Below are 72,089 nucleotides of genomic sequence, written 5' to 3'. Positions count from 1 at the left end.
AAGGTTACGGGACAATCCTCTTGGGACTTTCTGCACAGAGGATAGTATGTATGTATTAAGGAGAATCTCATGTTTTCTTTCTTGATTGTATAACTAGATTAGATGCAACTAGAGACTGTATTGCAAAGCCTTTTAAAGGTGCTAACCACGGGGCTTGAGAGAGTTTACATCTATAGAGTCCAATCCACCAACTGACTTTCAAACAAATTAGTTTTCTATGGAGCAAAAGCAGACACCGTACTAGATGGGAGAGCCTATTGGTGGAGGACTCACTCTACCTAGATCTTGTTTTCTAGCCAAGCTATTAAAGGCAGGACAAGTCTTCCATGCTATTTGTTATTAGGAGCCCTGGTGTTGCCGTGGTTAGAACGCAGTATTGCAGGCAAACTCTGCCCACAGCCAGGAGCTTGATCCTGATGGGCTCCAGGTTGACTCAGCCCTTCCATCTTTCCGAGGTCAGTGAAATTAGGACCCAGATTGTTGCAGGCAATATGTTTACATTATAAAACGCCCAGAGAGTGCTGCAAAGAACTGTGAGGTGGTATATAAGTCTAAGTGCTATTGCTGTTTTCCCGTTCTACCTCCCATCGTTGTAGTAGTGAATTCCTGGATTGAGGAGGGGGTTGGACTAGATAACCTTGTGATCTGACCCTTATATTCTGTGACTCTGTTCTTCTTCTTTCATTTCCTGTCAAAGATGTCCCTGCATCCACTCACCCAACACATTTTTGGAATGTAAGAACCTTACAGCTGAGACCTTGTCTTTTGGCCAATATACCAGATATTTCACTATCTGGTATATTGGCAGCCCTATATAAACGACTGTTATTAATAACTATGCAAGTGAATGAGCTTAGTTGCACCAAGAGACTTTTCTTACTGAATGCTTTGATCTCTTTACAAAATCAATGGATCCCTTTCACAGCAAAAAAAGAAAAGGCTCCAGGAAACATATCTTTAAAAAAAAGAAGAAGCTCTCATTTACTCAGCCTTCTTCCTTTTCACTCATCTCTTCATCTCATTCTGCAAAGAAAAAAGAAAAAAAAAGGAAATTCAGAAGACAGTAGAGTTAAATCTGGAAGGCAAACACCAAACCATCTTTTGGATGAATGATGGCCCTCTTCACCCACTTTGCATATTTATTGGCATTTGTCATGGTCTCCAGCCTTTTAAAATATCAGAATGTTCCACTTTAAAAATCTTATTTGCACTTTTTAGTCATGGAAGGATATTGTGAAATGCCTTATTCACTTCCATTGATTTTGTGCTTTTAAGGGTATCATATAAAACTCCTTAATAGGTAAAACCAACCTACCTGAAAATGGATTCTATATACTCTGTAACAGATTAAGACTAGTACAGTGGTGTCATATTAAGTGGGGAAAAAAGCAGATTGTAAGCAGGGTTGCTTGTTTGCCATGCACCTGTGCACTGGGCATTTTGCAGGATGCAAGTTATTACTTGCTAGAGCTTTTGTTTCCCTTTTTTTTAAGAGCATGATTCTAGTCCTCAGTTTTGAGACACAGAGAACCTGCAAAAGATTAGATTCTCACTGCAGCACTGAAAGGCAACAGAGTTAATAGGCTCCCTATGACAACAATTTGCTTTTCTATTATTGCAGTACTTTAGTTATTTATTTATTTTATTTATTAAATGGGTATGTTGCCAAAGGTCCGTGCTATGTTCTCTTTTTAAAAATTCCCTTCCTTCTCCTCTTATGCTTTAACAAAGAAAGCACAATTTGTGCACAGATTGATAAACATTCAAGATAAATGATGGGTGTGAGTCAGTGGTGGGATTCAAATATATGAACAACTGGTTTTCTGTGTGGATGCCGTTTCTGGAAGTCCATTCTGGGCCTAGGCAACAAAAAATTAGTTACCGGTTCTGCCGAAGTGGTGCGAACTGGCTGAATCCAGTTTAAACGAAGGGGGAAAATATAGCTTTACTTAGCCTTAAACTAGAGCCAGGTTATTGAGGGATCTTGTTCTATTGGTTCATTTCAAGAAATTTTCTCCCTTCCTCTTTTTCTCAGACACATATCATGCCATAATTCCTTCTGCTAGATATGAAATTGGAATGTATATTTGCAAAACTGGCATGTATTAGCATTTTTAAATGCAGTGGGATTATCTTTGGACAAAATCCCTGAGAGATCTCTATAGTTAGTGCTACAAATTAAATAAATAAGCATGTGGTATATTATGCTTATGAAGTCATTCCAGACTGTACTGTACTAATCATGCTGTGAGATACTTAATACGTTGTTAATACTGTTTAGCGTTTATCTGCTCTTTTCCTAAGAAAGCCAGGATGAAAATGTGTGTCAATGTTAACTCTTAAAATCAACATATCTCTCTTAAACTCAGTTTTTCTCTATAAAATACAATGTCCAGTGAGTGCATGCAAGAACTGACATTCCTACTTTTTTTTGCTTCATAAACTCTGAAAAAAAATGCTTTTCTAAAACTTCAGTATACAATTTGTGCCCATAGGGTTCAAATTCACAGATTCTAAGAATTTTAGTGGGGTTAACCCATTTTCCTTCACCAACTCCCTTTGACATCCTTCCTGCTCTATAGCTCTTCCTCATGCTACTATTCTGGACTATTTCCCCCATCCTCAACATCTGGTTACACAACTCCATCAGCAGCAAGGACCCTAGTGCTATGGCCTCTCCCTACTAGCTTATCAGGTCCTTTTTCCACCCCAGGCATCAAATTCCTACACAAGAGATTTAAAATTTTATTCATCTAACTGTGGCCTTGATCCCACGTTTTTATCTTTTTGAGGTAATCCTGTCCCTTTAAAGTGTGGCCCTGACATGCCAATTGAAGGTTGGTACAACGTTTGGCCCAAACATATAGAATGATCAATATGATGGAGTGGTTAAAATCTTGAATTAGGCCTGAGGATCCATGTTCAAGTCTACCTTCAGCTGTAGGAGATGATCAGGCTTAGTCCGAGGGAAGGGTCAAACACATCATCAGTCTCAAGTCCTTTCATGCTCACAAGAGATCTAAGTCCAGTCCATCTTGAATTACATTGACTCTTATCTGCTGCCAATTTATTTTGACTGTTAGTAGATCAGATTCTTGTAAAGAGCATCATCATGCAATAAATCTGTATTCATCTGAATTGCGTGGACTTCTGATTTCCTGCTCTTGACATCAGCCATGGAAACTCACCATGTGACTTCAAGTCAATTGTTCTGTCTTAACCAACCTACCTTGAAAGGCAATTGTGAGAATAAAATAAAAGGAGATCCCCATGGAAGACATTTGAGTTCTTGGAGTAAAGGTGGGATATACAGATCAAGTAAGAAATATACATTGCACATATATAGATCTCTGGTATCTTATAAGGACTGATGCTGAAAGTACATCTACTCTTTATATGTACTTGAAAATATGAATTCTTGGCTACAATTAATGTTATAAGCCAGAAGTTACATATCTATTAAGACTTGGCTGCCATATGTATATAAGTAATTTGGTGTTCTTTATGTGAGTAGACACATCAGACCTTCGCATAATTTATTTATTTATTTGGAGTAGAAATCGTTTTCAACCTACAACAGATTGTAAGTGACTTATAACCCATCCTCACAGTTATGACCATTACATCATCCTCATGGTCACATCATTGCAGTTTGGATGCTGGCAACTGGCTTGCATTTATGATGGTTGCAGCATCTCAGGATCATGTGATTATGATCTGTGACTTTTCCAGCAAATTTCCGACAAGCAGAGAATTGAAGAAACTGGATTTGCTTATTGCAAATGATTGTAAAATCAGGTCCAGTCCTGTAATGACTCACTTAACAACCACATAACTTAGTGATCAAAATTTCAGTCCCAGTTGTACCTGTAAAATGAAGTTAAAGAATGGCAAAGAGTCAAGACTAAAAATGTATTATAACCCATTGGTCGGGAACTCTGCTTGTCCTGAGCAAAGCACCCAGAGAAAGAGATTTCCTAAATCCAAAATTGATCAGTCATAACTCAAGCTACCTTAAAAAAGCGTTTGGAAGCTTCACCTGGTGCAGAATGTGATGGCACGGGCAGTCTTTGGGCCCCGCTGATCCGCAAGCTGCATTGGCTGCTGGTTTGCTTCCGGGTGCAATTCAAGGTGTTGGTTATTACTTATAAAGCCCTTCATGGTACGGCTCCAGGTTACTTGAAGAATCATCTCATTCCAATAGGACTGGCCCGGCCCAGTCTTGCTGGCAGAGGAGGCATGCTATGGATCCCATCAGTCAAGGAATTCTGTCTGGCAGCGTGGCTCCTGCCTTTTGGAACCTCATGTCCCTTGAGGTGAATATGGCTCCCTCCCTCCTAACCTTTCATAAGAGCCTGAAAACATGGCTCTGCCAGTTGGTTTGGGACCCCAATAGGAAAGTAGCAATCTGGAGGTGGTTGATCAACTAATAGCAGTTCCCACATCTCCCTGTATAGTCTACGTTTAGTTTTAGTTATAATTTGTTTTTTTTATTATGGTTTTATTGTGATTTTATACCGTTGTACAAGCTGTCCAGAGTTGCCCTGCAGTGAGATGGGTGACAAACAAATTTAATAAATAATCAACTCTTGATCTTTCCTCAAACCATCCCAAGACCTTATCCTCTGCAAGTGCAGATGCACAATGCACCTTAGATAAAGATGAAAGATGCTTTCTTCCGTGGAAGATAGAAGGATACATTGTTTTCTGGCTTACCTTTTCCTAAACACCGTTTTTCCCTCCTCTTGGGATGGTGCTGGAAGATCATGAGACCAAAGATGGAAGGCAGCTCGACTAACTTACAAGCATTCATAACTAACCTGTATGAATGCATTTAGGGCATGGCTAATGACCAGTTTAATGAAATGTTATGCCAGAATGATCTGTTCATTTGCAAACGGGACTATTGAAAGAAGTTATGCCAGAATGCACAGGAAGGCATTCAATTCCAGACCTGCACTATTGCATCAAAGATGGGCATAAAACGGATGGGAGGTCATGAGGAATGAGACCAGATGACCAATTGTTAAACTGCTCATTCTTATAGATACAGGTAGCTGAAGACAAGTAGCTGGTCTTCACATCAGATAAAAACAATGTATTCCTATGCCTCTCCCTCTCCCTCTCCCCCCCCCTCTCTCTCATTTAAAAAAGAGCTAATAATTCTGATATTATCCAATTTGAACTAATTGTCAATTGCTGGTTGTCAGGTTACCCTACCATATTGTTCTGCTTAGTAGTAGATGATAAGGGAGGAAAAAGAGGAAAAGTAGTAGAAAGAACTCAGCTCTTTATTCAGTTTTCTCTCCAACAATATATCCTACCTCCTGCAATCTTCCAATGACTTTCATTTCTACAGAGAAGCAAATGAAAATTGGCCAGCCTGTTCTTCTGCACATTTGCACTAAGAGGTAAATAACCTTATGTTCTCTGCTATTTTAATCATTCTTGGACTAATTAGACAAGAAATTCAGGATTTTACCTCGGATTTTTTTTTAATGTGTTCATAACCTGTAGCTGAACAAACTGTAAGTAAACAAAAAGGAACTATGATACATGGTGCCTTGTTGGTGTAAGGGATGTATGTCATATATGACTAAGAGCTGGAGCAAGGAGAATAGACTCCAATCCATAGAAAAATGAATGGGCTAGCAATATAATGAGGATTTATGCCAGAGGACCTATCATGGTTCAGTTCTGCTTAGGGAGCAGGGGCAGTCTGCCCATTTTGGCTCTACAATGTAATGATCTCAGAACAGGAGTGGTCTAATGGCCCATCCCTCCAGAAACAAATTACATTCACCTAAGCACCATGGAGTTGGAGACTAAGCAGAGGTAGGATGTGAATGAAGACTGTTGAGTGCAATTAAATCATTGCTCCATTTGACTTACCTGCCCTTGTGCTTACTTATTCTCACTTGAGTATGCCGCTTCCATAGAATAAGAAAATAGAACATATCCCTACTAGCCCTAATTGGGATGCAATTCCCTCCCTTCTAACCACATTGGGAAAAGTGTATATCTCTGGGGGTCAAAAAGCACAACTGAACTGGACCAGAACTTTAAACCAATTAACCTGTGCAGTCATTGTTGAATGGAATAATGATTAAAAGACAAATAATAGCAAAGGAAATGCACTCTTAGTATGTAGACAGTAGGAAGATGACTTGACAGGAAACATGCAAGAATGGTTAACTAGGTCCTAGGCAAAGAGAGCTGAAACATTAAATAGGTCCTGGGATGCAAGACAGTGTTTGGGAGCAACTCAGGCAAAGAGGCGGGCACTGAGGTATAACATGGGAGGTATACCAGGGGAGGTACAGCTCAAGCAGACTTACAAGATTCTGTTCATATAGTCCATCTCAAGAAAATGTCATTTTTTTGTTTGAGTTGTTCTTTTGGTCTGGTCTACCTAGTGGGACTGACATAATGCCACTTAGGTTGGTAATTACAAAGGATTTTTTTTCCCCTGGACAGTTCCTCCAAAAAGACCTAACAGGGATTAGTGATCCCCCATTCTCCCATGCCATTGAGAAAGCTCTAGAGAGCTTTTACATATACAATATATTTTTCCTTATTTTCCTCTGGCATCGCATTTTATGCTTATGCATTTTTACTCACAGTTACCTTCATATTTCCCAGGCTAGAGATTTGTTATTGCTGTTGTTTGTTATTGCTGTTTGACTGACACATACCTTGGAGATTATTAAAATATATTCTATCATGGAAACCTGCTTTAGAAGGGTTTATTCTTAAAAACAGTTAAAACCCATACATTAAAACAAGATTGTTTTTAATCACACTATTTTACATGGTTACATGATGAGTTCAGAGCATGAAAGAAGAAAGAGACTTATGCGAGGGAAAGGTTGCCAGACTTTTTAGAAAGATTTTAAAACTCAATAAAGAATAAAGTTTTGGCTACCTCACAACCCTGAGGAAGTCAGTGCAGCTCCCATCAGTTTCCACTGTGGAATTCTGCTGGAGAAAGGTGAACTCTAACTGGATTTTTTTGCCGCAATGAAAATTTCAAATTCATTCTGTGGGGGTTTGAAACATACAAAGACACACACCCCTTTAGTCAAGAGAATAGACACATAAAAGAGGCTTTTAAACAAACATTCAGAACAATAAAAGTTCATTTGATTAAAAACCCTCACAGTGTTAGGTATATATTGTTTTCACCGATTCTATTCTCAAAAAACAAAATAAAAACCCTTTGGGAGGAATCACTTCCTCGCTTGGTATGAAATGATGCCCTATGGCAATTTTAAAAAAGTGGAGGCTCTGCCTGTACAATAGAGTAGTGGCTTTATGAAACATTTTGCATGTTCCAATGTTGTCAAATAATACACAGTCACCTGATGGATGTTACAGCCTGCCTAGAGCCAACATTCAATCATTCTGAGAAATGAAATTGTTGAAGATACTCAAAGATACCCAAATCAGACTACAGCATATAATGCTAATAAAATCTGTTTTATGTACAGGAGGATTTAGAGAATAAAATTGAAAGCATGTGGCTGTAGGAAATTGCCTGTGCATATCTTAACTTGAATATAAATTTTAAAAGAAATGGGGTCTTCCCTTACATTGGATATGGAGCTGACGTTTTATTGTGATGAGAAGCTATCATAACAGCGCTCTCATCAATAATGTTATTTCAACCTTAAAATTAACATCTGTTCTCTAACATTTTATCATTTCCTAGACTCCATTATCCATAGTAATAGTTATCAAAGTATAGGCTGGAAAAATCTAGCAATTCTTTAAAAAAAGAATTCCCTAGTGCCAGTGTATTTCTTAGATGGTAAAAGGAGAAAACATGATCACCTGCTGGGAGATATCATGATTCAATTTATAACCTTTTATTGAGTTTGAATAAAGTAGCCATAACTTTAGTAGCTTACCTATTTCCTTCCCTTCAGTTATAGTATGCTTAATTTACAGGTATCAAAACTGAAGCTTTTGAGTCGAGTTTTGTTACAAGCCTAACATAATTTGTGACTAAGCTACGCAAATGGATTCCTTTTGCTCTTGTTGCAAAACTGGGGGGGGTCAATTTTGCCATGTTGGATGATAGGGCATGCTTAAAAAACCATGTTTCACATTGTAGGGGATGGAAAATAGTAAGACCACACTGCATATTACATTTTTGGATATATGATCCAGGTGTACATTTTAAAACACCTTGAAAACAAAGGCTTAGGGAATGGGAATGAGAAAAAAAAGCTTATGAAAAACAAAGTTATTGTTTTGAGAACAAGAGGCAGTAAAGTTGAAAGAAGATGATTAGAGATACCCCTGATTAATAGGGGCAAAAGAAATAGGTGTGAAATGGACACATTTGAGATGGTCCTTGATGTTTACAGCATTAGTTTGACAAATTTAGCTGTAGGTGCATCCCTTACCATCAAGTTATTTGAAGAAATGGCATAACCAATTAATACAGTGTTTTGTTCTGTGGTTGTCGCAGTATCACATGATTGAAAAGTGTATGGGAAAAACAAATGGGACAACTCACCAATTATGCATTTGTTCAATTCCTTATTTTTCCAAAACCAAAAATGTATAAATTTGGGGGGGGGGAAATAAATCCAAATGAAAATTGATCTCATTGGTTGACATATGTTGTTTTAGATATAATTGTGTAGATGGTTTCTCTTATGTGATCACTGTTCTGTATGTGTTTCACCCTTACAGTAGCACATTTTTAGCAGTTTTCCTAGCACATTTCTTTGTTAATTTTTCCTAAATGTATGCATTTTTGCAGTATTATTATTATTTTTTAAATGAAAACTGTTTAGCGACATTCTAAAGAGGCAGATCTCCTTGGGGGGAAGTCTCCGTGTAATTGGTTTCATCCATTGTGCTGGGACATGCATGTTACATTTGAAAGCTAGGATGAATGCCTAATGAATAGCACTATTGTTGCTACAGTGGAAACAGATAAGTGCAAAGGAGCACTTAGGAAGAAAAGGCAAGGAAAAGTAACTGCTGAACTCTCCCACACCTACACAAGCATGGCTCCACCAACTGAAATATCCATCAGTTTACATGTTAGCTTGGACACAGTGTTTCTCAACCTTGATAATTTTAAGGCATGTGGACTTCAACTCCCAGAATTCCACAGCCAGCATTGCTGGCTGTGGAATTCTGGGGGTTGAAGTCCACATGCCTTAAAATTGTCAAGGTTGAGCAACACTGGCCCTTGGAGAGAAGCCTATCAGGTTCTAATCTCAGTTCTTATTTCAGGGGCAAAAACCATGTGGAACTGAGCCAAGAGCCTTGCTGAAGTCAATAGGTTAAATCCCCTGCATTTTCATTACCCATCAAACCAATTATACTATCAGACAAATAGATCAGAATGGATAGATGCAACGTGGATCAAGCCTATCTAGTCCGGTTGCTAGCACCTTTGACTTTTCTTCCTCTAGAACAGTGTTTCTCAACCTTGACAATTTTAAGGCATGTGGACTTCAACTCCCAGAATTCCACAGCCAGGATTGCTGGCTGTGGAATTCTGGGAGTTGAAGTCCACATACCTTAAAATTGTCAAGGTTGAGAAACACTGCTCTAGAAAAATAGACACCTATCTATATTTTGATCATTCCTCCCCAATAAAATCCCAGAAACATGAAACGGATGTACTTATAATTTCCCAAATCCATCTACTTGGAACCTTTGTCTGCTTGTCATCTCAACCTTCTGTGTTCCTGTAAGTAAGGCTCTCTCCCCTGCTAAATAGATGGTTGGCAGTGTCAGATATGACAGTGTAAGTCAGCTGTTGGGTGAGGGGGAGAAAAGCCTAGAATCGATTTGCCATCCCTCCCCCGCCAAATTTATGCATAATTTAAAAATGCACATTTATAAATTTCCACACACAAAAAAAAGGACAATGGGTGCACACAACAAAAGAACTTTCGTTGTCGTCGCAGAAATATATTATATGGTGCCTTGTATTGTTTTCTTTTTAATTAGCAGGAAAGGCTCCAATTCTGCTTAGCAGTTTGGGGGCTATGCCATTGGGATCTAGCAAAGCAAACTGTGAGTGCACAACTGGATGTCTATTGTAGGATGTCGGATTGTATTGGCCACTTCTCACATTATGCAGTCTGTTACAATGAAGAATTATAATGTACAAACAAATCAACCCACATGGCCTTGGCTTTAGTTCATGACAACTTTGCTGGGGGGGATGCTGAGTATCGAAGCCAGCTGCAAACAACTAATAGTAAATTGAAATGCCATCTTCTGCCAATGGGTTTTAAATATTCTTTTAGAGCTGGAATTCCAGAGAACAATAACCAAAGCATCCCAGTTTAACAAGAGAATTCATAAAGAAATCTAAAGAAACTCCCAATGAAAATGATTCTGGAAATATTGTAATATAATCCATTCCAAATAGAAGCATTTGCTCAGTTTTAATTGGTTATAATGTGCATATATTTATAATCCTCTTAAACAAACCCAGTAAGCTTGTTGAACTAGCTATATCTATCTATCTATCTCAGAGCAAATAGGTATTTTTTCAGTAACAAAAAAAAGTACAGAATCATAAATACAGATACCAAATATTTGGTGAATACTGGAAATAGCTTAGATCAATAAATGTGTCTGACGATGCACAATCTGATTTTGAGATTTGACAGTTGGAAAGTAATAGTGCTTAATATGTGATAGCATTTGACCTGCAATGGTATTTTGCATTTGATAGCTGACAGCTTTGAAGGATGCACTTGAGATACATGCCAGAAGTCCAGAGTCATCAAAACTAGCAGTGAAATCCTATGTTGGGCTTCTCAGAGAAGGAAGGCTTGTTCAAATAAAGCACATTAAAGTAAAATTATATAGAAGTAAAAGTATGGGGAGATCTGCCACCTTAAGCAAAACAAATTTTGAAAGCTCGATTAAAATACACAGCTGGAATGGAAAAGGGGGGGTTATGTAAACACCTAATGTCACATTAAAAATATTAAAGCATTATATGATTATGAGCTGAAGTTTGACAGGTGATGGGGCTGCCATCAGAAAGTGTTTATTTGGAAACAAATTCTATGAAAAAAACTTTCTGTGCCCTAAGCGAAGGAACTAAATGCATTAAAAGAAAGGTGCAATCACTCACTTACTAAAAGAGTAGAGAGTCAAAGGGTCAATTGCTAACCTGCCCCATCTGCTATTACCCTTCATGCTTCAGAAAGAAGATCCAGTGTAAAAATATACTCCTGAATCATTCAAAACCAAAAGAAGCTTCTTCCTAGTGAATTCTACTCTATATTCTACTCTATAAGCTATTAAATCCACTGATAGTGTGACCTGGACTTTAACATGGAATCAAATGTGAAACTTTAGAGCCAAGTCAAACCAGGCAACAAAAGATTATCCATACTGTTGCGTCCTTCGCGAAATGGCAATGACATGAGAAGCAGTTGTAGTTCTCAGGAACTTCTTTTATTCAGTTCTGCTTACAGGTTACAAGATGCCAACAACGCCCAAAACTTCCGGCCTCTTATATAGGCCATTCCCGGGTCAATCTGCAACTTTTGGCGCGCCAGCACCCGCGCATGCGCACAAGTACTGGCGACAGCCTGTCTGGTCCCGGGCAGCTTGCACCTGCCCGGGACCGCTTGCAATGCCCCGAGCCTGCTTCCACAGGCTCAGGACATAACACATACAATAAAGGTTGAGGGGGGGGGGGAAGCTTTAGATGCTTTAAACTTTTTTTATTGGGCTTACATTATCATTCATACTTTTTTTTATTAAGATTTAAACAGGGCTGTACATTCCTCAGGGTCTTGCACTGATTACAGAAACTACTTCTGATGTCTCTGGGAAAGAAATGCAAGGCAAGTGCTATTATCAATTTGATGAAGTTGAAAAACTGTCTTACCATTCCAATTGATTGGCTGATTGATTATCTGAGCAAACATCAGGTTGGTGTTGACACTTAGCAACTGCATAGGTAGCTTTTCTCTGACCATTGTCCTGAACCTGGTCTTTTAGGTGTTCCTACTATGCATTTGTCAATACTGTAACTAAGCTCATCCACCTGATTGCTGGTCATCTGCTCTTTCCTTCCACCTTTTTCAGCCTTAGAGCCTTAGCAGAGCTAGGTCTTTCCATAATGTGATTAATGTTGAGTATTTTGAACCTGGTCATTTGTGCCTCCAACAAGAACTCTGAGTTGATTTGTTCGATGATTTCTTGGTTTGGTTGTGGGGGTTGCTGTTTTTTTGGGGTTATCCATGATATCCTCAGGAATCTTCCCCAACAAGTTTAAGAGTATCCTATTTTTCCAGTGTTCCACTTTTACTTCCATAGAGTATCACACGGAATATCATTGCCTTTACTACACCAATCTATATAGGTACAAGATAGACATATTGCAGCGATAATGGCAAATATCTGTAGCTCAGGTGTAAGATGAGGGTGGAGGCTTGGTCTTCAAGCTTGTGGGTTGGTTTCCAAACATTTCATTACCAGGCTAGGTAACATCTTCAGTGGAGTTTAGGGAATGTCAGCGTCAATGGTGTTCTGCTTATGAGGGCTTCATGTGGTCAGTAGGTCTTGTGATGGGAGGCTTACATCAGGTGAGGGTCTTGTAATGGGTCTAGTGAGGGGTCTTGTGATGGGGCAGGTGTGAGTCATGTCAGGTGAGGGTCACATCAGGTGAGGCTGACCCCTCACAAAACCCATTACAAGACCCTCACCTGACCCATCACTAGATTCATCACAAGACTGATGCTGGAGATGTTACCTAGCCTAGTAACGAAATGTTCAGAAACCAACCTCCACCCTCACATACTGCAGCATTTGAATATCTTTTCCAAGGACTTTGTGGCTCTCTTCTCGTTCCCTTGCAATGTGGAGAGTAGAGAAAGCTTAAGAACATTAATAACCCCTGAGATGATTTCATTTTTAAAAGTATTTGGGCGGCTTCTTCTATTGCAGTGGTTCTCAACCTTTTTAATGCCGCGACCCCCAACCGGTCATAAGTCGAGGACTACTCAACCGGTCGTAAGTCAAGGACTACCCAACTGGTCGTAAGTCGAGGACTACCCAACCGGTTGTAAGTCGAGGACTTTCCCTGCCCGGGAGCGCCGCACATGCATGGTGTAGCTGGCAAGCAGGGCGACCACCAGCTGGGCCACCAGCTGGCCCAGCCCAAGGGAGGTATGGCACCCGCCGGGCCCCACGTGCACCAGCAACCCTCCCTGCTCCCGCCGGCCTCCCACTTCCCAACCCTGGCCCTCTTTTACTTACATTTTTAGTAGTTGCTCAGCAGGGAGGGGTGGAAACTTCCAGACAGCTCACCTTCACTGCAGACAACTTGCAGCACCGTTTGCAGAATGGGACTTTTGGCGGGCTCAGCAGGGCAGAGAAAGCCTGGACAATTCCTATTGGTTTTTGAAAGCCAATAGAATTAGACTCTATTCAAGAGAGTCTATTCTATTGGCTTTCAAAAGCCAACAGAATAAAAGGGAGTAGCACAGCTAAGGAAAAGGGGAAAAAATGGCGGACTGCATTGTTTGGCGACCCCCGTGAAATGGTCGTTCGACCCCAAATGGGGTCCCGACCCACAGATTGAGAACCGCTGTTCTATTGGCTAAAAGGCATTAGAACAAAACTTGTGTATTATAACAAATGACAAAAAATTTCAAGGAAAACTACAATCTCTTGCCTCCTCACATAGCCAGCCTCCGGTTAATGATTTTTCTTACTGAAACTCCTACCTGCCACAACTGTTTTTGCTCCCCTTTTGCCTCCACACATTTTCCAACAACAAATGGAATGGAACCCCACTATTTTTTCTTTACAGTCCAGGGAGGGGAGAGGAGCAGAGATGAGCAAGCAAACAATGAGCCCCTTTGCGACTGACCCAGCTCCATAGTTTTGTATGTGGAAGGCGAGGGATTCAGCTGCCATTCTGCTCAGCCTATTTGGTAGATCTTGTGCTAATTCTCCATGATGAAAAGCTGCCCGCCTCCTGGGAACTACCTACAGCCTTCAACGCCAGCCAGATCTGGCAATTTTATCATGCACACCAACCAAAGACATAATCAATTCCCCACTTGGCACTTTACACTGAATACCCACTTTTTCAGCTTGATAGCAGGACTAAATTAGTTATTTAGCAACTAGACCCCTAATTTAAAGTGAGCAAGTGCCTTGACAAGCCTCATTGTTCAAGGTACTTCGCTCTCCCCCACCACCACCTCTTTGCTTTCCAAGGAGAGGCCCTACACATCCAGGGGAAGTGATAAATAGACAATTAGAAAATAGATATATTTTGTTAGATCTGCAAAGCTCCCCAGTGCTGTCAGATGTACAATAAAAGGGGGTCTGCTAAATTGGTGGGCAATGAACACCATCTGTACCATCATCACTCCTACAGACACAAAGCCATATGCGGCCATTTATGGGACCTCCCCCAGAATAGATAGGACCAATAAGACCAGAGGGAACGGAAAATACTTGACAAAGTTGGCTGCTCTTCATTGCACAAGAATAAAATATCTAATGGAGTGTAATGGAGGGCATCAATCACTGCTGGGTAAATCCCTGGTTTTAATACTTTGCTCTGAGCTAGTTGGGCACAAGGTTTTGCCTGTAATAAGTCAATAATTAATATAGACATTGAATGGCAAGATGATGTTCTTTAAGTACTAGCAAACGATGTGTGACATCCGGTAGCGAGGCCAAAAATAAATTCTGGTTCCTGAGAACAGGAAAACGAAACAAACAGGCAAAGCCCAGCATTGTATGTCGAAATATGCTTTCTTTAAAAGTTGCTGGATGTTGGCGGGGGGAGGTAAAGCAGTGTTTTTAAGCGTTATTACTTTGAAGGGCAAAAAGAGCAGGCGTTTCCAGAGTAAGGGGCCATTGGTTTTAATGGGAACATTTTTAACTGCGAATGCACTTCTTGTGAAATTGCTAAGTCCACAAGGAGAGGAATGCTGTGCTCCCACACACAGAAAGACAGATCTCAGAATCCTTTGATACTGGGGTCACCTGTTGAACTGATATCAGACAGGTCTAGGATCAGCAGAAACACTTGTCTGGGACTGGCAACGTGGTAAAAAGCCAACGCCAGTTAAACCAGTGCTTTCTTGAGTGATTCATGTCACTCAATTGAATGAGTCTGCCAATATACATTTAGAATAGTGGGGAAAAATAGAATCTTGGAATCCTCTACCAAAAAAGAAGAGGGAGCATTGTGGAAATGGACAAAGATGGACTGAAATAGAAAAAGGAGTTTCAGTTTGCTATGCATTGAGAAGATTAGGAACAGGATGATGCATAAAGTTGTATGTTATTTACTCCCACATAAGCATTTATTTTGAAACACTTACGAATGTCAGAATGCAGGGTTCTTAGGCATTATAGTTTCTTGATAGACATCCCACAGAGACACATATATGCTTGCTGTGTTTCCTTTCAAGATTCCGCACGTACATACGTCACTCATGTACAAGTCCCAAAGTGATATAGCAAACCTAAAACATGACAATCCTCTCAATATTGCTTGTTCTCTTTCTACCCTGCATATCTGCAGTTGTTCTTGGATCATGTATAGTGGCTCAGGCAATATGTCAGAGCATTTGGAATGTCCATAAATATTTCACACTCCCAGCAATTCATTCAAAGCTGGCACCTGTCTGATTTTTTTCAGCTGAAAACACAGTTTAGACCTTCCAATGTTTGGACTTAAGTCAGTTTTGGATATACAGATCAAAATTTTGAACATATTAAACATGCCGACTCTACCAGTCAGTGGAAGGAGCCATGACTGCCTTGAAATGTAGTCTCAAAGAATGGATCTGTTTTTTTCTTACATCTGAAAGAATAGTGATGGCTAATCATTATTTTTTTACCTGTTGTACATGTTCTACTTTGATCCTTCCTTCCTTCCTTCCTTCCTTCCTTTCTTCCTTCCTTCCTTCCTTCCTTCCATCCATCCACTTTCTAAGTAAATTATTAAACCTGATTAACACATACAAATAAAACAGCACGAAAAAGGAGAGTCAAAAATCCATCCTGTTAACAGGATGCTTAATTTTCATTGTTCAATTAAGGGGTACATTTACCTCTTAAGCAACATAGGGAGGTATTGTAACAGCTTTGGTGGGGGAAGAGTTCTAAAAACACCCCAATTTAGAAATAAGTGTCCTATTAAGGCAAAAGCTCTTACATTCTCAGCTGGAGTCCTAATAGCAAATACAATTACCAATTGCTGATAAAAGTGTAGTCAAAATACAATATGCCTAAGTGAATCCAAAGTTTGCAAGATTGCATTCAGAAAAATGGAGTAGAAGAAGCGCAGTCTCAAAGGTGCTTTTTTTTTTTTTTTTTTTCAAAAAGCAGCTGGACTATCTTGGTTAACTTTTTTGCTCTGAGAACAATTTGCTTCTCATCCAAGAAGCTTCTTCAGTTCTTTGGGACAAGCATGACCTGGCTGATTGAGAATCCATAGACAATAAGCTCAAAGGTTAAAAAAAAAAAAAGCAGGCCAATTTGAACAGGGGGCTAAGTGCTCAAACAATACTGAATATCTCCCCTTCTCCCTCTCTAAAAACAGATAGAATGAAGTATCCTGAAGAAGAACAGGGCTGGCTGACACACCCAATTGACTAGACCCATGGAATTACATTTAATTCATTTCTATGAACCTTCTTAATCTTTAAAATATTTCCTCCATTTAAATTAATAGATTTTGCTCCAGGACAAGATGTTGACATGTAAAATGCCATAAACAAAACCCTCAACCAGTACAGTACTCTTCTTTTCACATCCTAGAAACCTTGGTAAACATGTAAAGTGTTACATGATCTCACTGAAGGCAGTAAGGATGTTTAGCATTACCACCGTTCATTTAAACTCTGTCTTTAGATATAGGGCCATGTATATGTCTCCAACTAAACCACTCTCCCCATAGAATTTTCCTACAGTGCTTCTCTTCCAGATTTCAGGAATTGGAAATTGTAACAGAAGCATAGCCTATACCAGTGGTTCTCAACCTTTTCTTTACCACAGACCCCCTTTAAATACCTTTTGTGGCCCCTGACCGTGGTCCTGGACTACAAGCCTTTCCGGACTCCCTGTGATGACATTGTGGCTCACGGACCACAGGTTGAGAACCACTGGCCTATACCAGGGGTAGGGAACTTTGGCTTTTTTATGACTCATGGACTTCAACTCCCAGAATTCCTGAGCCAGCATGGCTCAGCTTGGAAACCTCTCCCTTTTCTCTCAGCATGGCTGGCTCAGGAATTCTGGGAGTTGAAGTCCACGAGTCATAAAAGAGCCAAGGTTGCGTACCCCTGGCCTATACAAATGGCATTATGCTCTGTTAGCTTCTATACTGTTTTTTTATTATATATATTATAGAGGCATATAAAATATACACATTAAATAGAGAAATCAAGGAAGATAAGTGCACATAGGTATATAGTTAACTTGTTAGAAATGTAGCTGAGGCTTTTGCTCAATAAGAATAAATATTGTTACAATATATCTTTCAGTGTTCAACCGGGGGGGGGGGGGATAAATATGTGGTTTAGGGTTTTTTGTCCTTTTAATTCACTTTTTTAATGTTCTTGTTTAGCATTGTTTTGTCTTTTTTCTTTTTTGATTTTGTTTTTTAATCTTGTTAATAAAATAAAAAATTTAAAGGTTAAAAAAAAGAATAAATGTAGCTCAAGGAACCACGAAATAAAGGTACTATCAAGGAGAAAACCATACCCTCACCAGGCAGGGTAAGCTACTGTACATAAACAGGGAACAAACTCACACTCACACTGATTATTTTACCTAGTGGTGTAATAAAGCAAATAACCAAGCACAGAGAGCACCAAGGACTCCACATTTTGGTAGTTCAATAATCCAACTACTAAAAAAAAAATATCTTTACTCCATGTTGAAGCATGAAATATTAAAAATAAGTCAAAACATTTTCTGGATTTCACATATGCCAAATATGCAGCCAGTGTTAATCTAATTTGTGTTATATAGTAGTTACCCCTTTCATTTTAAGTCCATTACTGGGGCTTTCCTTATGGAAGAACAACAGGTTCAGGTTAGTGAAGAAATGAGTAGTCTATCTAATTACCTAGGAGAAGCAAGAATGTGTGGTTAAAATAACTTAATGACAAACCATTTTAATTTACATAAAAACTGCAACTAAATTTAGGTGGTCATTGTACTACTAAAGGTTAAAGAATGTTGCATATGGTATGTCTTCTCTGTAAAGCAAATTTAGTGACATTTGAAATAAAAACAGATTCCCTCAAATCAAGTTCAATTCCTAGAAGTTTTTTTTGGGGGGGGGTTTTGGCAATAATACTGAAAGTGATTTGCCATGACATTCTCTGAGGATATTTGTTTTTGTTTACTTTCCTGGGGTTTTCTGGTGGCCTCTTGTCCAAGCATCTGCTAGGACAAACCTTGCTTAGTTTCTTGAGATTAGCCAACGTTGGGGAGGTGCTGCCCCCTTCTGTGACCAGAGATATTTATGTCTGAGTAAGCAAACAGAACCTGTTTTCTCAGAAAATGTAAAAAAAAAAAGAACATAATTGCCTACATGCTCTGCTCTCCCATACTGCAAATGAAGAGAAGTCTTCACTAATCTTCCCCACTTACATTAATATGATAAAAACATAAATCACATGGGATGAGCCAGCATCCTGTACTGAAGCAGAGGCATCATGTAAAATCAAGGAATTGATCGTAAGAATGTTCACAACAATGTTTTTTCAAAGTGTGTATATGTGTAGTCTTTCTATACACACACACACACACACACAGAGAGAGAGAGAGAGAGAGAGAGAGAGAGAGAGAGAGAGAGAGAGAGAGAGAGAGAGAGAGAGAGAGAGGAGGGGGTGAGAGAATGCTATATAAATAACACCTATTATTTCACATGACACCTATAGGGAGTCCTCAAATTACTACTGGTCATTTAGCAACCATTTGAAATTATGACTTACCTGAGAAAATGGGAGCTACGGAGTTTCCACAGTCACTCCTGCCCTGCAGTCATGTGACCGCATTTCAAGCGCTTGATAACACAGCTATAGTTATGGCCAACTTGCAGTGTCCTGTAGTCATGTATTTGCTTAACAACCACTGCAAAAAAGTTCATAAAATTTGGTTGGCCACATGACCAATCAATCCCCTTTAACATCATCACTACGTGTGACTGTAATATGAGGGGCTACATTATGGTTATGTGTTAAGAATTACCGGTATTTCATCTGATCTTTGGACTTGAAGAAAATTGCATTAGCCAAGCTGTAAACATTGCAGAACATATGCAAAATTGAAACAAGGCTTTTAGGAAGTTAACTTTATTTAAGCTTACCTTCAGAATAATCAAGTACATAAAACTATTAAAGATGTAAATATAACCATAGAAATTTGACTAATATAAGAACTTACCTAGAATGGCAATTTCATGGAGTGTACAGTGCAATGAAGTTGCTGCATATAAAATGTCAGCACTATAGTTTACTTTATTAAATGCTGCAAAGGAGAGGGGAGGGAATTTTTTTGAATAGATAGCATTTGTAAAATTATTTTTTTAAAAAAATGAATGTCTGCATCATGACTGTAATACTGTTAAAAACAGCATACGCTTTCTATGGCAATAAACAACTGTGATGGAAAATATAAGGAAAATGGATCCAGTTTTGTTACTCTTTCAAAATACACACAGCACCACCTTCCCTTACACTTGGGGTCTCCAAACTTGGCAACTTTAAGACTTGTGGATTTCAATTTCCAGAATTCCCCAGCCAGAATTCTGGGAGTATTAGTCCACAAATCTTAACATTGTTAAGTTTGGAGATCCCTGCCTTAGACCATCATCAAATAATAGAGTTAAAAGGGACCATTAAGCTGCACCTATTGTTCAAGCAGGAATCCAAATTAAAACTTCACCTGGTGAAGGGGAGCCCATAATTTCTCTTGTAACTGCTGTTTCTGTTAGAAAGTTTCTCTAGCATTCAATCAGAATCTGCTTATATGCAATTAAATCCATTATTTCATTATCCATTATCTCTTTCTGCATAACATCCTTTCATGAAATCTTGATTCTCAACCATGCAGGTAAGAATTGTCTGAAAACTGAGTCATGGCAACTGGACTTAAGTTTTTTGTTGGTTTGAGACCTTTTGCTACCCATCCCAGTCATGTATTTGAAGCGTGCTATCATATCCCAATCTCAGTCATCTTTTCTCAAGACTAAGTAAAGCCAGCTTCTTCAATCTTTCTTCATAGGACTCTGTTTCTAGTCTCCTGATCATCTTTAGTATTTACAACACAAGCTGTTTATGAAGTCATTGAATTTGTAATGACGTCAGGTTAACAAAGCCTAGAGTTTGCTTGATGTCCCCCTTCCTTTTTTTTTCTTTTTCTTTTTTGAAGATGGGGACATTTACTTTCTCCCATTCATGTGGTGCTGCCTCAAATCTTTGAGATTTGTCACAGATTATAAGGTTTGCCCAGATCTTGAGCTTATTCAATTAGTATCCCAGGATTCGGTTAATCTGTCCTGAAAGTTTAAATTCGAAGTAGAGGCATATGGCTGATTATGAATCCCACCTCATCTGCTCTCACTAGCTGGTATTTTGTTCTGCATCCCCATTAAAGTAAAACACCCCAATCTTAAACAGAATGGCAACACACATACACACAACCTAAATTTCATTCATGCTTTTGGCTAAACAAACTATAGAGAAAACTAGAGTTTCTCTGTAAGGGTTCTGGATCTAGATAGATGGATAGATAGATAGATAGATAGATAGATAGATAGATAGATAGATAGATAGATAGATAGATAGATAGATAGATAGATAGATAGATGGATGGATAAAAACCATCATTAATAAAGGGAATTTATTGGAGATATGTCATATTGGAGGTTTGTCAGTCAGGGAGAAACCTTTTTTTAGTCTATTTGTCTGCCATTACTAATTCTTTTTGTGGTGAACTTACTACCTTTTTGTTGCACAGGAGAAATGGAAACTGGAATCACTTTGTCCTATCAGCTAAATTTTGTGCATATGGTTCCATTTCCTTTAATAGGATCCCATGGAATAAAAGATTCTCTCTCTCTGTCTCTCTCTCTCTCTCTCTCTCCCCTCCCTCCCTCCCTCCCTCCCTCCTATCATGCTTGGTAGCTTTCACACACACTGTAAGCTAAGCATTCCATATGGCATTTGCACTGGCTTATTTCCTAAAAGACTGCACCCCATTTTCATAAGTTATACCTGTCAGCTCAATAATTCCCTCAGGTTAATAGATTGGCTTAATTAAGTAAAACACAGTTGGATAATTAGACTTACAGCCTCAGCTCCTCATTGATTCAGAAAATCTTTGTTTTGCCCCCATAGTTTTATTTATATTCCAAACTTCAGTGCTTTCTTTTTTATTACAGTATTAGTTTAAAACCATTGTCTGTTTAAAATATTGGCTCACTTCATTTGGCCAAAATTCTGGGAATTCAACAGTCATAAACATAAACAATTTTTTTTCTCCATATGACACTGCCTTCCAAAAGGCTACCGGTCAAAAGGCAGAGACAAGCCATGTTTGGAATGAAGGATTGTCTTGGGGCAGTTTTATTACTTCATCCACGTATTAACCAACTTGGGTGTGAAAATATGCTGACAAGAATGCTTACATTCTGCCATCACTATTTAAAGCTTTGAAGGAAACCACGCTCCGGTGACAGCCATTAGCTTAGAAGGCTTCCAAAGAGAGATTAAACACATTCAGAGAGTAAATTTCTATCAATGGAGACAATCCTTAGGTTCAAAAGAGAATGGCTGCTATTATCCATTACTGGGAAAGTAACTGTGGAAGTGAGCTGGTGTGCTCATGTATTATCGGCATCTAAAATTACCAACTGCCCTTTATGCTAATGAAAGTGACACATTAAATAGGCCTTTGGGGTGGTGAAGCTTTTTATGCTTCCTTGGGAAGTTCTTTTGAGAAATTAATGCCACAGCAGCTATCATTTGTATATTTATGACTCCAAGAAGTCCAAGAATATGGATTAAGGTATTACAGAATTCTGGAATACAAATAGAAGGGGCCTTGGAGGTCTTCTAATCATGCTCCCTGCTTGAGCAGGAGACCCTATACTGTTCCAAGCAAATGGCTACCATCTCTTCTTAGAAACCTTCAGTGGAGGAGCACTCACAACTTTTGGAGGCAAATGGTTCCACTGATTGTTCTTACTAACTGGAAATATCTCCTTAATTTTAGATTGGATCTCTCTTTCATAAACTTCTAGCCATTACTTCTTGTCCTGCCCTCAGATGCTTTGGAGAAGAGGTTGACCCCCTGCTCTCTGTGACAGCCACTCAAAAAATGGAAGACTGCTATCATATCACCCTAGTCCTTCTCTTCGTTAGGGTAGACATACCCAATTCCTGTAACCGTTCATCGTACGCTTTAGTGTCCAGTCCCCTAATCATCTTTGTTGCTCTTCGCTGCACTCTTTCTGGAGTCTCAACATCTTGCCATTTCCAGCATGAATCTTTGTCTCCATAAAGAGGTTCTTTTGACGATTCTCCTATTGTAGAGGCCCTGTAGGAGAGAACCTTCTGTGTTCTTCCCACGCTATGAAATGCACTCCCATATCATCAGTACTTGGAAAATCTGGAAAGATCTGTCTCTTTTTGCTCAATTTCAATTGTTAATTGGTTTGAGTATTAACAGTGGGACGGGACAGTTTGGATTTGAAGGGAGAAAAATACTTCCAAGTACACAGGACTGCTCGCCTATCTGCAACTTCTTAAAGTACCTATGTCTTCCCTCAGAATTGCATGGTTGCCCTCCACAACTGTCACACAATCCCAGGAAAAGACAGTTCAACAAATTACTAACAGATGCTATATGCACATTCTAAGGCACATTGTTGCCTTGGAATCCGAAGCACAACAACCTTAATTAGTAGCATTTCATTTTTAATCTTTTATATGTGCACACATTTTTGTTAGTCCTCTTAATGCTTGTCTGAATAGAAAGGGGGGGGGATAGAAATGGATTAATAACTTTTTTATTATATTTGAATACATAATACAAACTCATTATGATAGCGGATCTACTTTTTATGCAAAAAAAAAGTCTCTGTGTTTCCTTTCTGCCATCTCCAGGTGCAACTGGGAATGTCTCCCAATCTGTAATTTCTCAATAATAAGGCACAGAATTATTTCTTCCTGTCGTAAAAATTCATTTGATGTTAATGGAGTACATCAAGGTGGTTGACCGGTAAGATTCCTTGAACAGCTACCTAAGTCTTCCCAAATGTAGAAAAAACTAGAATTAGCTGAAGATTTCATATGCAGTACTTATATTACAATATTCAGATTTTGTAGGTTATAGAGCTCTAATGTTAAGATAGAATAGCAGAGTTGGAAGGGACCCTGGATATCTTCCAGTCCAACCCCCTACTCAAGCAGGCAATCCTATACCTGTCAACGCTGTAAACATTGGATGTTCCCGCTCTGACAACTGATGAAAATTGCAGCCATTTTCTCTTTGCTTTTAACATGCTTTTTCTAGTATTTAGAAGTCAGGTGCAGAAAGAGGGGGTTGGGATAAATGCTCGAGCTCAGCTAGCCATAATAATAACACTGCTTTAATAACCCTGTACTCTGTTCTGGGAAGTGAAGGGGGGTTGAGGGTGGGTGGGTGGGTGGGTGGGTAAATAGGTAGAATAGGATAATATAGATATGGTAATTTATGGAAAGGTGCTGCCTGGGCATTTCCCCTACGCTGTATTCCTAGAGGGATGAGAGGGGAGGAAGGTGAAGGGAGGAAGTAGGATGGTAAGAGGAGAAGGGGAGGGGAAGAGAGTAGTGAGGGGAGAGAAAGAGGAGGGAAGTAGGGAAGGTATTAGAGAGGGTGGATGCAGCTTGGGGGGAATGAGCAAGCGGCACCTATGGTTATGGTTATGATTATGAATCTATTTTATTTTGATAAGTGAATTTTGTTGTATAATTATGCTGGATAAATGGAAAATAAAATTTTTTAATAAAAAAAAATAACACTGCTTTGTGGAAACCCGAGGACGAACTGATAATGTCTTGGCGGGCTGAGGAGCTGGGGAGAAAGCCAGCGTTTTAGGCTAATTGGAGAATGTGATTTATGACAGCTTACTGGGGGTGGGAATTGCACTTTGTTACTTTGTATCCGGGGAAGGGAATTTAATTTTTGGGTTCAACTATGTAGTGCCGATACTTTGTTTCTTGAATAAAAAGTTCTTTAAGGAAGAATTTTTGCCTTGAAGTTGTTTTGATGGGTTTCATCTATTGGAACCATGACAACACCATTTCAGGCAAATGGCTGTCCAGTCTCTTTTTAAAAGCATCCAGTGATGGATCACCCACAACTTCTGGAGGCAAGTCATCCCACTGATTAATTGTTCTAGGTTGGTTCTCTCATTGATTAGTTTTCATCCATTGTTTCTTATCTTGGCTTCTGGTGCTTTGGAAAATGGATTGCACCCCCCCTCTTCTTTGCTGCAGTCCCTCCAAAATTGGAACAGCGCTATCATGTCAACTCATACAATTTGCCTATTTACTACCTGAGCCCATTTAATTTGTCGTTACTTTCTTTTGAAGCTGGGGGTGGGGTAGGAGAAGACAAAACGCTAAAGGTTAGGAAGAATACAAAATATAAGGGTTGAAAGAACTGGGAAACTGGAAGGGTGGGCGGTTGGTTCAATTAAATGATAACCCTCCTTTTCATGGAAAGTTGCTATAGATAATAAAGGAATTTTCAAAATAATTCTGTGAAATTGCATAGATAAGTCTGATGGAATGCCTAACGGACTTTGGGAGCCCAGAAAAGGCAGCAAGACAATTAAGAGAAGAAATAGGGTCATTGGAGAAGATTCTGCATTCAGGATGGGGGGCCAGGGGAGGCTGTGTTCTCTAAAAGAAATAATATCCCGAGGGGATTGTCCAAGTCCAATGTCTATCGAAAATAGCATTTTGGACATTAGGTCTACTGCTGTCGTTTCAAGCCTTTAGATAGAAAATGCAGCAAAGTTAAATCCACATTTACCTGAACAAAACCCTGAATTTAAAATAAATGCTCTTTTCCCTCCCTCCTCAAAGATTAGACAGGAAAAAACTCACCAGCCTTCATTAGCATATTCTCAGCAAACCCAAGATAAGCTTTCCATTTAAGGGTAAATAATTTGGGAAAAAATTAATCTTCCTTTCAGACAAATACAGCAGATTATCTGGTAATTACTCATTGCGCTTTCATTGACTAAATGGGTTGATAAATTTAAAACCATTACTTGAACTGGACGATGTGACTGCAATCAATTGTATTTTATTCTTTCTAGCTTGTTAGACAGAGCTTGTTAAGATGGAGACGTGCAGGATGGCTGGTATATTATTGTGTATTAAATTTCTTATCCGCCCATTTTAACAGGGAAAAAGAAACCAAGGCAAGCTAACTGTTCCATAACCCCACGCAAATCAGTGGAGAAGCAGATAATAAATGTTCTTGAAATGCAGCATTGTTGTAAGACTTCACGCAACTCCAGTATGTGAGAAAAGCCTGTTACTGTCTTTTAGAAAAAATGTCCAGGCTGCAGACAAAGACACTATCCAATGGTTGAAATTCAGCATCACAACAGGAAACACTTAAGAGAGGAACCAATCTAGTTTTCAAAGGCAATGGCTTGGGGGACCTGGGTGCCTCTCCAACTCAGCTGGTTCAGATACAGAGAGCAGGCATTTTGATCATCTGATTATTCCTTTAGTGCAGTAATTTGTTTTCTACCCGGGAATATTAGGCATAAGAAATCAGTACCATAACTGGAAAAAAAAGGAGCCTATTTCACACATCAGAGCGTGTAAGATAACTTGAATCAATTATCCTCTGCTTGTTTTTAGTTTAAAAGAGGAAAAGGGGAGAGGCGGGAAGGCAGGATCACAGAATATATGGCTTTTTATCACAAGCAGAGGTTGCTTGCATTTGTTATCAGCAGGACCAAACAGTTGTTAAGAACAGGTCTACTGCATTGGGATGAAATAGTTCTTCGTGTTGGAAGATTACAAACGGATGGAGGTACCCAGCATAGGCCCAATTATTCAGAATTAAATGGCGAAAGAAATGGAATAAAGCTATCCAGCTGTAGGATAATAACGCATGCAAGAGTAGCCAAATACCACAATTAGCCAAGGATACAGGATGTTTTTTTTTTTTTTTTTATGAATCAGATAAGAAGAGCTTTAGTAGAGCAATGTTTGGCTTTCAAAAGTGATAGCTAGTTTCTAACCAAGCATGAAAGCAGCAGCCTTCCACAATATACAAGTGTATATGAGGTCCACCCAACCCATCCTTTGGACTGGCCTCTAAAGATTTGCTTCTGAGATGCTGATCAAAGAGGCAAAGTAAGTCAAACACTCATTCTTTGATAATAACCACTATATCCCTATGGATAAGCAGAGAATTTTAGATGCCAAAACAAACACACACACACACACAATCCCAAATTGGCATATCTGTGGATAGGCTTATCCATGAGTATATACAATAATACTTTTTAAGTACCGATAGATACTTGCAGATAAAGACCCTCTATAGGCAGATCCGCAAATGTTTTAATCAAATATTGTGGAAAAATGCATCATCCACGGATAGGTCAATGTGAACAATTAAAACATACAAAAATTTCAAGGATCGGCTTATCCCCAGATAGCACATTTTTCATAGTATTTTATATAAAATTGAGGATCAACTTATCTGTAGGTATATATGGTACTTTGTCAAGAACAGTTAAGAAAAAAGGAAGAAGATAAAAATGAAATGTAGCCACATCATGCAGAAAAAAAAAACATAGCATCATCAGAAAATACGAACAAAAGTTTTAAACAAGGGGTTGTAATAGTTATTAGTGGCTATTACTACCAGCCAGTCTGAAGCTTCTAGTTATAGAGAGACTTTATCCAATTATAGGGAAACAGATGGAACATTATAAGGCAGGCATTTCAAATGTTGTTTGGATTTATGACATAACAATTAGTATTGTCATAAATAATGTGACACTGTGTTATTAGTAAATGAATGTAAACGAAAACAGCACACAAATGTCACATGTTACATTTAAACCCCAGTACTAATTAATTTGAACTGCACATCATATATCTTTACAGATGAAGTAAGTTATTTGGGATTAGACTGTTATTTTCCCCCTGCTCCCAAAATCCTGGTTGATGACACTAATAATCTGAGAATTTGCTGATTTGCTAAATTACAATGCAATGTTCATTCCCACAGTGTAATGGAATGTGCGGATGACCTCGGGGAAAGAAGAGTCATGACGATGCCTTGGAAACAATCAGACAAGAGAGGCAGGAGCCCTGACTGGCATAAGGGTCAGAGAAAGAAACTTAGGAAGGATCTACCCTAATGGATCAAGCAGTTAAAAGTTGTAGCTGGAGGTTTGTGCCTCCAGACGAGCAAGATCAATGTCAATCCTCCCAGGTAAGCCAGCCAGGAAACATGACTAATTCTACTTTATTGTAAGGCTACATTAATGGACTCCTGCAAGGACCAAGGTTCAACTTCCTGCTGCTTGATCCCTTAAGGCAGCGGTTCTCAACCTGTGGGTCGCGACCCCTTTGGGGGGGGTCGAACGACCCTTTCACAGGGGTCGGCTAAGACCATCGGAAAACACATATTTCCGATGGTCTTAGGAATCGAGACACCGCTCCTTTATCTGTCTCCACACGGCTTCGAGCTGGGGGCTGTTGCAACACCGGATTCGTTTCTGTCGAGCATCTCCTAAGGGAGGCTGTGCTGCTTCGCAGCCCTTTCCGTGGAGGAGGCTGAACTAAGCTCCGCCGGCACTGTCGCCCTCTTGGCTCTCACTCTCTCTCCCTGTCTGGGCGCTTCTCCAACCAGGCTGGGCGGAGTGGCCTTCCTGCCCCCCCCCCCAGCCAGCTGGAGCCGGGCAGGCCGGCGACTTTCGGAAGTGAGACGAGGACAGGCGAGGCATGCTGAGCTCCGGGTGCAGCAGGTGAGTGGGCGGCGGCGGTGCGTGCTTGGAGAGCCCTTAGGGTTGGGGGTCACCATAACATGAGGAACTGTATTAAAGGATCGCAGCATTAGGAAGGTTGAGAACCACTGCCTTAAGGGAAGGGTCCTTCCTAAGTTTCTTCCTCTGACCATTTAGCTGCTCCTGCCTCTGATTGTTTTCTAGGCATTTCTTCCTCTAGATCCCCAAGTTCATCCACACATTCCATTAAACAAAGATCACATTAATGCATAAAAAGACCAAGTGAAGACAAAGACATGGTAGGCCATATTTATTGACAAAAGAGTTTCTATTTAAAACCAAACATACTAAATAGGTTGAAATAAGCATGGCTGGGATAGATAAAACCGTCTGTATATTCGTAACGAACTGGGAGATCTATAACTTGCAGCTTGACAGGATGTCTTCCACTAGTCTTTTGTAGACCCAGGCATCACCCTTCAACCGTTGCCTTCTAATGCCCATGACTTCAGGTTTGCTTAGCTGGCAAATCTCCAATTCAAACTGCATTGTCACTTTGCCGTAGTCTGACTGGGTTTGACACTTCAGTTTATAGCTGTGAAAAGCAAAGAAAAGCAAGTGAAGCCACTGACCAGCAAATTTTTTACCACAAAAAAAAAAAAAAAAAATCCCCATAGGTTTTTATTTTCAGGAAGCTTTTATTTTCAAGAATGATTCAACTCTCTTGAAAAACCAATAAGCACCATTAAGACACAAGAAAGCCATAACGGATTGTTTTTATCTGCCACACAGGACAAAACGAGCAGCTTCAGACCTGGAATGTTGATATTTCAGGAAATATTTTTCTGAAGAATATGCCATTAAACAAAAGTTTGGCATCAAGCAATTCTTGACACAGATCCTGGACAAACTATCGCTATCAAGGGCAGAGCTCAATAATATTTAGCCTACTTACCCTTTCTGTACATATTCAACTTGTTTTTTTGGAAGGACAGCAATTATTTCCTGTAGCAACTCATCCGGATTTATTAAGTTAGTCAATGTCACATTGTAGTGAGCCTAAGGGAAAACATATTTAATAAAGGATTATTTCGCACAGCAAGATATTCTGACACGTTATATACATACATACATACATACATACATACATACATACATACATACACAGACATATATATGTTCTTATGTACTGTATATTAAGATCAAACTAACATGTGGAAAATCCTTCTGAGATAATTTCCTGTATTTAAGTTAGGAACTTGAAAATATAAATGCACTAGAATTGGATCAAATCAAAAACCTACTGAGATCAGCATTCTGTTTCCATAGTGCCAACCAGGGCTTTTTTTCTCATAGAATGCCCAGAACAGAGTTCTGGCACCTTTTTGGGATGGAGCCTTGTAGGGTAGGCAAGGCGGGTTGTATAATGTGTGTGAGTTCCGGCACCTTTTTTTTTAAAAAAAACAAAAAAAGCACTGTTGCAAACTAAATGCCCCTTAGAAGCCAACTTAACAGAATATAATCAAAATAGAACATTCCTATTAGGAACTGATATTGAGAGGTATACTGCTTTTTGTATGAGAGGTAATAGATAATTATCTCTAACTTTGTTCAGAAGCCAGATCATTTGCTGCATTCTTTCAGAAGGTGAAGAAAAAAAAATAAGCACAACATATTTGAATTTAAATCTGCATTTTTGCCCTCCAAATTTTGACTTTCAACAATGAAAATGCTAAAGCCTACTGGCCATGTGAAAAACAGTTAATTTTCCCAGGGGCATCCTGAGAAAACCTTTGGAAAACCAGGTAACTTTGCTCTGCATTTGATATGCAAAGTCTGCTTAATCTGTGATGGGGTAGTTATTCCAAGCCTGCAAATCGGCAAAGGCTGGGTTCACGGATCCAAAATCCTTCAAGCTAGCTAACCTAAGATACAAGAAACCACCCAACTGTATTTTTAAAGATTGTGTGTCAGCAGTCAGATGGGTCTTGTTTTATTCTCAGATAAAATGCTTCATTTCTCTTGGAAGAGCCAGTTTCATATTTGGGGATCTGCAGCCAAAACAAGGATTGGCATCAATTGCTTCCCTTGATCCCCGCAACCCATTTCATCTGAATTAGTCTGATTGACAAATATACCTTTAACTTCCTGGGGCCTTCTTTAGCTGAACCTTTCCTTTTACTGGGGGTAAGCATTGTAATCATTTTATCCAAGCCCCTTTCAAGGCTCCCAAACATTTTGGCTCCTTTTCTTTTTTGGCCATTTTCCAGATGCATCTGATTTAAGTCCAGCTCCACTGAATGGCACCTGTCACAATGAGAGACAGCATGAAGGTGAGTAGATTTAATGCTGCTCACTTCAGCTACAGCAACAATGGATCTTCCATTTCTGTTTCAATAGCAGGAAGTGTGTAGGAGGACGAAATTAACAACAGTAAAAAAAAGGAGGGCTTGCTGCACAACAGACATTTGGGATTTTGAGAGAGAACTATATATGTGTTCCAATTCTCTGGGGGCACAAAAGTGAATTTTAATTATGAAAAATAGGAATGCATCCAAGACTGCTGAAGTGTGTAATGTTTTTAAAAAAGGCCCACAGCCTTTTAATATTTGTTGGTAAATGTAAGAAAGGATTTAAATAGATTTAATGCAGCCAGCTCTGATACATGGCAAAAAAGCACTTTTCTTATGAATATAAGGATTAAGACTGGAATAACTGCTGGACATTTACCTTCTCTCGGGGCTAATGACGCCGGCTGTCAGCTCATCTGCTTTAATAGGAGTATTTATTGGCATTGCTTGGGCGGCTGGATTTTTCCCTGCAAGAACCATTCAAGTTTGAATTAGTATGTCTAGAAAGATAATTATTCCTTTTATACCCAGGCCTATTAGCTTACAAAAGTTAGTTTTAAGTTAACAAAGAACACTTGATCCCAGAAGAAAAATGAATAAAGATGTAAGTTAAAAATTAACTTAAAATGGAGGGGAAGGGGAAGACATGACTGGCTTCAGTGCACTGTCTGGTTTGAAAGGAGGGTTAAAAGAAGCTGTTTTGGGACTTCCGGTTTGCGCTCGTTGCGCATGGCTGCATGAGTGGACCTCCGCTCCCCATGGCTAATTTAGCCCTTCCGGGAGGACCCTAGATGGGTCCAAAGTTGCCCCGGAGAGGTGACCATGAAGGAGGGGTGCCCCACTGATCACAAAGCGACAGCAATTGCTTGGTTTGATCCGGGAAAAGCCCTCCGAATGCGACAGAAGAAAGGCTAGCCGCATGCCAGCGTCTAGCCCAAGCTACTGCAGCCGAAGTCCAAGAGCACTGCCAAGGATAACGGTAAATAGCGTGCTTGGAACCAGTGAGAGTATTTGATCTTCTCTCCCTTATTTTACAACTAGTCCCTGGGAAAAATCCCCAAAGCAAACAACTTCCAAAAGTGAGGGGAGGGGATTACATTCCCATTCTCCCATAGACGGAAGCAGCGAATTAACCTTTAAGGAGAAAAGAACGTTAATAAAATTAAATTCAAAATACTATAATCTGATCAAACTTAGAAACTAAAACAAACTGCTAAGATTATATTCTAAAGGATTTTGATTGAACTACATAGAAAAAGAAAAATAAGAACTTTTTGTCTGGACAAGCTGGAAAATAAATATTTGCTGACATCTAGTGGACAAGGAGAGTATAGCATACTAAAGATAAGGCCCAGAAACAAAGAATAACAAATCTATTCCCATGAACTTTAATAACCTTCAAGAAGATAGTTGCTAAGGAACAGAGAAGAGATTGTATATCAGGCCGGCTACAAGATTGGAAAGTGTTTAAAGGGAAAGAAATGTTCTGATTGTGATTTAAATTTATGAACTGTTTAAAAACTTTGATCTATGATAAAGTATTGAGAAGGGAAGCTACAGGAAGGATTTAAGCTGGTTAATTATATTGAATTGACAATTAACTCCTGAAAGAAAAGAATTGTTACAAAACATTGACTTTACTGAAACTTTGACAACTGAAAATTACAGTGGATTACAAAAATTATATATAACAACAAGAACTATACAAAACTGGACTGTATGAATGTTGAGTTGGACAAGGCTAACTATAGAGACTATGGCATTTATAATGGACTACTCGAAAGGGAGAGACAATATGGATATGACACACTCATCAAAAAATGATAGAAAACCACATCTAATTTATATTCCTGAAAGATTTAGCTTGAAAGATCAAAGACCTTTAGAAACACTTCAAGACAGACACTTTCCAAGATGAAATTTATGTAATGCTATGACAGATACAAACTACAATAAACTTAAACGACGAGAAGATTAAATATAATTTTGATACTATAAGTAAATATACTTTTAACTTAAATCTACAATAAAAAAAACATTCAAAGAATGATGGTAAAGAATGAACAAACAATCCAGAAAATAGAATGTGAACTAGAAAAAAATGATTTGACTGGCGAAGTTACAATTGAAGAGAATTATACCTTAATACAAACAAGAAAAAACTTACAAGACTTGGAGACAACGATAAATATGGAAAAGATACCTTACGCATTAGAACATCAAAACAAACCTGAGAAGAAGACTTAATAAAATGGATGTCAACGCTGCAAATATTGAATATTCTTGTTTTTGACAATATGCAGAACTGTCTATGGACATGCTAGGAGAATCATTATTTGGGAGACAAAAAGCACACATCTTATCTACTATGTATCCTCTACTCCTAACAATAACTACAAAAATACAAGAACTGAACAAGTTGAAAATATTAATTTGGAAAACAATTTGGCAAAGGAAGAAGATTAGAGACAGGCCGAAGAGACTAGATTCGCCCTACTACATGGAATATTATATGAGTAAACACCTGTTTGAATATGGCTATGTAAATAAATAACTTTGGTTATAAAGGGACTTTAGAATAAGTGGGATAAGAGATACAAGTAATTAGTATTTTTTTGATAAGATACAAAATTTAAAAATATAAGGATGTTGTAAATGAAAGAAAATTTTGAATTTTAAAGTTTGAAAAGATTTAGAGTTAAAAGATTGAAATATTGAGGGGAAATTAGGCTTAATAAGAATTCTGAAAAAAAGGATATATAGTGATTTAACTAATTTCTACAAATAGAAGTGAAATATAATCTGACTACAAAGATGTTATGATATATAAGTAGTATAGTATTTCTATAATATGTGAAATATGAAAATACTGGGATGATATATTTAAAGGGAAAATTTAGATGTTAAATACTGGGAAAATATGATTGATAAGAATTGTTTGAATATTATGGAGAAATTGAGCTTAGACAAGATTTATAAAAATAAGATATATGGTAAATCAATAAGATGATTCTTATAAAAATAACATAAGCTGGAAAAAAGATGCCATATAAGGACACTACTACTGTTGGTATAAATATAGAAGAAAATGCTTTTACTTAATCATTTAAATATGGAAAATGTCAAATATTAGAAATTATATTTGTTTAATGTTATAGAAGGAGAATATCATTGGGTGAAGAGAAGATCTAGGAAATATATTTACAATTGATATACTAACTATGGAAATATAAAAATTAATTACTATTAATTGTTTATTAATTATTATTAATAGTATATTTTTTTCTAAAAAAATTATGAACCAAGACAACATGCTGTACACGAGGCACTAAGGATGTTATTGTAAAAAAACAATAAAACTTTTACAAAAAAAAGAAGCTGTTTTGTGTATTTTACAAGAAAGCGAAATTGAAATAAATAAGTCTTTTGTGTGTTGAAAATAAATTTGAAAGAAATGATTAGATTAGTACATTAGATAAAATGATTGCATCGACCTAGTACTTAAATAACATGTACACTCCCCATGAAGACTCAACATAAGGATGCCATTTTCAATAGTAGCCTCAGGATAAGTAGGCTGTAGGTCAGCCTATAGCTTGTTCTCAAGTCCACAAACCCATCTAGCCAACTCAAAGCTTCTCATTTCAATCCATTCTCTAGAGTTACAAATCATACCCTCAGGTGGAAGAGCATAATTGGGAGTTGTCAACACTTGTTTCTCAGTCATGGACCAGGAAGACGTCTTGGGTGGAGGAAGCACAAAGGGCTCTGCCTGCGCAGCTGGAGCACTGGCATTCTCTTTGTTGGCACGTTTCTTTGATGCTCCTCTCTTGGGCATAGAAAGTAACGGTGAACTGAACTCTCCCCCATCCTGGAACATTAGATTCTTAAAATAAATAAATAAAAATATTCAAACAAAGGCTTTCCAATTTCATGTGAAGAACATAATAAATTTATCTATTGATAAATCCTAGATGCTAGAGCAATCTATTTATTGGACAAGCTCAAGTTCCATTTCCACTGATAAACAAGTTACCTCTGTATCAGTGCTATTAATTAGCATTATTAGTTGCAGGGGTCCATTTCAGAGAACACAGAGTACCCAGCTGCTAGAATTCAGAAAGCTAGACATGGCTTAAATACACTGCTGAGAAAATAAATTAGAATAAAAGGTCAACATTTATAGATACCTGCTTAGGTCTGGGTGTATTTCCTAACATATAGTGAGCTTCATCAAAAGATGTTAGAAATTCCATGGATCCAAATACATAGGGCAGTTCTTTATTGTCTGGAGCATCTTCATAACTCAGGGCCTTTTTTATCTGGAACAAAGAATTGTTTCAGAAGTAACATATAGATAAGAGGCAAATCCACAAGTGCCTATGGTTGATTCTGAAGGTTCCTTGGCACAATAATCCAGCCTGGCACTTTGGCTTCAGTATAGTTAAAAAAGGGGATTTAACTGCATACACTTGGAATATTTCTGTTGTTAACAAGGAGCCTATATACCAGTGATGTCAAACCTTTTAGAGACCAAGTGCCCAAACCGCAACCCAAAACCCACTTATTTATTGCAAAGTGCCAGGGCCACATCAGTATTGTGGTTCCCTCAGGGAGGGTGAGGTGTGTGGCCCACTGGGTGGGCGTGGCCAGGGTGGTTACAGCAGACTGGATGGGTATGGCCAGGTAGGCATGGCCACCTCGACGTTCTAACACCTCTACTTGAGATTGCTAGCCAGCCGTTTTGCCTGCTTTGTGCTGGGCAGAGCTGCTGCTCCGGGCGGGGGCGGCCTAATGGAGCTGCGCGAGCTGCTAATGGTGGCGGTGTGTGTGCCCACAGAGAGGGCTCTGAGTGCCGCCTCTGGCATGCGTGCCATAGGTTCGCCACCACTGCTATATACTATTCTCATCCACTTCCCATTTTTATATACTACAAATTATTTCAGTAAAGCCTATTTGATCAGGATGGATGGATTGTGTAGTGAGATATTTGCCCTGTACATAGAGAATTATAACTCCCTTGTTGTCCAACTTGAAAGAAACAATACTATCAAACGGTTTACTTTTTTGACCTTGCCAAGATTTAAAACAGAAGTCATTCTGGCATAGTGGTTAAGACAGTAGGCAAAAATCAGCAGATCATTAGTTCTACTCCTTCCTTAGGCACAAACCCAGCTACGTGATCTCTCTTTCTCTGGCCTAGGAAGCAAGAAAAGGCAAACTACTTCTCAGATTTTGTCCCAAAATGCAAGGACTCATCCCGGCACTTGTAAGGAATCAACAATGGCTCAAAGCCACACATACACACAAAAAGACTTAAAATAGCTTAGCTTTAATACAGCAGTATCTGGAGCCTTCTACAATGCCCTGTATTGTATATTTTACAGTGAGATTTGCTAAGCTATGAATTAAACTGAATATGTGGCAGGCTTAGTGGTTTGCAGTTCAGGGCATTATCAAGCCACATTGCAGACACTGGAGTTTTCCCTCCCCGTGGTAATTATTATTTGAATACCGGCAAAATAGATATCAGTAAAAAACAGATACATACTTTCCCTTCTCTGGATGGTGTGATGCTCATACATTCTCCTGCCAGAGAAGGAATCCTAAGGCGAACAGGTTTACCATGAGTCTTCTTGTACTGCAGCAATAGGTATGTTGCAGATACATTATCATATTTCCACTAATAAAAAAAACATACATTCTGGTTACTTGTTTCTAGAAAAAAACAATTTGCTCAAAACTCACTAGGAAACCTTAGCAGAACTTGCATTTCAGACTTTTAAGCTTTTTTCAGTTAAATGCATGCCGCGTGTCATTCTTCTTCCTTGATAAGACAGACAGCCAGGTTGTGAGCAAAATGTCCCACACTTCAAACCCCCTCCAGTTAACTCCCCCCCTTACCAGAAAGAGACATTCAGAATTTGAATCTGTGACCTGCCTCAAAAGCCAAGGTTGCTTTATTACTCTGCAGTCTTTCAGTTAAATCACAGAATTTTACATAATTTCCTATCCCCAATCTTGGTCCCTCATATACAAACATGCGTTTGCTCGTTTAGATACTTTTAGCCGAATTAAAACTCTCATTAATTCCACCCCTACCTCATGATCATAAAATCTGTGAGGTTCATGTCTTGTCTCTAGCCTCTTTAGCTTTAATTTCATAATCATAAAACAGTCCGTATTTTTCAAATCAATCTGCCATGAAATATGCAACTTTTTACCATGAAATAAGCAGCTGATTGCCATGAAGATGAAGCCTGAGTAGTTAAGAATTTAGGTTAGCACGATTTTCCGAAGGGATATGAAATTTAGTGCCCGCATACCAGCGATGGAGTATATATTTGCAAAAAACTCAACAAGAAAAAACCAGACTGTTTTCTCAACAATGGGATCAGTATCGGGGCAAGGCGTACCCATCACTATCATCCATTTCTAGCAATATAGATGAAAAAGAGTCCTTGGCGTATTCTAAAGTCTAAAGCAGGGGTGTCAAACTCAATTTCATTGAGGGCCGCATCAGCATTGCCGTTGCCCTTGGGGGGGCCGGGTGGGGGTGGCCAGGGTGGGTGCAGCCTACTGGGTGGGCGTGGATGGAGTGGGTATGGCCTACTGGGTGGGCATGGCCAGCTCTACATTGTTCGCGTCAAGGGTGCCAGTGGAGGTCTGGGCAGGAGTGGGACAGATCTGAGGGTCTCTGGCAGAAGGGGGTGGGATCGGGGCAAGCGCCAAGGCATGGTCCATTTCTTCATTCCTCACAAAGAGTGACACCTCCCCAGGCGGAGCCGACACAGCAGAGGCTGGTTCCTTGCTGTTTGTAGACAGCCTTCTGGAACTGAATGCGTTTCAGCATAGATGGCCACCACAAAATTGTACATTGGCTCCCGGATAGCCTGGGCCAGGGCCAAGGCAGCAGGGGCTGTTCCCTCACTGTTTTCAGGATGGCTTCGCAGGCCACATGAAACCACTTTGCGGGCCGCATCTGGCCCCCGGGCCTTGTGTTTGACATGTCTGGTCTAAAGAGTGCTCTTAATGTCCTCTGTAAGCTAACAAGCCTGAGTAGCATCTCAAATGAACAGACAGCCTCTCTAACCAGAATCCTCTGCAGAAAATGCAGCATTTCATTACAACAGACATAGAAAGCATCTTTAAAAGGCAAAGAGTTTGAAACAGAAAAGAGAAGACCTTAGCACTATCTCTTGACCATACATTGTCAGTACGCGAGGCTCAGCCCCATCAAAAGCAAAATCAAACTTTATATACATCTAAAGTTTAGCAGAACCTGTGCCACTATTTTAAGTTTTAGACATTAAACCAACATTCCGGGTTGAGGGAAATAAATAGAGCAGTCCAGACCATAGGGGGAAAAGCAGTTTTAAAAGAGAATTGTAAAAGAAAAGACAATGCTCTAGGCAGGCCACAAGATGGTGCTGGCTACAAATAAAAAATAGTTCACTGTAAAGATCTTTGAGTGGGATTTTAATTATTATTTCAAATCACAGAAAAGAGGAATTATTACTTGATGCATAAGTTCATACAATTACTGAGCTTGCGCAGGGAAATGATAGGAGATTTTTAGAACACAAACACCAAAACCAATTCCTTCTCTTTTCCTTCAGAAGTCCTACCTCAAGTATATGTTCCTCTTCTTGAGTCTTCCTGGATTTTTCCCCTTAGATTGCAAATTCCAATTGAGACTCTTGGAAACAATGTTAATCTCCTCTTAATCTAGCTTTGGTCCAGCAACCAGTTTTGCTTTTTCCATACCCAAAACAGAGGAAGGGGCTGGGACAGCTTTTTGTATACATGAAAGAGAACCTACCTATTTCATGAAAATGTGAATTCTATGTCTGTCTGTACCTGTCTGGACTATAAGATGGCCAGATGTGAATGTCTGGCCTGCAGCCCGGAACTCATAACAGATTGTATCAAGCCAGCTAGGCCATGATTGGTTTAAATTGCAATGTTCTGGTTCAGGTGAAAACCTGATGGGTTTACAGATGGATTATGGCAACCTGCTCTACATGAGACTGCCCTTGAGGACCATTCGGAAGCTATGCTGGCCCATAATGCAGCACACTTGGGTAGTTATGGGCTCGGTTAGTTTGCCCACCTGACACCTTTTCTGCAGTAGCTGCTTCCATTGCGAAGCTAATTAGCTTCTGAGTGCAATTCAAAGTTCTGGTCATTACCTTTAAAGTTATATATAACTTAGTTGCTGGATATCTTTAAGATTGCCTACACTGGATAGAATTTTCCCTTCCACTGAGGTAGTTGAAGGGCATGTTATAGGTTCCACCTCTGAAGGACGGCTATCACCAGAATCCCAAGGGTGAGCCTGATTGGTGGTGGCCCAGCCACCTCTAGAATAGCCTACCCCATTTTCTATCGGGATTTCACACAGCAATAATAATCTGGCTTTCCCATCATCGAATGGGGGAATAAACAGAATTATGATGTTCCTTCCAAGGGTCGTGAGGCCTGAATATGTGGGGAGAAAGACCATGGTATTTATAAACATGTTTCTATGCTGCTGCAATCAGAATGACTCTGTGTGGTTTAATAGACTTTGGTTTTGGATTACAGGTTTATGGTTGCTGTGTTCATACTGTTGTAATCTTGATATTGTAATCTAGGAGCTGTAAACCAGCATTCCCTAACCTTTCCGGGTTGATGGCCTGGCATGGGGGGAGGGGGGAAGAAGGGGTGGCTTTGTGAGAGGGGTAGGTATGAGCGCACACAGCTTCATTTGTGTGAGCGGCGGGTGCCTGCTGTTCGTGGGGGCAGGACTTCAAGCACCGGCTGCTCATGCAGGTGGGGCTGCAAGCACCAGCTGCTTGCATAAGTCGGGCTGCGTGCGCACCAGCCCACCGCTCACACAGCCTGGCTGTGAAGAGGCCACAGGTTGGGGACCCCTACTGTAAACTACTTCGAATATGGCTGTTTGGAGATACCTACAAAAAGAACAAAAGCAGAGTAGAGACTGGACCAGAAGCTGTTCGTGCAAGAAGGAACTGATCACAGATTCTTAAATTCCTAATTTGAGCCTTTAATTTCAATACTGATCTGTGGAGCAAAGAATGCAATCTGAAATGGATTCCAAACTTTCCACCCAGTTGCTGTGCCCAATAAATGGATATTTAACAGGTGACATGGGGGATCCCCAAACAAGTTTCTAAGGGTACTCTTTGGAAATCATGAGTTTTGAGCAAGGGTAGTAACTGTATACGGAACATTATACATTTTCAGAACACCCAGAAAAGGCTCCTAATTAAGTATTTACAGTCACAAATATATTTACATGTTTAAACTAATATGTCAGCTCTGAGTATCAAGCTTTATATACAGGAACATGCATTTTTACTCTCCTAGACTCTCCAACAGTTATTAAAAACAAATATTACCTCTGAGATTACTTCTGCCATTCTTTCCCTGCTACATTTATGAAACACAGAAAGTTCTGTTATGCAATCTTCATCAAGGCACCCAAGCTGGGAGGGGAAACATTTATATATTGCAATTAATATTTGTAAATATAGAAGCTTTTTTAAAAAAAATATGACACCAAACACAGCAAATAAGAACAAAGAAACAGAGCTGCTAATGCATAGAAACAAAATCAATTTAAATACTTGAAGGTAAGCACAAAGTAAACTTAAAAAGTTCCACAACTGAGAAAGAGTGAAACTTAATGGATAGCAGGAAGTATTGGTTTTTCATTTAATCCATTTCCCATGTAGAAGAGAAGATGAATATTAGATGCACTGATAAGTTCTCAGAACAATTATCCAGGTCATTTTCATACTAGAGCAGGAGTCCCCAACCTGTGGGCCGTGGTCCACTAGTGAGTCCTGAGGGGTTTGCAGTCGGGCCACGGAAACAGCCGATGAGCATGCACACACACATCCTCAGTTGTGTGACCAATGGGCGAGTGCATGTGTGCATGCTCCATTTGCTGAGTGGCAGGCGTGTGTGCACGCCACTCATGCAAATGGAGCTGCATGCATGTGCACGCTGGCCATTTGTACAGCAACATCCCCTCTCCCCACCCACCTCCGGTCCGCAAACCAAGAAAACTAGAGTACTTATGTTCTAAACATGGAGGTGCAAAACATTTTGTGCATGGAACAATTCACTTTTAGTGATCTGTGTCTGGACTGAAACATGTGTTCAGCCTGTGTCCAAACATACATGTTTTTTTTGGGGGGGGGGTGTATTTTGAAGTGGGAGAGCTAGAGAAAGCCAAGAATGCCAGTTCTGACAGGTAAGAGGAGGTAAACACTGAGGGGGGGGGGTTTGGGGGGGGCACAGGAGAGCAGTAGGATAAAGTCCTTAATTTCAAGTGGCCTATCCAAATGACTCACCCCACAGTCTTCTGAGAGCCTTCTTAAGATCTGTGCTTACTGTCCAGGATAATGTGTGTTAATCAGAATAGATAATGCAGGCCAAGCAATCTAATCTGGAATGGAAGGCACTTTCCTACCAATTATGTCTTCAGAGAATCAGGGCCAGGGAAATGTTCACGGGGAAAAAACATTTATTTTGACAACTGCCCAGTTTGATTGGTATTGAATAGCTTTTAAATTATATTAAATAGTCTAGTATTAGATATAAAAGAAAGCCATAGCTGAAGTGAGTACTTTATATTGCTCTTCCCCAAATCCAAGTGTCATGTACATTTTGACAAATTGTAATAGCAACTGCTAGAATAACGGTGTCTCTTGATTTTGCCCTAGAAACTCAGAGGTACAAGATTGCTCAGCAGAGAATTTTCCATACAAGAATAGCATGGTACCTATCATGTTATTCAGAATGTTTAAGTTCTTAACCCAAAAATTTTTAATAGTAAGTTTCCTTTGCAATTGGTGGTTAAAGCATTGACTAATCACATCAACCTAGGTTTTCCTAGATATGCTCTCATTAATGTAAAATTAATCAACTCACTGGATATTTACTTTGCCACAGGACACCAAAGGAATAGCCCTGCATGAGCCAGGGATGATTTAAAAGATGCTTCACCATAATCCGTTTCTTTGGGTCCACCTAGTGGTCAAGAAAAGAAATACAAGTTAAAATATAGACAACTGATAGATACAGGTAGTCTGACTTACAACAGTTTGTTTAGTGACCATTCAAGTTACGACAACACTGAAAAAAATTGACTTATGGCCATTTTTCACACTTAATCTATACTACAGCATCCCCATAGTCATGTGATTTACATTCAGATGCTTGATAACTGGTTCATATTTATGACGGTGGCAGTGTCCTGGGGTCATGTGATCAGCTTTTGCAACCTTCTGACAAGCAAAGTCAATGGGGGAAGCCCGATTCACTTAACAACCGTGTTACTAATTTAACAATTGCAGTGATTCACTTAAGAACTGTGGCAAGAAAAGTCGTAACATGGGGCAAAACTCACTGAACAAATTTCTCACTTAGCAGCATAAATTCTGGGCTCAGTTGTGGTCGTAACTTGAGGACTACTTGCATAGGGATTAGAAAAGATATCACCGCACTGACCAGCAACTAAGAGAGGTCAGTGCTGTTAAGACCAGCATCCATAGTTTTTCAGGCATTATAGCACTTATTCTTGAGGCCTGAATGGTTTTGCTCTCTGAGGTAAATTATTCTATCTGAGCTAGTTGAACAACTGTACAGGAAATGGGTCTGCTGACTTTTAGCTACAATAGTGTAATAGAACTTCCATATTCAAAGGCAGAGTACCTCAATACTAGCTGTAGATTAACAGAACAATGGAAGGGCATCATTGTAATAAAAGATTGACAGAAGCAGAGTGGAAGAGTTGAACTGAGTATGGAAATGTCTGTGATCCAGTGAGACCTTTTCTTGGGTCTGAGACTTACCTGCAACATCTGTTGCAGAAGCAGGATACTGCCAGGTGAAAGCCATTTGGTGACATCATATTTCCCCCTCTGTAGAAAAAAAAAGAGATTACAGTTGCATGAACTGTTTTTCCAATTTTACATCATTCACAAATTCATGAGTGTTCGCTTTATTTCTTCTTTAACATCATTTAAATATATTAACACTGAGTGCAATTGGGCAGACCCACACATATTGTTACTTATTTTCATTTGATTGACTTTTCTCTCTCATGTACCTTATGTATTGATCCTTAACTACAAATAAATGAGTTAAAGAGCATTAGGCCCATAATAAGATTTCAAAGCACCCTGCCTGATACCTCAACTTTAGAAAAGAAATAACCGATGAGCACTCTTTAAGTCCTATGTGAACAAGCTATGTTTCTACTTAATTGCCACACCATCGAGCCCATAGCTAGTTTGCTAATGAGAATCTCACAGAGTATTTTGTCAAATACTTTGCTAAAGACATCCTATGTCTACTGCATTTCCTAAAGCAACAGAAAAAGATGCCCAGTTAAACAATGAAAAATTATTGGTAAAATCCATGCTGGTTTCTAATTATTACTGCATTGTTTTCAAGCTGCTTATTGATCAATCATTTTGTGGTCTGCTCTAAAATCTTCTGACATAGAAAGCACAGTCTGACCTTTTTCTGATTTAATCTCCAAATATCTAAGTTGTTCGTGTAATTCAGCAGTTAGAGAAAAGTATAAAAGTGAGCTAAGAAACTGGGTGCAAAAGAGATACTTGGAAAGAGTGGAGATAGAAAAAACAAGTATGGACTTTTTAAACCTGTATTCTCCTTTTACCTTTTTAAAATTAATTTTCCTTTCTGTTTGTGTATATGCGTACACACATACACATGTAAAATGCTTTATAAAAAATAACAAAAGTTAATGATACATTGCAGTCTGTATTTTGAAAGATGAAAGATGGCTACATTTAAAAAAAAACACAGAAAATTTAACTGTGAAGTTTTCCCATTAATTTACTGAACATCCACAATATACCTCCATTTGTTTCTTTTTACTGGTTTAGATTGTCAACTGTTTATGAGAACAGAAAAAATATTGTATTTTGGCTTCTGTAAAATTATCATCAAATTTTATTTTTCCAGGATCTTCCACAAATGTATTTAACATGATATAGAAAAGGATTTTTGCTATTTTGAACTCATTGTTGTCTTTTTTATTACCATAAGGATTCTCTTTTTCGCTTACCATCCAATTAGTTAAGATGGATAAGGCTGCTGTACTTTTGAATTAGTTAGTGCTTAAGTATGAGCAGATCTGGGTCCGATATGTGGAGAACATGTTGACACAAATCTTACAACCTGGGATATTTCTTATACTACAACATATATGATGCTATCTAGCTATGAATCAGAAAGAATCTCGTAACATCTTTTTCAGACTAATACATTTTACTAAAAGGCATAAGCAGATAATTTCACAAAAGCTTAGGCCTTTTCATAAAACTTGTCAATATCAGACTCTCTCAATTGTTGGCTGCCATAGATTAACACAGCCTTCCTCTTGCAATGCCTGGCTATGTTAAGTCTTAATATGCTTTTGTTGTTTTGGTTTAGCATCGTGTACAAATCCAGTCACCATTCTTGTGAAGCAGGTAATGTTTATACTAAAGCATATACTGAATGTATGAATTCAGTAATTGGGGGTTATTGAATACAGTAAGTGTTGGAATATTCATGAGCAGGAAGAGTCATGTGGTAACTCAGTCAGCCAATGTGAAGAAAGTGCTACTGAGTCTGTGCAAAAGGGTATTGTGTTAGAAGCTGAATTTTCAGTCTCAGGTTTGTCTCTGTATCTCTCTGTAAGAAGTCTTCATTGAGCTATGTTGCTGTAAAGAAGAATGTATGGTATTGTAAATATTTTGATATGAATATAAAGAAATTTATTTGAATCAGCTAAATGCAGTCAACTGTGAGAGCTTCTGATTTATTTTTTCACCAACAGAGAAATTAAAATTCTCTAACAGTAAGCCCCAGGAAGCTACAGCTAGCCCCTGACTTACAACCACTTGTTTAGGTACACTTCAAAATTACACTGGCACTGAAAAAAGGGACTTACAACCAGTTTTCTCACAACTGTTGCAGCATCCTCATGGTCACATAATCAAAATTCTGGAGCTTGGCAACTGGCATGTATTTATTACAGTTATACTGTCCCAAAGTCAGGTGATCACCATTTGTAACTTTCCCAGATAGCTTCTGACAAACAAAGGCCCTGGGGAAAGCCAGATTCGCTTAACGACCGCATGATTCCATTAACAACTGCAGTGATTCACTTAACAACAGTGGCAAAAGGTTGTAAAGTGGGGCAAAATTCACTTAACAACCGCCTTGCTTAGCAACCAAAATTTTGAGCTCAATTGCAGTCATAATTCGAGGACTACATGTAAGGTCTTCCATATATAGGTAGGCCTTGGCTTATTATCACAATGGAGCCCAAAATTTCTATTGCTAAGGCAAGACGGTTGTTAAATGAGTTTTGCCCCATTTTATAACCTTTCTTGCTACAGTTAAGTAAATAACTGCAGTTGTTAAATTAGTAACACAGTTGTTAAGTGACTCTGGCTTCCCTACTGGCTTTGCTTGTCAGAATATCGCAAAAGGTGATCACACGACCCTGGGACACGGCAACTGTCATAAACACGAGTCAGGTGTCAAGAGTCTGACTTTTGATCACGTGACCATGGGGATGCTGTAATAGTCGTAAGTCTGAAAAACGGCTATGAGTTCATTTTTTCAGTGCCGTTGTAACTTCAAACAGTCACTAAACGAACTGTTTTAAGTCAAGGACTACCTATATTACAAATGATTCTGGGAGAGAACTGGAAACTATCGGCATCCACAGCATAGGATCTGCCCGTCAAAGGGGCTTATCAGGGAACAACACAAAGAATACTCCAGATAATAAGTTACTACTATACATCAGGGGTTCCCAACCCCCGGTCCGTGGGCCAGTACCAGGCTGCAGCATGCCGGCAACTGGTCCGCACAAACAAGCAAAGCCCCATCCGCAAGATGCAGGCAGCACACAAAACCAGGCACCCTCCAGTCTGCGGAAAAACCTCTCTCCATGGGACCGGTCCCTGGTGCCCAAAAGGTTGGGGACCTCTGCTATACATGACTTGCACCGGCTGGAACTCTTGATTGTTCGGCTGAAGCTAAAACTACTAACCGAAGCATCCAGGCAATTGCGTACATGGATCACAGGATGTACAGCAAATCAAGAGACATGCAAGGCATATGAATTGAGCCCACAGTCACAGCTGCTTCATTTTTAAGTGGTTGAATCTGAATGCATTTCAGCATCTTTTCCTCCCCAAAATTGATCCCAACTGATATTCAGCGTGCTACCCAATCTAATGTCTTTTAATACTGAGCTTTGCCTGTTTTCCCAGGATATCTTTGCTTTTTACAGGCAGTTGGGAGATAGGAAAAGAGGCAGGTTAAAGAAAAACCCTGCAGTGTCTAGAAATAACCAAGTTTTCCACTCTACAGGAGGCTAGTACCCTTCATTTCATTCCATAATCTTCCCATTTCTCAATAACCCCCTGAAAAAGCAAGAAAATATTACCAGGAAAAAAGATGGAATTACACACCAGGCCAGGGTGCAAGAGAAGAAATTGTCCAAAGCAAATTTGATTCTGTGGGTGTTTATAACTCCTATCTATCATCATGAGGAGTGAGAAGAGGAGACAGATCATTTGAACTTCTTGTGCTAAAATATTATTACGACTTTGGAGTAGTAAGATAACATTAGCATTTTAGTTGTAAGATGATTCCACTATGGAGCTTCCAAGCAACTTTTTGTAAGATCAGCAAGTACAAAGATGCCCAGAATTCTCCTTTTGGAAACAGATCTCTCCCACAAAAACTCCATAAATCTGTGTTTCAACAGAAAGCCCTGGATCCTGAAAATGGGATACGTACCACAATTTTCCTGTAGAGCGCCATCATGTTATCATCGTCAAATGGTAGAAATCCACAAAGGAGAGCATACAGAAGGACTCCCATGCTCCAGATATCTGCCTGAGATAAGAGTGATAAAAAAGTAAGGCATGGCAACATCACATTCCACTAAATTGTGAAACAGCTTTGAGAACTTTCAGGTCATTTTCAACCGGGAACCTGGAAAAACAAACTGGCTAAACTCTTGTGATGCTTAGTGGGCGGCTAAGCCCTCAAGGTTGAACAATTCTATGCCCTATATTTAAGATGTCGAGCATGTCATCCCAGTGAACAGGAAGACTCTAGTGTTGGAGTTGGAGAGAGGTGGATGATTGCCATTTTTTAAAAGTGTCATAGAATCTCCGCATTGAAAAGCAGTTTTTTTTTTTTTGTCTGCAGTTCACAGTTGATAGTATCAGCATGGAAACAAGGCTAAAAGTTATGTTGAAGGGAAACAACACATTCTTGAAAGGGAAGCAGCAAACCTCAGCGTTTCTCTCTAGTTTCCAAAGTGCTCCAAAATCACAACTGTGGGCAAGGACACAGGCAAGAGAAGCAGTTGGTAAAGAAAAACTGAGGGAAGGGCTAATGCAGCCATATCACCTCTGCTGACTTGATGTCCCAAGTCAGACATCACCTCAGTCAGCAGCAGCAGAACCACTCCCAGCTCTGCCAGTCTCCTTTCTCCTCTTTAGGAAAAGCTGGAGAAGGAAGACCCTCAGAGGGCTCAGGCACACGGCCACTGTAGTGTGGGGAAGAAGTGGCCATCCTCAGTTGCAACAACCCGGAGGGCTCTCACATCCATTCAGCACTGGAGGATCTCTTCTGATAGGTGTACGTATGCTCTCAAAAGGGATTTTTAATTTCAGGACAATGTAGGAGAACGAGGCAAAGATTTGGATTGAATCCAATCCATTTCTGAATCCATTAACGGCAAGTGTCTTCTAGGACCAGGAATTCTATCACTCCAGCTAATTTACACCACCCACATCCTTCTAGTTGTCTACCAAGCCTCTGCAGACCTGATGGATTTTGCACAGCACTCTGCAGTATTATCAGCTATGTATGCCATCACAGTACAGATCTAGCACACAGCATGCAGAGAACCTAAAGAAAAGCCGCGGTCTGCCATGATTTCGTAAATAGACACACACTTGCATTTTAAAATATAAGCAGCTCCATCCCTAAAATGGAAGCAATGAAATTATACAAGAATATGCACTTTTAGCATAAAAAAAAATATCTCTCTTTTCCAGTCAATGGAAGAAGCGGCAGCTTTTTAAAAATTCTTCGTGATGCATTTCAGATACGGGTTTGATCAATGCAGAGGAAAGAGCATTGGGGCTGGGTGGCTTTCAGGTCTTCGGGAAGGCAACTGAGTCAGCCCTCCTCTCCAGTACAGGTAGTCCTCAAATTACAAACTATTCATTTAGAGGCCACCTGAAGTTACAACGGCACTGAAAAAAGGGAGTTACAAGAGGTCCTTGCACTTATGACTGTTGCAGCATCCCCATGGTCAAGTGATCGAAATTCAGGCACTTGGCAACTGGCATATATTTGTGATGGTTGCAACATCCTGGAGTCATGTAATTGTCGTTTGTGACCTTCCCAGCCGATTTCCACCAAGCAAAGTCACAGGACTGGATTTATTAAATGACAGCATGATCGACTTAACTGTAGTAATTCTCTTAACAACTGGGGTCACAAAACTGAGCATGACTCATTTAACCCCCTTGCTGAGCAATTCTGGTCCCAATTGAAGGTGAGAAGACAGGGAGAAAAGCTGCAGGACAGAAAAGGGTGACCAGTAACCAAAGAAAAGATTTGGGGGGGGGGGCGGAAACAAGTACCCTATCTCTACATAATCATGGCTTCGTGAGGTTATCCCTTTTTAAAACGTATATATTGTTAGATTTATACAGTGGTCCCATTGGGAAGAAAATCTGAAAGAGTTCAGTTGAGAGGCTGATAAAAAGTAGAGGCCACAGGCCCTATGACAATACCTCTGAGCCAATATAAGCTTTGCCCTGAATTAACTCTGGTGCTGCATAGGCAGGGCTTCCACAGCATGTGTTCAGATGATAATCCAGACCCCCCTACGAAAGGAACAAAAAGAATAAGCAAAATCCGCAACACAGAACGGGCACTTCACCTCTGTAGGAAAACTGAATTTAGTAGATCTTGCCAGCTTAAATACCGGAGCTCCTAAGAGAAAAACAGAATGACTTCTCACACTTAGGCTTCTCGACACAATTTATCTTTAGTCTGTTTGCTGTCTTTATCTGGCATGCACGGTATAAAAGCAGGTTGCATTTAGTGGGCGTTTGAATAATGGCATTTTTGACTCAGATTGTAAATTGAGACCATGCTGTGCCTAATGCAACCCAAAATTCAGCTAATGAGAAGCTAGTGCTTGTGCAAGTTGGGGTTTTAGATGCCGCTGAACTTTGTGCATTCAGAATGGAGAAAAGATTCCATCATAGGAAAATAATGCAAGTTTTTTTCTTAAAAAAGATGTTTGTTATTACATTTGAGTAAAAAGAAGATGTGGGTATGACTGAAATTGGTGTAGAAATTTGTTTTTACTTTTCTTTCTATAACTACCCTGTGGCCTTTTTTAAAGCATACATTTAAAGTGTAAGGAAGAAAAAAAGCTTTGGAAGACTGAGATCCAGATCCAGATATTCTAAACCAATATTGTATTGTGCTATTAGGCATTTGATCAGTTGTTTAATTTTTTTTTTTTTTTTTGGCCTTCAGGTCAGTGCTGGCCTCTGCTTGGAAAAATCTCTGCAGTTTTCCTGGCAAGATTTAAAAGTAGTATGACCTTTGCCTGCTTCTGGAGGTTGAGAAAAAGTGACTGGCCCAAGGTCATCCAGCTGGCTTTGTGCCTAAAGCAGGACTAGAACTCACGGTTGTACAGTTTCTATCCTGGCGCCTTAAACCATTATGCCAAACTCATTCTCTGTTGAAACTAAGACTAAAATTCTGTCACACACAGACGATTGACCTTCAGGACATTAGTGGGAGTGCTATGATGGAAAGATGTCAAGGTTCCGACTGACGAACCCAACAAAGTAAGCATAGCTGAGACGATCCAATCTCTAATGCAAAACTTTATTGAGCACATCATTTTGGCACAGATGAAAGGAAAAGCAGCTCTGGTTAATTGGTGCCAAAATCAGTATATTAAAAGTATAGCGTCTCCCTCCCTCCTAACAGTGCAGGTCACATTGTCCAATGAAGTGTCAGACAATTATTATAAGGGAGTGTTTTAGTTCTCAGTAAACAATTCTTGAGTGATCTTGGTTCTCACAGTTTGGCAGCCCGATGTCTGAAGCCTGCATTCCATTCTTTCCTCCCCTCCCCCTGAATATGTAGGCAAGCTAAGAAGCAGTAATGGATGCCACAGCAAAGGTATTCTTCGAGGCTTGACAGAAGAATCCAAACAGAACGTAGTAGCAAATACAGGTATGATTTGTTTGCAGATGAAATTGCAGACTTCTTGTCTGATACTTTATTATTTTGGGGGGGCAAAGAAACTCTAGCAAAATTATGCTTATACTCACCCTTGGTTTTGCACAGAGCCCAAAGTCTATCAACTTCAAGTTATGCTCAGCATCAATCAACAGGTTTTCCTAAAAGAAGAACAATGACAGATTGGAACAAGTACAATGAGGCATAGCAGAAGAGTAATTCTACGGGCAATAAAGGTAGCTCCTTCTATGGAAGCCTCCAGCTCAATCAAATGCACACCTATACAAACACACCCTGAATAGCTGGCTTAGCCAAAATTTGAGATCTTGCAAAAAGAGAATGTAAAGATGTAGGAAGAGGTCTTGGAAGGTCAGAAGTCTAGAAAATATGAGTCTTTCTCTAGGGCAGTGCTTCTCAACCTTGGCGACTTTAAGACGGGTGGACTCCAACTCTCAGAATTGAAATTTTGGGATTTGAAGTCTGCACACCTTGAAGCTGCTAAGGTTGAGAAACTGCTCTAGGGAGAGACAACAAAGCAGACACTGGACTGGGGAAACAACAGAAGAGGAAATTAAATAAAAGTTTGAAGCGTGCAGAGAAGACAATGTACCAAGGCAAAAAGAGGGCTAGTTTAAAAAGTGAGAAAAGATTTTTAGGCTCTAAGCGAAAGTAAAAGAAGCAGACAAGGAAGAGGAATGGGCAAGGAGAAGTGCAAGGCAAGAGAGAAGCCAAGGAAAAGCTAGAAGTTTCATAAGAAAGACTAGGCAGTCAAACTCGGAGGTCCATGGGTGGCAGATCAAAGAATTTTGAACTCAGAAGGCATTTTGTGATTTCCACTGCAGCCCGGGAGCAACAGATGTGATGGCAGTGAGGCTTTTTATAAACGGGCTTGAATCTGTCATGTAGTTCTTTGGCTGCAGGCTGACAGAAATAAAAGCAGCAGCCAGCAGTGAAGACCATCTGGGCGCCAACGTAGATTTGGCTTATTATTCCAGGAACAGTCGGCTGTCTACACTTACTGGCTTGAGGTCCCTGTGAGCGTATCCCTGGCTGTGTACATAGGCAATTGCAGCTACAATCTGACGAAAAAAGACGCGGGCTTCATCTTCAGCTAAGCGGTCCTTTGCAATTATGTAATCAAAGAGCTCTCCTCCAGGGCAGTACTGCAGAGGAAAGAAGCATTCATGTTTGGGAAAAATTGGTTAGCTTGGGATTACAAAAAAACCAAAAAACTCTCAACAACAACAACACGAAATGAAACAAAAGAAATGTTACTAGCTGTCCCAAAAACATTTAAGACAGGAAAAACAATCAACATTTAATAGAACCTCTTTTCCAAGGTCGGACAGACAGCTGAGAGATGCAGCCCACTTATTAATTTGTCAAGGTTTACATGTTATTGGCATGTGAAACTGATATGAATGGTGGACATGCCCAGAGCCAAAAGCATATCACTCCTGTTCAACAAAAGAGACAGAGTAATCCTATCCAGGGAACTCCATGGAGGGCAAAATCAGATAGATTCTTTGCTTTCTTTCTTCATCCACTTATAAACCAGCCTAGAACTAAGGAAACATTTCCTGACAGAACAATTAATCAGTGGAATGACTTGACTCCAGAAGTTGTGGGTGCTCCGAGTTGGGGAGATTTTTAAGAAAAGATTGGACAACCATTTTGTCTGAAATGGTATAGGTTTCCTGTTTGAACAGGGAGTTGGACTAGAAGACCTCCAAGATCCCTTCCAATTCTGCATTCTGTTATGTTGCTTGAGCAGCACAGAATTTAAGCATGAAGACAAACAACTTTTCAAACATCTGGAAATTTTAACAACAAAAGGTAAGTTTCTGTTCTCTCTTCCCCAGCAACAACAGATGCCTACTGAAGGAAAAAAATTAGAGTACACCCACCCATAAAGACATAATTGTTAATTCTTCCTTCAACTTAGGAGTTGGGTTCTTTGGTAAGATAATTTATCACAATGGTGTAAGTTTTAGACTGAAGACTGAGATATCCAAGGTTCAAATTCCACCTGACCTGGCTCTCAGAGGAAAGATCAGATAATAAATTCAATTTATAATGATATTAGTAATTCCTGATCCCTTATTCATTTTGGTTTTTAACCTAGCTGGACTTGCAAAAAGTGCTAAATAGTTTGGTTAGGAACAGGGATAGGAAACCACCATGGAATCCAAGGGCTTTAGACTCTCCTGAAAAGTAAGAAGTAGGGAACCCCAATCCACTTCTATATTTGCCAGGAAAATATGTATACATTTGTTAAATTCAATCTCTGCAAAATACTGCAGATATTATCTTTGTAAAAATTACTCCAATAGAATTATTGAAATTTACAATATGTTTGTTTTTTATTTAAAAAAAAGAAAAGAAAAATAGGGTATCTTTTTGCCAGAGCAAACTATCTGACAGATTAAAAAAAAAAAATCCCATCAATTATTACCCAAACCACATTTTTAACAGCTCCTAGGGTCCCTTTCAACTATACTTCTGAGCTGTAGATTCAGAATATGTTTAAAACACTGTAGTAAGAATCCTACAATTGGCTTAAAACGAATATATATTCTAAAAAAAAAGCCAAGAAGAAAACATTATCCTATTTGGTTTTTTAAAAATAATTTTTATTACAAGATTTTATATATATAATGGGAAATTGATTCAAAGTAAAAATATAGATGTGAAAAAGAAAAAAGAAAAGAACAAAAAAGAATAAAAAAAAGAATAAAATAAAATAAAATTACAAAAAAAGAAAAATATATATAAAGAAGGGACTTTAATCTTCCTCTTGGCTGTTATACATATAATTTTAATCAACCCCCCCTAAGATTATTATTAAGATCTTTCTATGTTTGTGCTTATAATAATATCACTGCAGTAATCATGTAATGAAATAATTTTCCATGACCCTTTTCAAACTGTCCTAAAAGCAAAAGCTTCAGCTGAATATTAATCTTTAAAATCCTCTATATCAATGTATATATTTGAATTCAAAAATGTTTCTTCATGTTTTTCACATTTCTAACATACAGTACATTTGGAATGTCTTTATACATTCTAGATAAATTCTGTGGCATCATGTACCAATGATACATCATTTTATAAAATTTCTCTTTAATATCATAAAGCAGACATGTCAAACTTGAGACATCATGTGACATCGTGCGACGTATCAGAACCTTTTCCCCATTGCCGGCAGTGGGGTGGGCGTGGTTACCTTATGACTTGTCCGGCCCACACGCCGGCAGTTTGACACCCCTGTCATAAAGAAATGCTCAGCCAGGCAAAGAGGAGGAATCAAGTGGGGAGTTAGCCTTAAATCATTGCACAGCCGCAAAAGATTCAGGACTGACTCTCTCCCCCCCACAAGCTCCATAGAATCTTATTTATCTGTTCCCAGAGGAGGCAAGAATCTGGGGAGATTCCTGCATTATAAGTAGAATTGTAATAAAGTAATCAACTTGAACTCTTCACATGTTGATCTATTGCTTGTGCCTGACAATAATATAAATTTTAACTCTTTTGACCACATACAGTATTTCCCCATTGATCCACCTGTATATTATAACCCAAACTAGCACTGATGATGTTACCTAGTTAGTGTAACGAAACACCTTCAAGAAAACAAGTAAGCTCAGAGAGCACCAAGGACCCCTTATAACCAAAATTCTTAGTCTACTATCACACATTGTACGACACATTTATCATACATTGCCCAGTTCTTCCATTTCAAACTTCAGCGTAAGTTTATATATGTTAGCAATTACACATTCATCATCAGTACACAATTACACTTCAAATTCTTATTTTGCTCCACAACGTAAATCTTTTTATCCATTTTAAATCTTTTTGGTAACTGTAAATGGAAACAAATCATTCACAACTATATCTTTATACCATTAGTTGCTATTTTAATTTAATTTTATATTCCCCTTGATGATTAAGGCAAATATTAAAAAGAGAAAGTAAATGAAAGAAAAAAGAAAAAGGGAGGGGGAGGAGAAAAGGAAAAATATCTATAACAAAAGAAAAAAACCAAAAGAAAAAAAAGTATAGAAATAAATGAATTCCCATTCATCAAGACAAGTACAACATTTTCAGTAACTCAACACTAATAGTTCAACCAAAATCTCTTCATCCCATATCTCACCTTTTATCTACTGGCAAATAATAAAATCTCATTTTTCAATCTTCATCAGCAAAACAATTTCAATTTTTTTTTATGTTACACAATACCTTGTCATTTTCGCTCTAAAAAAAAAACTCGCAAGGATGTCTAATCCTTACCCAGAAGTCCAACAGCCGCCTACTATTTGCTATAAAACATTTGGATGTATAAATCCAGTGTTTGCTAAAGAAACTTATAAATACATCAGGCAGCTACAAGAATCCAGAGCAATTCCACTAGTATAACAGAATTGTGATGTAAATTGTAAAAATGTATGAGGTTTTATATCTTACCTCTAAAACCATAAAGATCTTCTTTGGTGTCTCAATTACATGGTACAGACGGCAGATATTCTGGTGGCTTAAGCTCTTCATTGCTTCAATTTCAGTTTTTATACGAGGTAAGTCATCCTAACAAATGAAAGATTCATGCCATATCCAGGTCATTTTATGTCAAAATAAATAAGATGAAAAGCATTTGTTTGCTTACTTCTTCTTTCCCTATTTTTTGGCTTTTTGTGTCCCAATATTTCTATGTGCACAGGTAACTGTTTTGTTCTTTAATCTCTGCCCAGCTTTAGGTCTGTTTTAACTGCTTAGTTTTTGTTCTAGCGAAAATTTCTCTGCAGAAAATAAATACTTAGTGATATTTGTCTCGTCTGTCTTTCTTCTGTCTAACCGAGTATTTTTCAAATTTGACAACTTTAAAATGTGTGAAATTCAATCCCCAGAATTCCCCAGGCAGAGGTCCACACATCCTAAAATTGTCAGGTTTGAAAAATACTTGTCTAATCCAACATAAAGGTAAAAGTCAAGACAAGGGGAAAGGAGCTATTCTGAGCAATTTGTGTGCCATTCTTCAAGTGCATGGTTTCAGGAAAAAATACAGCATGTGATGAGAAACATTGCCCATGTTTCATTTGATCAAACCCCGTTCCCCAATTCAGAATTAATGTATGCTGGCCTGAGAGATGAAAAGGTCTAAATCAAGAACAAGGTTTGGCTGTCAAGATACCCAAACCATGTTTCTTACAATTACTTTTAAGAGCACCTTATCAAGATCACCGTGTATTGGGCCACAACTGAATTTTAAAAAGGAGAACATTGAATAGGAAGGAAGAATCTGAAATAAAGGCAGTCTAGCCTAATGAAAGCAGCTAAGCAGAATTAGATACAATACTCAGGCTGGGATCACAACTCTCCATGGGCTTAATTGAGCCAGCTGATCTTCCTCAAATATCATGACCTTTAATATTCTACATCTTGCTGGGACCAGCTTGTTTCCAAAAGGAGCTAAATATTTTGAAATACTTAGGTCTGATGACACTAAAAGAGAGAATATTTTCTGAAGGCAGAGCTTCATTTAGGAAGAGAGATTGGGGGTACCACTTCAGTTTCCCATGGAATAAGTATCCCGGCTTATTTCATCTTTCAGAGAAAGAATTCCTTGGTCTGAAACTCATTATGATGTCTAGTCTATCAAGTCTTTAGAGGTGGACAATTTGACCTTTGGATTATAGTAGTTTGCCTTTTGTATCCAACATACAATTCTACCATTAGCAAGTATCCAACTAGCATTATTGTCTAAATATCATTAACGGAATGCCAAATGTTAGGTCTCAGTTAATGCAAAATGTGGCCCAAGAGATTTTATTATATTCCAAACTTCTTAAGGTTCCAAATCATTTAGGTCAAAAACCACCTTAACAACTTCCAATTAATGAGCTGTATGATTAGAAACAGTATTTGTACGTATGAAACTAATATTCCCTTTCTTAGAAACTCACCCCCAGAGTCAGCTTGTCCATTATTTTTACTGCAACTTGTTCACCAGTAAGTAAGTGACGAGCCAGTTTAACTTTTGCAAAGCCACCTACAGTAAGGAAAAGAAAAGCCCACCATGATTCATAATTAGCATTTATATTTAATTCTACCTTGATTACAGTGATTATTAGCTAGTATTGGTTATGTCAAAACTCCTCCTCTCCAAGGACAGCTTGTAACTATTTAACAAAGGAGCTCTTAAAGCACCTGTTCAACTATATGTCTAGTATATCCTCTATTTCAGTGGTGGCAAACCTGTGGCATGTGTGCCAGAGGTGGCACGCAGAGCCCTCTCTGTGGGCACGCGGGCTGTTGCCCCAGCCCTGCCTCCCCACACAGCCCCCTCTTCACCAGCAGCTCTCCCCCAGGAGAATTGCCCCCAGGCATGGCCCACACGGAGCAGCACAGCCAAAGACATAGCAGCCAGGCAGTGGGGACAAGACTCTGCCCTCAAGCCCCGTTGCACGCAAATGATGCTGAGGGGTGCAGGTGGAGGCAGTGGCTGCCATGGCGCTGCAGAGCCACTTGGGCGATCTGCGATGGGCTGTGGAGGCAGTAGGTGGCCCTGCGGGGGACAGTGGGTGGCAGGTGGTTTTGGGGAACTCGGTGTCTAAAAAGTTTGCCATCACTGCTCTATTTCATAATAATGTCTTATATTTAAATCTGCAGATTACTCTTTTAGCAAAGCAGATCTTCCTGTAATAGGCTTAGGGCTTTATTCCTGTTATCCGTATGATGCTATTGCTGCCCCTAGAATGCCCTCACAAAATTCAACTCTTTGAGAAAGGCCAAGGCATCTTGGAATTTGGAAAGCAAGAGATCAGAAACATTCAAAATATCTGTGAAACTAAGAAAAAGGAGAGGATGTTACCTAGTTTGGAAAACAACCAAGCTCAGAGAGCACCAAGGACCCCTCAGGAGAAGATGTAACAGGTCTGAAGGAAGACAGCCTGATCATGTAAGATGGAGTTGTGAGTGCAGGAAAATGAAGGTGAAGTTTTATTCATGAATGAAAGGACTGAACTATTTATCAATAAAATATGACTGATTGTGTAGATGCTGTGGGTGCACATAAAAGTAGGAATCCAAATATGGGTGATAGCTGCACATTATGTTCTAGTGAACAGTGATAATGAAAGCACCAGAGATGTGCTTGGAGATAATTACGCAACATTCTGAGGAGGAGAAAAAATTATCCTTCTCAGTGATAGGAATAGATAATGTCACTCATAAGAGTTTCCTTAGGAAAAGGTCTGTTTTAAAATCATGATTTAACCATAAACCTATTCATACAAACAGAGCAACAGAAGGAATATAAATCTAAAAGGAAGATTGTTGTTGATGAAAGAGAATTACTGAAGGTGCCAAGGATTATGAGAGGCTTCAGATATGGGAAAGTCCACTTTTGGTGGTGTCAAATGCATTTTCAGGAAAAAAAAAAAAAAACAAGCATGGAAAACTAAGAATTGAAAGAAATGGGCATGAAAGCAAAATGATGGCAAGTAGAAAAATGTATGAATGATGTATAAAATCATATTAGAAGATAGTTTTCCAAAAGGGAGAATGCAGAAACTAGTTGGAAAATTTTTTAAAAGAATTATGCTGTGGAATGTCATTAAAGACCGTGACGTTATATTAATGGGAAATCTAGAAAAATACATTTGAGGGAATGAAATACAGTAAGCTATGGAAAAATGCAAATTACGAGAATTTTGCTGCAGAAAAAGGTGGAAGAAATATACTGTATAACATAGCAAAAGAGCAGAGTCTGAAAGGTAGAAGGCTAGAGGTCTCAAATCACCTCTTCCAGAGGCTGTTTGGGTCTTTACTGATAGTCCTTGATCACCAACCAGTCCTTCAGTGACTGGTGGAACTTACAATGGTGCTGAAAAAATAACTTTACTGCCAATTTGTGACTGACCTTTACAGCCCTCTCAGTCATATGATTGCTATTACAGTCAGTATGCATTGTCCTTTACCTGACTAGTGGTGTTTTTTTTCCTCCCTCTTTTGCAAAACAGAAACATTGGAGAAGATATTTCAGTGGTGTACACTGTTTGCTCTTCTACACACTGAAAGCAATGTGATTCTGCCAGCAGCAGGAAAAGGTCAGGCAAAGGGGCGACTGGCTACAGAAATCACTTTCTCTCCTCTCCTGCAGAGCAGAGAGATTAGAGAAAAATGTCCAAGATAGTACTGTAAGCTGTTTGTGTAGTGCGCCTGTGGCTCCCAGCCCTAGGCTGTCAGCGCAATCATGTTGCTTTCAACGTGTAGAAGAGCAAACAGCTTACTCTCTTGAGATATCTTTCTCTCCAATGTGTCTGCTCTATGGTGGAGGATAAGAACAGAAAAAGCAATCTCTCCTTTGCCTGACTCTCCCCCTACCCCAGAGCAGAGAGATCGAGAGGGATTTCAAGAAAGTAAGCTGCTTGTTCTTCAACACCTCACAAGTGATGCTATTGCACCAACAATGGGAAAGGTCAGGCAAAGGAGAGATTGCCTACAGAGATCACTTGCTTGTTTTCTCACCCCTCCCCCAGAGTGGAGAGATTGGAGAAACAATTTCAAGAGACTACTGTTGCATAGTATAATCTGTTTACATAGTGTGTAACTATGGCTTCCAGCCACACACTGCTGGGTGCAATCACATTGTTTACAGCAGTGGTTCTCAACTTTTTTAATGCTGTGACCCCCCAACCGGTCATAAGTCAAGGACTAAACCAGTCGTAAGTCGAGGACTACCCAACCGGTCGTAAGTCGAGGACTTTCCCTGACCGGGAGCGCTGCGCATGCGTGGTGCCGCCCCCTGCACCGGCCAAGGTGTGGCTGGCAAGCAGCAGAGACGGAGCAGGCCGACCATCGGCTGGGCCACCAGCTGGCCCAGCCCAAGGGAGGTAAGGCACCTGCCGGAAAAGGGGAAAAAAATGGCGGACAGCCTTGCTTGGCAACCCCCATGAAATGGTTGATTGACCCCAAATGGGGTCGCGACTCATAGGTTGAGAACTGCTGGTTTACAGTGTGCACAAGACTGTAAACGGGCACGGGAGCATTCCAAAGTGCAGAGGAGTGATTAGGAGGGAGACAAAGGTTAAAGGTGTAAAACTGAGTAGTCTTGTCTCTTTTCAGCTAGAAGGCACAGTTGTGGTCAAGTGATTTCCCACTTAGCAACTCCTTTGCTTAGTGCTGTAATTGTCAATCCCAATTAAGTTTGTTAAACGAGCTCTGTCTGCCTACTGCTTTAGGTTGGTGATGTGGTAGTTTCCACTGCCATAAGCCATCCTCCGGAGCAGACATGTCAAACTTGCGACGTTGCGTGATGTATCGGAGCTTTTTCCCCATTGCCAGCAATGGGGTGGGCGCGGTTTCCTCATGACGCATCCAGCCTGCGGGTCGCCAGTCTGACACCCCTGCTCCTGAGGAACCTCATCCGATGTCCTCTCAAGCACTAGTGTGTAAAGGGAAAACAAGGTTTGCACTCTACTTGTGCAGTCAACTCCCCTCTTCTCCAATTACACAAAAATAAATAAAATAAAATGTTTTTTAAAGGAGAAATATTAACTAAAAATATTCAATTTTGAAATCAGGTTATCAGACAATTAACTAATCTTTAATTTAAAAAAGAAAATACAACACACAATACTCTGAACAGACCTTAAGACTGTATTGTGATACCCTGAATGGAGCTTAAGTAATACCAAGCTACTAAAAATACTATTTCCCCACCCCAAAATCCCAGTTAAAAGTACAAGAGATTCTTTATTATTATAATTACAGTAAACTGATATTAGAGAGAAAATGAAGATTAGATACTGGGCCACATACATGAAATATGAGTCAAGGTTGAAATTAAAACCCAGTTTCCTAATTTATGCAGTCAATTAAAGAATCTTAGTCTTAGCACAATGTAAAAAAAGAATCTAAACTCTTACTATAAAGACCTCATAAGGCTTATAACCAATTTCTGCAGAAATAATAGCTTTTTCAAATAGATGTTCCCTTTGCTGTTTAATATTCCTTGTCTTCCCAAAACTCTTCTTGAGATTCCTGCTTTGGGTTCTAGGATGTTTGGGAAGATCTTGCACTCCACTTGTTTCCAGCCTCCATCCAATAATTTCTCCCTTGTTTTAAAGGAAATAAAACATTTTTTTTTTCAATCTCCATGAAAGGAGGGCTGGGGGAATCTCTCTCTGTACCTAGATGACAAATATCACCTCTCCCTTGTAAAGATGTTGAGCCTAAGTGTATAATTCTGAGAGGATATGTATTCAAAATGTATAAGTCCTGACAGCTGGCATGAAATTAAATACATAACAAATGAGTACATAGAAAAATATATTGCAAAGACTAGTCAAAGAGAGCAAGGAATAGTTAATCTTTTTAAAAGACAAGAGAAAATGTAGGAACATTTTTATGGATATAAAAAAACGTTTTAGGGATGAACAGAGCTAAAGAAGGTGTTTCTGAATACAATTAAAATAGAAGTGGTGATTTGGGATGAAATAAAATAATAACTTTATTGTCACTTTAAATGTACACTAATCAGCATACATTAAAATGAAATTTCACTGCATTCATTGCACTCAAGGGTTTGCTAGGGGTTTTAAATTGAAATGTTATAAATGTCCATAAAGAAATCAATGTATGAAAATGTTGAAAAATGGTAAGAATGAAGATCTAGGCAGTATTACCAGAGAAATATTAAAATGTAGATGTTTTTCTTAGGAATAATCACCAGTTTGCTTTGTTTAATTGAACAATGCAGGGCCAGCTTATAAGCTAATATATCTAGATTCTGCAATAAATCTGAAAATAAAGCTAAAGCGTTGCAATAATCACCTAAAGTATACATATTGGAGACATATTCTTCATTGGAAAATTCAGATCAAAAAGTAGAATAGTAAACTAGCAAAGTTTAAATAGTTCTACTTTGAAATTCATACATGGGTCTGAGATCAGTATATTTCCTACATCTATCTGAAATATTGTGGAGCATACCTGTTCCAATAGTTTCATGAATTTCATAGTATTTGAGAAGTTCTTCATAGTCATCTACAGCCATATTGAAATGGAAAAGTGTTTTCTGGAAGCACAAAACAAAACACCAAATAATCATGAGCTGAATTAACAACAACAACAAAAAATTATCACCAGGCAACTAACAAATATTTCAAAATGTTTAAGTCTGTGTCTGTAAAGCTCCTCAGAGTAATATAATTCAAAGAATAAAGCAGTTTTCTGTAATGTTATAGAGAACAGATAATCAAGGCTCCTTCTTGGTTATATACCATTTATCATACTTGATTTAATTCAGAGAGTCTAGTTTAGCACTTCATCTGAGGCTCCAGTTTTGTCTGGCAAAGATCTATCTGGGCAAGAGCTGGAAAATATGCTTGGAACAAAGGGGATTTTTGATTGTATTGATTAGAAAGAAATGAAGAAATGTTATATTTATACTACCACTTATTAGTTGACAACTTGAGAATAAAGTAATTGGAAACCATTATTTTGCCAGTAAATCCATATTCAGAATCCTCAGCATGAATTACACTTAGGGAATTGTGGGACTAATTGCACAAATGTCCATGGGCATCTATCCATGGGCATCTCCCACAAGGGCCTGAGATAACTGTTTCAGACACAGGATACATTCATCAGCCTTTTGGACAGACTCTGATAAGAACACCTGCAGTAGCCTTGTATCTGGAGAGTGTCTGTTATTTGATACATTGTAACCACCCCTATATACGTCTTTTGATTATGCTGTGTGATGTAAAAACCTTAGTAACAATAAAAGAGGGTGCTGGAGTCAGCTCTGGGCTCTCATCCCGAGATACCTGTCTGCGTGTCTCATTCTCCATGGGAGACCACCACATCTGGTGACCCCGACGTGATCCACTGAAGGATACGTCCCTGCCAACCCTTTACTTATCGCCTGGAATAGGCTTGGTGCACCCGACGAAGTTGCTGGCAACTGACTCCTCTTCGTAAGTATGGGGGGTGGAATGTCTCACGCTCAAAAGCAGCATGTGGAAGAGCTGAGGCTACTTGGCAGGAAAAAATATCTTACTGATCAGGAACAGAAATTAACCCGTCACCTTTCTAAATCTGAGGCTGTCAAATTGCTTGCTTACTTTTGGGCTAACTGCTCATCCTATCCGGAGTCTGGATCTTTAAAAATAGATACATGGAGGAAAATTGGTACTATTCTCCACCAGTCTCCGAGAACCCCCCCAGAGATTTTATGCCTTTGGAAAATTGCCTATACTTTGATTCAAACCTATGCTGAATTGCCTCATCAGCCTTTATTAGATCCTCCACCTTATAAAAATCCGTCTGTTATGTTGGCCACTCCCTTACCCCCTGGAGCTGGTTTTAACCCTTCTGTCCCTGCAAATTTTATGGATTCTGATAAACAGCAAACAACCTCTCCTGTTCCTGCCACGTTGCCTCCTCTCTCCTCTCTCTCTCTCTCTCCTGGAATCATGCGTGGTGCTTTTCAAAAGGCTTTAAACAATGGTGATTTAAGCGTTTCTGAACTATCCGAGACAGAGTTGTTCCCTGTTAATTACCAACAGACTGCTACAGGGTTAATAGTGGGTTGGGAGGCACTTCCCCTGGCTATGATCAGAGAATTGAAAAAGGCTACAAAAGATTATGGCATAACCAGTCCCTATACTAGAGGACTAATACATTCAATTGCTAGTGCATATCGAATGTTGCCTCAAGATTGGAAAGATCTGTTCCGCATGCTTCTTAACGGAACACAATACATAGTCTTTGAATCTGAATATAAAAGAGAGGCACAAAAGAGAGCTAATCACCCAGGTTCACAATACACAGCAGAACAACTCTTTGGAGAAGGCAATTTTACTACCCTTAATGCTCAAGCTCAAACTTTTACTCCCTTTGCATTTCCTATCATTAATGCTTGTGTTCTTTCTGCCATGGCTTGTGTTGATGAGTCTGGCACCCCGATTCAATCTTTTTCTGCCATTCACCAAACTGCAACTGAATCCTATGCAGACTTTGTGAATTGCCTGCAAGTTGCCATTGAGCATCAAATTTCAAACAGAGATGCAGCAAATGAAATCCTCATAAAATTGGCTTATGAATATGCAAATGCAGACTGCCAGTCCATTCTTAAACCAATTGTTTCCAGTCCCACGGCCACTCTGGCAGACTTTCTTAAAGCCTGTCGCATTGTGGGAACCAATGCTTTTCAAATGGACACTCTTGCAGCTGCAATCCAAAAGGGGAATCAACCCCAAGGCACTTGCTTCAATTATACTCTTCAGATGTATTGCAACTTTCTCTTGCTGACTGGGCAGGATCTGTTTCCTGTCATATTCCCTCTGACCCTTGCTTCCAACTCCTTAATAATGTTTCAATTTCTCTGCATTCTCCCATTTCCTCCTTTCCCATTCCTAATGCTGTCACCCTGTACGTTGATGGTAGCAAGACTTATGGTTCATGTGTATGGAAGGAGGGTGAACAATGGCACACAAAAATTACTCCTCCTCAAACTTCTGCTCAGCGTGCTGAACTTGCTGCTACAATATTGGCCTTACAAACTTTTTCTTCTGAACCTTTTAATCTTATTTTAGATAGTCTTTATGTATATAAAGTTCTCACCTCTTTATCTGATTCATATGTGTCACCCTCACTGGATGACTCTCTCTTCAGTCTACTTCTCACACTCCAATCCCTTCTTCATTCCCGCTCTACTTGTTTTTTTCCTGAGAAGTCACCAACCTTTCCCTGGTATTATCTCCGAAGGCAATGCCAAGGCGGATGCTGCCGCTTCGGCTGCCTCCACTCACCAGGACGTTTCTGTCCTTGTTTTATCTCCCATAACCCCATGGGACAGCCATTCATATTTTCATCAAAATAAGAAGGCTTTAATGAAACAATTTTCTTTAACAGCTACGGAGGCTGCGGCTATCATACAACAATGTCCCACCTGCAGCCTCCAAGCACACTCTGTTCCTCAAGGGGTCAACCCAAGAGGGACGCAGAGCTGTCAACTTTGGCAAATGGATGTTACACAATATTTGCCATTTGCCCCTTGGAAATACTTGCATGTTTCCATTGACACCTATTCAGGTTTTATTATGGCCACCCCTCAAAGGGGTGAGTCTGCTAAACATGTTATTAATCATTGTATTCGTACTTTTTCTACCCTGGGCAATCCAAAAGAAATTAAGACTGATAACTCTCCTGCTTATACCAGCACCTCCTTTGCGCAGTTTTGCTCTCGCTGGTCTATTATTCATAAATTTGGCATTCCATATAACTCCACTGGTCAAGCGATCGTGGAACGAGCCAATCAGACCGTAAAAAGGGCTCTAGACATGCATGCAAAAAAGAAAGGAGAAAATACCCCCGGCTTGCCTGGGATACAAAACACTCTTAATCTTGTACTTTTTACCTTAAACTTTTTGAATGTTTCTGGCACCCCTGGCTCAACTGCCGCAAGCAGGCATTTTTCTGCTTCTCCCACAGATTCTTCACGCCCCCAGGTATACTATCGACGTTTGCCTGATCCCACCTGGAAAGGGCCTGCCTCCCTCATTACTTGGGGTCGAGGCTATGCTGCAATAGACGACCATGGCGAGATCATTTGGACTCCAGCTCGTTGTGTTCGTCCTTATATGGCTCAACGTACACCACCTCAGCCAGGCATATGAGGATCAGGGACTGTGGGCTTTTAATGCTTTTGTACGGGATGCCAGGCGCACTGCTCTTACACTTAACGTCACGAACTGTTGGATCTGCATGCAAATTCCTGGTGACAGTCGTGGTGGTCTTATTTTCCATGCCATTCCATTCAATGAAACAGGATGGAAGCAGCTGTGGAGCATAACTACAGAGACATTGAATATGACATATGCTGTGGGTGCTCGTATAATGGAACCTGCCAGATTTTGTTTTTATAGCACAGGACTATTCCGTACTGCCATTTATTTGGGAACTTATAGTAATTGTCAACAAGTTATTATATGGAATTCAGCAAAGAAATGTAAATCCATCAAAAGCAACCTTACTAAGGTAAATGACACTTATCAAAGCAATCAATGGACAAACATCAGTACCTACATGGCTTGCCTTGACATGGAATCCATAATAACATTTGCTAATGAGTCTCACCAGGGTTATTATGAGTTACCCGATATGTGGCTACTATGTGGCCGTAGAGCCTATCGCCAGGTGCCTAAGGATTGGAAAGGCACCTGTACACTGGGCCTTTTGACTCCTGCTATATATGCCTTGCCTCATCTCCCTGATGGACGCCTGCGGAACAAACGTGATACTGGTTCCTCAGATCCACCCCTAACATTGGGTGGTAGTTTAGAGACTCAAATCAGCAGAGGGATTCTACCCAATCTAGGAGTTGCCATGAACTATAGAGACCTTCATTTGCTTAACAATTGGACTGTTCATATGTTTAATGAAACAATTAACAGCATTAAAATGATTAATCAAGAAATGGGGGAAATAAGGGAAGTAGTTTTGCAAAATCGGTATGCTTTAGATATTATTTTAGCAGCAAAAGGCGGTGTATGTGCCTTAATTCATTCTCATTGTTGTATATATATACATGATTTTCAACCTAATATTTCTGCTACAGCTAGAAAAATGGAATCTTTGCTCCAAAATAATCCCTTACGCAGCGATGGATCAGGCACCGTGGATATTTGGGGTGCCCTTTGGTCCTGGCTACCGGATGGATCCTGGCTACGATCTTTGATTTCTATTATAGTAACCATTTTGATATTATTTGTATTGCTATGTTGTTGCATTCAATGTATTCCCTCCCTCCTGCAAATGTGCAAAAATGTTACGCCCTCCACTAGGAAGGACGCCTTAATCAGTGAATCAAGATCCCTTCTGGAACTGGAAGTGAGTAACATTGAAAAAACAGAAAAGCAGGAGATGTGGGACTAATTGCACAAATGTCCATGGGCATCTATCCATGGGCATCTCCCACAAGGGCCTGAGATAACTGTTTCAGACACAGGATACATTCATCAGCCTTTTGGACAGACTCTGATAAGAACACCTGCAGTAGCCTTGTATCTGGAGAGTGTCTGTTATTTGATACATTGTAACCACCCCTATATACGTCTTTTGATTATGCTGTGTGATGTAAAAACCTTAGTAACAATAAAAGAGGGTGCTGGAGTCAGCTCTGGGCTCTCATCCCGAGATACCTGTCTGCGTGTCTCATTCTCCATGGGAGACCACCACAGGGAATAGACGGTAGCAATTTACTCAGGAAACCTTTCTACCTTTGGTTCACCAACAAGCCATAGCCAGGAAAGTTGTCAATGTTATATGCTTTCTTCATATAAATTCTGTATGGAAAATTTGTATGTTTATATAAGTGAAACACTAAGGTTACAATAAGTTGCAGCCCAGTTCACCCAGGTAAATTGATTTCTAGTGGTCCTCACACGTACATAAAGCTAACCAATGAAAATGGATGAAGCCACATCTAGTCATGTTAGTGTCATTGTGGTAAACTGCTATAGTTTGCTGACATCAAGTGGTTATCCAGAGTTTTACAGTATATATCTATTGGCCTTTGGTTTTAATTAAATATATTATGTGAATTCAGTATGTATGAAGTATATGGCAGTTTGGTGTAAATGTGGATCCAGTCTCATTTTGCTCTTCCTCTGTGTTATTCAGGAAACGTCATAGAAAAGTATGAATTTGTAATCAAATTAATTGTTGACTCCTTATAATGCTAGAGTAAAAGCTATGATCAACAAGGCCAACATTGCAAGGTAATTCTTTGCAGTCTGGCAGTTATTTAGACAGCTGACTTACTCTCTATGGATACTTTTAAAGAGGCTTTAAAACCAGGCCATACTTGACTGAGAAAGGTATATGGCAAGGGTGTCAAACTAAATTTTATTGAGGGCCGCATCAGCATTGCGGTTGCCTTCAGGGGGCCAGTTGGGTGTGGCCAGGGTGGGTGCAGCCTATTGAGTGGGCATGGATGGAGTGGGTGTGGCCTACTGGGTGGGCATGGCCAGCTTTACATTGTTCGCGTCAAGGGTGCCTGTGGAGGCCTGGGCAGGAGTGGGACAGATCTGAGGGTTTCTGGAACAAGGGGGTGGGACCAGGGCAAGTGCCAAGGCATGGTCCATTTCTTCATTCCTCACAAAAGGTGACACCTCCCCAGCATGCACCCAGGGGGCGGGGCCGACGCAGCAGGGGCTGGTTCCTCGCTGTTTCTAGACAGCCTTGTGGAGCTAAGACTGAATGCGTTTCAGCATAGATGGCCACCACAAAATTGTACATTGGCTCCTGGCCAGCCTGGGCGAAGGCCAAGGCAGCAGGGGCCGTTCCCTCACTTTTTCCAAGATGGCTTCGTGGGCCACATGAAACCACTTCGCAGGCCGCATCTGGGTCCCCAGGCCTTGTGTTTGACATGTCTGGTATATGGCATATACTATTCTTAGATAAGTGAAACTGTATTGTGCTTTCAATTTGTTTAAATTTTGCAGCATTTATAATGATTTATAATTTACAACCTGTTTTGGGAAGGTTGGGGTTTAGAAGGCAGCAAAGAAATACATTAAACAAAAATAATATGCATTCATGCACACACTGTGTGTGAGAGCAAGTATGAATGCATACACAGGAAATAATCACCTCTTTTGGCCCCTCTCTCTCTCTCTCTCTGTGTGTGTATAAAGTTTTTCAGACAGACGGTCTGATTGATTGCACCTTGGCATTTTGACTGCTATACTGCAGTTCTACTTTTTATAATCTCTTTTGCCTTGCAGCCCTCCAACTAGGGGCGTTAAGCAGGCTCAAGTCACTACTGCGATACATTATAAATTCAGATTTCTTTTTGCTGACAAGAGTGTGTGTGTGTGTGTGTGTATATGTGTGTGTGTGTGTGTGTGTGTGTGTGTGTGTGTGTGTGTGTATACGTGGACTTGAAAATATATATATATATATCTATATATATATTTTTATTATAAAATAATAAAAATTCAAGTCCATGTATATAATAAAAGCTGTTTATTTAACCTAGTCAAAGGTTAGAGATCAGAGGGAGCAATAAAAGATGGAATCCCATTAGCTTTTACCCATACAACAGCTGTTTTAACCTCTGAACTCAAAGTCTTATTTTAGATAACAAATGATCTTGAAAGATGGAAATAAAGATTTATGCTGTTATATTTAGTCAATTTAGAATACATTATTCTTCTTCAAGAAAAAAAAGGACAGCTGACATGATGAATATCAAGAATATCAACCCAACCCAACGTTGGAAATGCTATAAAAATATAGACAACTATTGAGTGCCAAGAAAGAGATGTAGAAACCTTTAATTCTTTGCAATCCAGATTTTGTAGCCCTCATTTTGCAATCCATTCATTATTTTAAACAGCAGAAAATGAGCATTTTTCTCTGACTCCCTTTTAAGTCCTCAGTTCAGTTACAAAAACAAGTTTAGAACAAGTCAAAGTAGAAGAGGCAAAAAGAAAATAAGACATAAAAAATAAAACCAACCTCCTCTTCCAACGATAAATATTGCAAAAGGAGGCGGATTATAATATACTAATAATATAATAATAACACACATACCGTTGTCCAAATATCACCTACTATATCCAACTCAACGCTCTCAAGGTTTAAAATTCCCAGAAAACTAAACCGTTTCCGGCTTTCATCCAAACAATGGGCCGCATCCTCGGCGGAAAGGGCGGGATTAGCGAAGGGGTGCATGGGAGGAAGGTCAAAGAAATTAGCCGAAGTAGGAAGAGTGGCTGTTGGTTTGCAGCATTGGACGTTGTGGGAGGCGTGGCTCAGTTTCTTCAAATAGCCAATGGGAGAAGCTGTCTGTTGGTCCAGTTCTCTTTCAGCTGAACTTCAGAAGTGCCGGGATTCTTCGCTGCGATTTCGCGTGGGACACGATCGGGGAGGGAAAGTTACTTATTTAAAAAGCTGTCGAAATTGCTTATATTGAACTTGCGTGTGATTCCCAGATGATCGATGAACTAGTAGTTCTCAGCTCGGATGTGCAGTAGTAACTCACTAGGACTTTTTAGGTAACTTAAAATAATGGACTCATCAAGCAGCATAAAATTAAGAGGATTTTTTTTAAAAACGTTGAAGTAATAAAGGTTAAAATTGTACAGTATGTTTCTCTTCTTGCCTTGTAAGGTTGCCTTTGTAGAAAATTCAGTGTAATTTTATTCAGCGGTGCCCCTGTGTGTACAGTATGATTTAAAGCCCTTTTCAAAGCTAATTCTGCAGCAGGCAAAAAAAAGTAAACGTTTTGGATATAGTATGTATTAATATTCTGAGCGATCTCTCACCAGAGCCAGTTTTAAGTGGTCAGCCTAGCTCCACTCCTATTTTAGGGACAAAGCCAGCTGGGTAACCTTGGCCAATCCTTCTCTTTCTTTTTTCAGCCCATGAGACAAGGGCAACCCCCCCCCACCACCTTTGAAAAACCTTACCTAGAAAACAAGGAACTGATCCAGGCAGTCACCAGCAGTCAACAGGGATTCTAAAGCACAAAAACTTCCACATCCCATGTTTCACTCATTGGCTAATGGGCACATTGCAATGAAATTTAGATATTAATTAGACAAAACTCCCATGTCTTCCTCCTGAATATTGCTTCTCTACTCTTTGAGTGAACTTAAACATTTATGATAACTCGGTTTTATTAATGATCATTGACCAAAATTCTGAATATAGAATAAATCAAAATGATAACCTTAAAATATTAAATGATAAAACACTTAATTATCTTTTAACATGGAAATAATCTGTTAGAATGTAATTATATGCAATGTTTCCTTAGAGCAACCATTAACGGAACGGAATGGAATGGAATAGAATAGAATAGAGCTGGAAGGGACCTTGGAGGTCTTCTAGTCCAGCCCCCCGCTCAAGGAGGAGAACCTACACCATCTCAGACAAGTGACTGTCTAGCCTCTTCTTAAAAATCTCCAGTGATGGAGCTCCCACGATTTATGGGGGCAAGCTGTTCCACTGGTTACATTGTCCTCACTGTCAGGAAATTTCTCCTTAATTCCAGGTTGCTTCTCTATTTATTTATTTATTTATTTTATTTATTTATGAGACTTATATACCGCTTTAAGTGCAAGCACTCTCTAAGCGGTGTACACCAGTAAGCAATGTATATATATATTTACATTGCCCCCAACAATCTGGGTCCTCATTTTACCTACCTTGGAAGGATGGAAGGCTGAGTCAACCTTGAGCAGGTGAGATTTGAACCGCTGACCTGCTGAACACAGTCAGCTAAAGTGGCCTGCAGTACTGCACTCTAACTGCTGAGCCACCTCGGCTCTTTGGTCAGTTTCCAACCATTGTTTCTCGTCCTTCCCTCTGGTGCTCTGGTGAATAACGTGACCACCCTCTTCTTGGTGACAACCCCTCAAATACTGGAATAACTGCTATCATGTATCCCCTATTTCTTCTTTTCTTTAGACTAGCCAAACCCAAGTCCTGCAGCCGTTCTTTGTATGTTTTATTATGTGCTTTTTTTTGTCATAGAACGCACCGGAACAGAGTTCCAGCACCTTTTTTCGATGGATTTTCCAAGTTTTAAAAGTAACTTTTGAAAATTTGATGTTTGGTCCACGTGGCCTTGAATCGCCCTGTCTAGCGTAGCAGGTTGGCGGCAAAATAATTAAAATGGTGCCTGCGGGCTGCTTGTGTGTCAAGTCTGATGCACGCGTACTTCATCCGTGCTGGTTGTGATGGCATTGCTCAGCTTGTGACACTGCTCGACTTGTGGTTGGTCGTGTGGGCATGCGCTGAGTGCTTACTGTGGGCGCCGGCCATTATGTTTTGTTACACAACTGATGTGTGAGTATGTGTACAGTGATTGACTATGTGTGAAAGGCAAATAATTTCTTTATTTTAAAAAATCATTGATTTGAAAATCTTTAATTTTTAGTGTAACATTTACTATGAATTTTTGTCTTAAATACAATAAATTAAATTTATGTTAATAACTGAATATGTATGTGTGTGTGTGTGTGTGTGTGTGTGTGTATTTTCCAAGTTTTAAAAGTTTAAAAGTTTTCCAAGTTTAAAAAGATTAACAAGGTGTGAGCTCTGGCACCTTTTTTCTTACAAAAAAAGCACTGGTTTTAGTCTTCAGGCCTTTGATCATTTTAGTTGCTCTTCTCTGAATTTTTTCCAAACTTTCAATATTTTTTTTGTAATGTGATGACCAAAATTGGCTGCAGTATTCCAGGTATGGTCTTACTAGAGTTTTATAAAGTGGTACTAATACTTAGTATGCCTCTGTTTATACAAGCCAGGATTGTATTAGCTTTTTTGGTTGCTGCTGCACACTGCTGGCTCATAGTGAAGTGATCGTCCAAGATCCCTTTCATAATTACTGTTTTTAAGCCAGGTTTTGCCTAATCTGTACTTTACCTTTGATTTTTCCTGCCTAAATGTAAAACTTTGCTTTTCTCCACATTGAAACTCATTTTATTGAATAGGGTCCATTGTTCAAGTTTGTCAAGATCTTTTTGGATCCTGAGTTTGTCTTCTGGGGGTTGGCTACTCCTGCCAGTTTAGTGTCATCTGCAAATTTGATGAGTTCCCCTTTAATTCCCTCATCTGAGTAATTGATGAAGATATTGAAGAGTACTGGGCCTAAGACGGAACCTTGTGGTACCCCACTGCTTACTTCTCTCCTGGGGATGTAGTGCCATTGAGGACTACTCATTGAGTACGGTTTGCCAGTCAGCTACAGATCCATCTGGTGGTGATGTTGTCTATTCCACCTTTTTCTAGCTTATCAAGGAGTAGGTTGTGGTGTACTTTATCAAATGCCTTACTGACGTCTAAGTATACTATGTCCACGGCATTTTGCTGGTCTACTAGTTTAGTCGCTTTATCAAAGAATGAAATAAGATTGGTTTGGCATGATCTGTTTTTAACAAACCTGTGCTGGCTACTGGTTATAATTTTGTTTGCTTCTAGTTGTTTGCAGATCTGTTTTTTGATTATCTTTTCTAGGATCTTCCCAGGTATTGATGTTAAACTGATTGGTCTGTAGTTTCCTGGATCCATCTTTTTTCCTTTCTTGAAGATGGGAACCACATCAGCCCTTTTCCAATCCTCAGGTATTTCCCCAGTGTGCCAGGATTTATTTTTGAAAGATATGTTGCAGTGGTTCTGAGATAACATCTGCCAGCTCCTTCAGAACTCTGGGATGTAATCTGTCAGGTCCTGGTGATTTATATTCATCAAGGTCAGACAGGTGTTTCCTTACTATTTTCCTGCTTATTTTAATTTTTGTTTCTAGTTTGTCTTTTGCAGTGTATTTTTTGGTATGTTGGGCT

At 39.5% G+C, this 72,089-nt stretch overlaps 1 protein-coding gene across 2 annotated transcripts; it reads right to left on the bottom strand.

Annotated features, from left to right (window-relative positions):
• Nucleotides 1-28,322: 28,322 nt before the first annotated feature.
• MELK (maternal embryonic leucine zipper kinase) lies at nucleotides 28,323-68,482 on the bottom strand. 2 transcript variants are annotated; one of them, XM_039344810.1, is made up of 18 exons: nucleotides 68,332-68,482; nucleotides 60,718-60,802; nucleotides 55,686-55,771; nucleotides 54,193-54,309; nucleotides 50,742-50,885; nucleotides 49,815-49,883; nucleotides 48,249-48,341; nucleotides 46,228-46,326; nucleotides 42,246-42,314; nucleotides 41,323-41,421; nucleotides 39,783-39,869; nucleotides 35,930-36,061; nucleotides 34,569-34,700; nucleotides 34,054-34,264; nucleotides 30,758-30,845; nucleotides 30,166-30,334; nucleotides 28,983-29,086; nucleotides 28,323-28,622 (listed from the first exon to the last, which is right to left on the bottom strand). In XM_039344810.1, the coding sequence occupies exons 1-18, from the start codon at nucleotides 68,470-68,472 to the stop codon at nucleotides 28,445-28,447; spliced, it is 2,103 nt and encodes a 700-aa protein (XP_039200744.1). In that variant the 5' UTR covers nucleotides 68,473-68,482; the 3' UTR covers nucleotides 28,323-28,444. The 2 variants fall into 2 exon arrangements, with proteins under 2 accessions (XP_039200744.1, XP_039200745.1); XM_039344811.1 differs by lacking the exon at nucleotides 48,249-48,341 and having other exon boundaries at nucleotides 68,332-68,472.
• Nucleotides 68,483-72,089: the final 3,607 nt, after the last annotated feature.

Source organism: Crotalus tigris, unplaced genomic scaffold (genome assembly GCF_016545835.1).
Source record: "Crotalus tigris isolate CLP2741 ecotype Arizona unplaced genomic scaffold, ASM1654583v1 scf7180000017939.2460400, whole genome shotgun sequence".
In the NCBI taxonomy this organism is placed as follows: domain Eukaryota; kingdom Metazoa; phylum Chordata; class Lepidosauria; order Squamata; family Viperidae; genus Crotalus; species Crotalus tigris.
Note: the sequence above shows the minus strand (reverse complement) of the source record. Positions and strands in the feature narration are given on the sequence as shown.

Coding starts and splice junctions, on each gene's coding strand:
- MELK (XM_039344810.1), bottom strand. CDS start 68,472: ATGCACCCCTTCGCTAATCCCGCCCTTTCCGCCGAGGATGCGGCCCAT. Junction 55,772..60,717: donor TCATGAAACTATTGGAACAG/GTATGCTCCACA, acceptor TCCTTACTGTAG/GTGGCTTTGCAAAAGTTAAA. Junction 42,315..46,227: donor CGCTCTACAGGAAAATTGTG/GTACGTATCCCA, acceptor TTTTTTCTACAG/AGGGGGAAATATGATGTCAC.